Source organism: Buteo buteo, unplaced genomic scaffold (assembly GCF_964188355.1).
Source record: "Buteo buteo unplaced genomic scaffold, bButBut1.hap1.1 HAP1_SCAFFOLD_93, whole genome shotgun sequence".
Taxonomy (NCBI): domain Eukaryota; kingdom Metazoa; phylum Chordata; class Aves; order Accipitriformes; family Accipitridae; genus Buteo; species Buteo buteo.
This window is the reverse complement of record NW_027439257.1, coordinates 46,111-116,185: the sequence shown is the minus strand read 5'-3', so window position 1 is coordinate 116,185 and position 70,075 is coordinate 46,111. Positions and strand designations below refer to the sequence as shown.

At 50.8% G+C, this 70,075-nt stretch overlaps 2 protein-coding genes across 2 annotated transcripts; one reads left to right on the top strand and one right to left on the bottom strand.

Moving 5' to 3' along the window:
• Positions 1-23,707: 23,707 nt before the first annotated feature.
• LOC142027940 (maestro heat-like repeat-containing protein family member 2B) lies at positions 23,708-57,668 on the bottom strand. The gene is made up of 35 exons (XM_075022097.1): positions 57,617-57,668; positions 51,121-51,319; positions 44,423-44,828; positions 43,760-43,899; positions 42,390-42,512; positions 40,441-40,606; positions 39,956-40,054; positions 39,226-39,377; positions 38,755-38,898; positions 38,144-38,236; positions 37,580-37,649; positions 37,355-37,468; positions 36,822-36,895; positions 36,378-36,497; positions 35,258-35,365; positions 34,384-35,064; positions 34,064-34,205; positions 33,323-33,375; positions 32,776-32,883; positions 32,408-32,527; positions 32,085-32,207; positions 31,091-31,252; positions 30,741-30,863; positions 30,345-30,412; positions 29,863-29,998; positions 29,662-29,757; positions 29,100-29,204; positions 28,763-28,886; positions 27,721-27,827; positions 27,127-27,279; positions 25,872-26,017; positions 25,463-25,625; positions 24,993-25,168; positions 24,241-24,378; positions 23,708-24,044 (listed from the first exon to the last, which is right to left on the bottom strand). Exons 3-35 carry the CDS (start codon positions 44,496-44,498, stop codon positions 23,708-23,710), a joined length of 4,740 nt encoding a protein of 1,579 aa, XP_074878198.1. The 5' UTR covers positions 44,499-44,828; positions 51,121-51,319; positions 57,617-57,668.
• A 7,926-nt stretch (positions 57,669-65,594) lies between these two features.
• On the top strand, positions 65,595-67,571 carry LOC142027939 (T-cell activation Rho GTPase-activating protein-like). The gene is made up of 5 exons (XM_075022096.1): positions 65,595-65,905; positions 66,063-66,258; positions 66,486-66,603; positions 66,757-66,899; positions 67,345-67,571. The coding sequence occupies exons 1-5, from the start codon at positions 65,619-65,621 to the stop codon at positions 67,438-67,440; spliced, it is 840 nt and encodes a 279-aa protein (XP_074878197.1). The 5' UTR covers positions 65,595-65,618; the 3' UTR covers positions 67,441-67,571.
• The last annotated feature ends 2,504 nt before the right edge of the window (positions 67,572-70,075 follow it).

The following is a 70,075-nucleotide window of genomic DNA, read 5'->3' as shown; positions in this document are numbered from 1 at the left end:
TTTCCAGCCCCAGTGTGCTGAAAAAAAACCCCCAAAGACTTCGAGAGATTCTTTCTGGCTGCCCTTATTCAGGCAACATTCAAAATGCATTTAAGAAGAGTTTTCTGCAAGATCACATATTTGGAATCCAAAAAGTAGTTAAAATCTGCTCCCTTGCTTGTACTTACTAGTTTCCCACACACATATTGAGACATTTGCACCTGGTTGCCAATGTGCAAGAACTTAGTTTAATGAGACACCAGAGGACTGTATGGGAGCAGTCCTCTGCGCAGCCTACCCTCTTCCTAACAGGACTGCTTGCTACCTTGTCGTCTGGGCCACGGCCTGAGCAGCCATTTCCCCCCTCCTAGACTCCAAGGACTGAATTTAGAAGACAAAGTTAAATCAGATCTTCTCAAAACAGCTAATAGGATTGTTGTGCTTCACCAACCTTGAAGTCCCTCTTGTTCTGTGAATATCTTACTGGGAATAATTCATCTAAATAACACCCTAGATCCAATCACAATTAATCCCTTTATATAACACAGGCACGTAGCAAAAGCTTCCATTATCTCTGTGTTCTTACATCAGTATCAGCCAGAACTGTATTGGTGCAGCACTTCAGTTCTGACTAGCACGCTGCTAACTGTGACTCTTAATTGGCTGCAATATTGCTGCTTTCCAGGTTTCCAATCTGCATGGGAGTCAAATTTGTATTTGTATTGGCGCATTAGGCATAATATTCCTCCACCAATCTCTTCAGTGATAGTCACAGACTCCACTTTGTTACAGATGCAAGTATCACAATATTTAGAGAACAATAACACCAAAAAAAACCCCCACCCCAAACATTAATCAAAACGGGTCAGAATTCCCACCTGTTCTATGTGGATGGCTCTCACCCATACTCACATGTTTCTGTGAGCACCTCCCAGAGTAATCTATTGGCTAGAACCGTCTTAGAAGCAGCTAATTCGAAAGTAAGCCACATATACTACTTAGGGAAATAAAACTTACATTGCAACCAGAACGTGATTCAAGAACATAATATTATTCCCCATCAGGAACTGAAAAGAGCAGACACCTATCAGCAGCAACCAACACAACCTGAATTTTAAAACCTTGTTACCAGTTATTTTCAGGCAACCTGTTCTACAAAGACTTGCAGATGTATCTAATTTCTTCCCCCAAACTAATGCTACTGTTTTCAAAAGATGATACTGTGGCACCAGAGCCCTCTTTTGGGCCAGTATTCCACACACAGTTTGCAGGGGGACTCATTGTAAAGCTAAGCACCGGTACAAGGTTTTGCAAAACCAATTCCTCGCACGGGGCAATCGGATGTGTGGTTTGGGGCAGCACCATTACACAGCAGGGTCTCCAGATGCACTGATACAAAATACAGTATAAGGAGTCCCCAGTCCTGATCTTTGTGAGAAATAAGCAGATCTCCGCTCAGAAATAAGACTGAGATCCGATTGTTAATTGTATAGTGGTATAAGCAAGTTTCCTCAACACACTTACAAATCCCTAATAACAAAGGACTTGAATTATTTGTAGTAATTATTGAGCAATTCATTATGAGCTAGCAAATAAGTTTAAAAAAAACCAAAAAAACCCCAAACAACTCGTTGGCCGCTACCAGGAAATTGGTCAACACAAAGAAATAAATTAATCAAAAATTATCCTATATGAATTATCTGGGTAGTCCTGGTAAATATATAGCCTCTTCCCAATTTTATTAGCTGCTGCCCAGCTCTCACACACAAAATGCCAGTGATTGCATGTGCAATAAATATTAATGGTTCATAAATTAAATAGCATTATTCTTCTTGACATAACACCATTTTGCAAGGCCCCATGGAAAAGGTACAGGCGGTTTGTTGAGCAAGCTCTGATAGAAGAAAAATATGCCTTTGTTTTCGCTTTTAAAAGTATTTGTCAGGATTTATAGGGTATATCCAGAAGGCAATTAAGGCGACATTTTACAGAAAGCTATCATATGCCCTCAAATAACAAACAGCAATAAAAGGGAAGTGTGATCGGTGAAAACAATTTGATTTATAGAATTACATTTCTAAAATGTAGATACTTTCAGTCTAAACAATTTGTTTAGGAGAAGCTTATGCATGTAGATAACCCAGACTCTTCATAACGAGTAAGCTGCATTGTTCATATTATAGCAGTGCACTGCTACCAAGGCTTCCTTTTTGGGTGACAAAAGCAAGGCGGGCTCTGTCCCCTCAAATACCACTTCCTAGAAGACAGCAGCACCGGGGCACAAACACAAGCCAGAACAAGGCAGCGCACTGGGGCGTCTGCTGTCACACAGGCATCACTGCTAAAGGGAATTTCAAGGCTAGCCTAGGAGGCACCCAACCGAGTTGTCCTCCTGGGGTTACAAGGAACTTTTCCCACTCCTGGCAAGAAACATAAGGAAAGGTGAAGCAGGAGGGTGAAAAAGACTGGCATCATCTTCCGGGCAGAAACAAGAGTTAACAGCTTCATAGCCTCATGGGGCAGGCCTGGAAGGGTCTTAAAAAGTGAAGAACTACAGTGTATACGGGGAGGAAAGCAAGCCAGTGGAGAGAGGCAAGAAGAGTGATGAAGTACTTAAATTAACAAAGGCAAGAAGTGAATCTCAGGTGCAGCATTTTAAACAAATATAAATGTAGTGTGAGTGTTCTAAGTAACTCCAAACATGAGGTGATGAAACCTGAGTCAGAATTTTAGTTGTGCGGACACAGAGATGCTGCTGCACAGAACAGAACAGCAAAACACAGATGCCCTGGAAGTAGGGTGTGAGGATGACACACTGAAACAACACTCACATTGCAGGCTGAGCCGTGACAAAGACACTGGGTGGTCTTGTCTTCAGTGCCTGGAGAAGAAAAAAAAAAAAAAAGAGAGAAAGTGACCTTTAGCAAGGAAAGGGCAAGAGACTGAATTTTGTTAACTGAATTTCCAAAGAGTTGTCCAAAATGCTACAAGCTTAGCTTGCATTTGCTGAGTGCGCACAGATCCCTGAATCTGAGTCCATATATGAGATTTCCAGAGATAGCACATCACCAGAAAAAAAGAAAATGCCGTTAGACCTCCAGCAAAGGTCTGTCACTACTGAAGGCATTTCAGTGCAGAAATAAGGATAAACTGGGAAGTATCTATAATAAGACACCAGAAAGCAGTTCATTAAGCTTTAGGGCAAAAGAAGAGAGGATGGAGAGAGGGAAATGGACTGAAGGGTTATGGTTTATTTTAAGGTATAGGAGATTACAGTGAGATCATATTTTCTGTGGAGGAGTCTGCAAAATTATACTGGTTAAGAGAAAGGGTATGGAAGGAATTGCTAACTGAGAAGCCTGAGGGACTGGAGAGCATATAAAATGTGCTAAAGTGGGCTTTTTAGTCACTCAAAAAGTAAGCTTAGAGTTGCTAAAGTAAAGAGGATGGACATTTCTGATGATACAGGTAGACTGAAACTTAGCAACTCAGTCAAGGGAAACGCCGAGTTCTCTGCAACTCTGTCTGTTGTTAGGAAGGACCAAACTAGCTCCCTGTGGAAGGACCAAGTCACAGCAAATAAGTTTGATGCAGACAGTTTATAAGCTGTCCATTCCTCATTTGAGATGGGACCTGAACTGGTCGAGAAGTCTGTGGTTTGAGTGAGAGTAATACAGATATGGAGATACTGCTTCTTTCTTGTTCTCTCTCTCTTTAGTACACATGTAATATAAGATGGCATTTGCTTTGTCTCTCACAAATATCGATTCACTACAGACAAGCTGAGCTGGGAATCAGCACACTTGGGAATGTGTAAAGAAAAATAATTTCTCACCTTGGGGAAACAGAGGGGGATGTTAGGTGCAGAAAACATAGAGTGACAGAGAAGACACAGCGGTATATAGCTAAAGGATATCTCCTATCCAAGCTGAACTCACCAGCATATGCTCAACACTAGCAGGTACTTACGAAGGACACAACGCATTTTGCCCATTATTTGTAAGACTTCTGGTTGCTCTGGTCAGCAAGTAGGAGTTCAAGGCCTCATCCTTTCCTAGGGGGTTAATGAGAGGGCCTCAGCTGAGAAATTATCTGTGGAGGCACTAAGGAGCAGAAAGATCTTGTGCATATAGCAGTGCAAAACTAAAGGATATTCACACCTTCAGTTTTTATAAAGTAAAGCTATTTCTTCGGCTCAGTTAATTTCTTTACAGCATTTCAGAAACCTGTAGGACTGGAAGAGATACTGCCAGATCTGATGAAAAGAAATATTAAGTAATACTAAATGCTAGTTATTTGGACTTCATTTAGTTTCAGGAACTTGACAGTAAGTGACAGAGCTCTCCTGGGGGCTCTGCTTCTGCAGTTTTACCATGACCCCAAACTGGGCACCAGTGCTAGTACTTTAGCAGTTGATTCCTTCATAAATAGAATATTTCTGTTTGAATTCACTACCTGGATCAAAACAGTCATGTATATTCAGCATCCAAAGAATCCCATGTGCCCCTGTCATTTTTTTTTATGATCAGCAGAAAATATGATCTGTACATTGAAAGTAAAGGATATAAAAGTGCAGAACATCTGCTTGCTACAACCGCAACAACTGCCTGGCTCTGAACTGATGAAACATGGCAATATTCAGTAATTTATAGAGCAACAAAGACAAAACAATAGGAGGTTGCACTTCCATGACCAACAAGGCAATAAAACAAAAGAGGGGGGGGAATGTGTAGTCAGACCAAAAGTGACATAGATATTTCTGCTTCCTACAGTAAATAAAACATGCTGTGTCAGCTGGAAAAAAAAGCACTCCAGCAATGCTGTCCACCTTAAAAGAAAGGTAGCAGCAAGGGAAGGTCATCTGCCACAGCTGCAGCATGTTTAATGTGGAGTTGGTTCCTCTGAAGGAGCCGGTACCAAGACAGCCAGGGTCCAGCGAGCCACAGGAGCTGCTCCCCACAATAGCCTTGCTGGCAGCTCAAGGGCAGAGCTTGCAGCTGGACTTCTGAGAAACACAAAACTCAAACCACTGTTTTGGAAAACTACAAGAAGTTGCTTCCTCATATCACGGCATCGTATTTCTAGGCTACAGACTGACAGAGAAAAGAATTAACTTATTCCAATGTGTCCATGTTACACTGGTGATTTATTTCACTGTCTTTACCTCTACGCATGCCCTGCAAATGGAAGGATTTTTTTGTCCACACTAAGCACTGCTGTTTTATGTCTAGAAATGCTTTCCATCACACAGCCCAGAGAAAAGTCTATTGATTTTGGAGAGTTTCACCATTATACAAAAGCTGGACAACAAGTCACTATCAGTTTTGTTTAAGGAAAAATTTCAACACCAGTGCACGCAATTTCAGCATAAAGAAAAAACACATTAATATAGCAAATACCTTATGGTTTCTTCCAGCCAACAGAAGAGAGCTTGAGCCATGGTCTGTTCCACCACATCAGCCAGAAAGGTGCTTATTCCTCACAGCCAAGGACTAACAAATTATCAGAGAGCAACAAGCTGGCATCTTAAACTGCCCAGCCTTTCCTGCAGCCAAGACCTCACCACTCTGCAGATGGAACGTATTGTCCAAACTATGGCAGGGTTCACCAGGCTAATCTTTACTTTATCTAGGTAGTGATTTGCAGGCAGTGGAAAACAAACAAGCAAACAAATAATGAGATCACAAATTTCCTGAAGCTATGAGAAAAGTAGGTATTGTTTGCATAGTAATTACCCTGGTTCAATTACAGTAAGAAGAGTCTTAAAAGAAAAGTTGGTCTCCTTCCTCTGAGGGCAAAAATGAGTAAGAAACTACAATTATCTTCCCTACTTATTTCCATCAGAGTTGAAGTATTTCCTGTAGAAGATGAAAAAGACAGTACTTAGCATGAAAATAAGACATTTATTTTCAAGAGATATGGGAAATTCTACACACTACACCTCTAAAACCTTCTGTTCATTGCCCCTAATGTTCAATAATTTTTATCCAAAAGTAGTACTACTTCTTAGATAGACTATCAACTGCTCTCCAGTCACATCATTATATGCCAGGCGTGTTAATATAAACCTGCAGTCATTCTGCTGAGGTCCCTGTTCTAAAAGTGGTCTTGATTATTTTTCCATACTATCTTAGTGTAGTTTCACAGATGACACTGATAGTCCCCATTTACACAGTGAGAATAAATCCCTAAGATCATAACACTATGCATTTTGAAACCTGCAGATGACTTTCCCCAAGAAATTGCACAAATAAATCACCTGAAAGCAGTAACAGTGTAGGAAAATTCTACAGCTCCAGACAATGTGCAATCAGCCAGCGCACACTGTATATATTCCTTTGTCTTTATCACGTCTGACAAGTGTACAGTTTGACACTGACAACAGAGACTGCCTGTTCATCAGGAACAGGGCAGAATTTATAGAAAAACCTCTTGAAAGAAAGCACTCCAGCTGGAGTGCCAAATCTCCATGTCAGCTCCAGACTGGTAATAATTTGTGCTCTATTTTCCTATAAAGCAGCCTTTTCTTAGAAGAATATTCAAAGAGCTTTTGGAGCTGAGTGTAAATGCTTCAGCTATAATACGTCTACTAAAATGACGTAGTGCAACTACAGGGAGAACAAGCACAGATGATTCAGGATGTAGCAAAGTATATAGAACTGCCTTTTGCCTCTAAATTACCATGTTAAAAATGGTTTAGGTCAACTGGATGGCTGCCTAGCAAAATTTGCTGCTGAAACGGTCCAGTTTCTAAGTCAGAGGAGCCAGATTCTGATCACATGCACGCTGACATGCTATTGAGAAAATATTAACTATGTCAGTGAAGGAAGTGTCAGGTTTTTATTGAGTCCAAGGGATGAGAAATCACTGCCACTGTCAATGGCACAAACCCCCCATTTTTACTGTTGCTGCCTGCTGTGGGACTACAGATTCAACAGCTCAGCTGAGAGGCCAAGCACTATGCTGCACTTTCATATTCATTGCAGTGATAGCTCCCAGACGTTATCTGTACAGCATAGAAAAACTCACAGCCCTAATGTGCATTATAGTTACAACCTTTACAGGTAACAGCTTTCCCAACAGGTGATGCAAAAGTGCAACTCTGCTGCTTGGGATATTTTGTTGTTGCATCTTCAGGAGGCCATAGGGAGGTCTGTCCTGCCTTCACATGCCAATACTGCCATGCGTAGAGTCCTCCTGAATCTGAATCTGGTGGACTCCACAAATGCAAAATGGCAAAAGGGTTTTTACCTGGGAACAAGTGTACTGCTCGCAGCAGTGAGGCAAGTGGAAGGCTGTGGAAACCCCTCTGGAGAGGATCTGACTCTTGGGAAGCAGCTTAGCACCCAGGTTATTTCTTTGTGCGGTTCTCTATGGCACAGGTCATAGGTCTTACATACATGTGGGACCACAAAGGGGATTTGCCCTTTTGCAATGCCAGAAGGAGTGGCAAACTGAGAGAAGGCAGGAGAGGATGCTCAACTCCACTAGCTTTGCACCACAAGGGCTTTCTGTGGCAAGTCTTTCCCTCTGCTGTCCTGATAATGAGCAGCAAGCTCTGCTTCGTCAAATTCGAACAGAGTCGAACAGGAGGTGCTGACAGAAGAATAAATACGCATGCTCTGGGTCAAATCCTGAGAAGTCACCATACTAGGAGCGGTACAGGGGAATGCGGCAGCCCGCCAATAAAGGAAATGACATACTGGGCAAACCAGAGGACCATTTAAAATACTCAAACCCAAACTATTGGCAGACATCCTGCAGGCAAGGTCAGATGGCATTTGCAAGGCAGCAGGGAGGAACAGCCTCTGCAGCTGTAACCGTTCAAGCAGAGGGCAGGAACCACCCTGGGGGACGCAGCACAGCCCTCCACATCTGCCACCATGGCCCCTGTGAATAGCTACCCCCAAAAACTGTATCTTTATGGCTACTGACACTGACAGATGGCAAAGCAGGAAATTATTGGCCTTGGGACCTGAGCTCAGACTGATGCATGAAAAAAACCTGCAGAAAATCACCTTATACAGCTGGAATTGGAATCGATAACTTATCAACACTACGGAGAAGGGGGGGGAAAATCCCAGTTCTCTCTGGCCTAGTGGTTCTGCTTACTAACTAGGGCTATTCTGTAGCAGTCAATATTTTTGCAAACTGGACGTAATTCATGCACAAGTACAACATGGATTGAGGGTGGCTGAGGAGAAAGGGAGATAACAGAACAAAACCTTTGCCTGGACAGTATTTGGATTTGGAGAAGTTCTGAAGCACCTCCGTCAGATGACACAATTTCTTCCTCTATGACAGCCCAGAAAAAAAATGGTGTCACAAGGTCACCATGAATTGTACTCCCAAGGGGAAAAACAAAGGTTGTCATCATCAATGGTAGGTGAGACTAGGAAAATATTAAGTGCTGCCTTTGTGTGTTGCAATTGTTATTATACCTTCCCAATATGTAATTTGATTTCTAGAAGCAAGTATTACATAGTGTCTGTTTTGAGAAGAAATTTTCTGGCATACTTCAAAAACGCAAAATTCACAGAGAATTGTTTTTTAAAGAAGTTAATGTGTCTGAAAACTCTGTTTCATTTACAGTCTAAAGGAAAAACATAAATACCTTATCAACCCTTAAATTGCATGCAATTTGATGCACCAGTATCAAGTTAAAAATGAATAATTCCATGCCTAAAGGAAACAACTCTCACTTCATGTTGAGGGTCATTTATGCGAGTTGTGCGTATTTAACCAGATGAGGAGAAAAGTATAATACACACTCGCGTTGCGGGGTGGGGGTGGGGGGATTAAAAAAATAATAACTCTATTTTTGTAATTCTATTGAGTTTTCATATTGTCACGCAGACAAATTGGTTCTATATTCCTGAGCCATGCTGCATTATGCCAGGGGAGGAAGGCACATCCCTGCTTCACTAAATTGTGGGGGAGTAGACTCAGTGGAATGAAGAAAGAAAAAAAAAAAAAAAAAAAAGCTGATGAACACAATCCATTCTCAGCTGAAGTTGTGGGTGGGCTCCAGGATATTTTGGTAACTCACTTGCACAATATACTGCTGCAATGTGCGAAAAAGAAACAATGCCAGCGTGCTGCACACACCACAGTTTTAACCTCCTGTAAACCGAGTCACACACCTTGGCCACACGGTGTTCATCTGGATGGAAGATGCAACAAGTGAGCCGGGGTGCCCCATCCTGCTGCCAGCAGCAGGCTGACCCCCCCGCCATGGGACGGCAGGCAGCACACCCCCAGGCTTCTCCACATGCAACCCCAATTGTAGCAGCACAGGGAGTTGCCACCCTTCCTCGCCAGCACCAAACCATGGGGGACACCGCTGAGGCTCTGTACACCCACAGCCTAGCTCAGGTGCTTGCTCCGCATCTCTCCAATGCCCAAATCACGGCTGGCAGTGGCCCAGGGCTGGCCCTAGGAGAAGTCCAGCTCCCAGGACAGGCCCTTGGCTCCCACAGCCAGCACCAAAATTGCACCCAGGGAACTTGCTCCCTACACAAACAGATGCACTCACTGAAAATATAAACCCATCTCCCTGCCTGCCCTGGATGCTCCAAGTTACTCCTAGAGAGGTCCAAAAGCCCACAAAACCCCATCTCCCGCCCAGGTATTAATACAGACTCTCTTGTACACACGTTTGATAATTTTCTGCAGTGAACAGTGGAACATGCATTGCAAAACGTAAAGGTGAAATAAAAGAAAATAGCATTTCTCTAATGGTGAAAAAGCGGACAGCCAAAGGCTGTAAATTGCTTTACAAGGTCCCACCAGGCATGATGGGTTGCTGCTGTCTTTTCTCAGAACTTAACTCCTCTTTCCTCTGTGAGCCTATAGGCAAGGAAGCAGGTTTTAAGGCAAATCAGAGACCTTCTGCCACCCTCATTCATGCAAGGGACCCCCTCTCCCCTCAGCTGGACCAGTTAGAAGGAATTTATCCGGCTACTAAGTGCAGGTTCAAGGTCCCTTAATATGTTATTTCTTACCTTGTGATAGGCATTTGTCATGGTTTAACCCTAGCCAGCAACTAGGCACCACGTGGCTGCTCACTCACTCCCCCCCCACCCAGTGGGATGGGGGAGAAAATTGGGAAAAGAAGTAAAACTCATGGGTTGAGATAAGAACGGTTTAACAGAACAGAAAAGAAGAAACTAATAATGATAATGATAACACTAATAAAATGACAACAGTAGTAAAAGGATTGGAATATACAAATGATGCACAGTGCAATTGCTCACCACCCGCCGACCGATGCCCAGTTAGTCCCCAAGCGGCGATCCCCCCACCCCCACTCCCCCCAGTTCCTATACTAGATGTGACGTCCCATGCTATGGAATATTCCTTTGGCCAGTTTGGGTCAGCTGCCCTGCCTGTGTCCCCTCCCAACTTCTTGTGTCCCTCCAGCTTTCTTGCTGGCTGGGCATGAGAAGCTGAAAAATCCTTGACTTTAGTCTAAACACTCCTTGGCAACAACTGAAAACATCAGTGTGTTATCAACATTCTTTGCATACTGAACTCAAAACATAGCACTGTACCAGCTACTAGGAAGACAATTAACTCTATCCCAGCTGACACCAGGACAGCATTTTTCTCCACATCCTGAGTATTCAAAGAAAGCTAGGTAAATCCGACTTAAGACCAAAATTCACCTCTGAGCTCAGAGCAAGATTATCACGCTATTAGGATTCATTCTGGGGACCATTACACATACTGAGAAAAAAAGTGGCTATACAAGAGCAGAGTGCTCTCAACCTTCTCATCTCAGTGAACTTCAGCTATGAGAGAAGAATGGCCCAACATTGACAGAGAAGAGACAGTACAATAGAAAGGTGTCCAAACACAAAACTCTGTTCCAAAGTTTCTATGATGGTTTTGTTCAGCCCTGTGGAAAATACGCATATATCTGGTTTTGCTGATTTTATTTTCTTTGACATTTGAAACTTATAACAAATTGGACTCAATTTAATACAAGAATTTCTAAGCACGTACATGTGGCATTTCTTTCCAAGTAATTTTCTTCTCTTATTATCAGAATAACTCATTACGTACGTGACAAAGTCTCTGTGTCAGTACATTCTAAACCTTACAAGAACAGGATTGTACCAGAATTAGGTATTCCGTATCAAATGCATCTTCGACAGACTCAAGTAAATGAGGAACAAAAGTTTAAGGCTGTCTGAAACTAAGTGCAGTTGTCAGCTGCTGTTTTTCAAACAAGCCATCTAGTACTCACATCCTTGGAAAAGCAGTGATACAGAGCCAGAGAAATTAACTGTATCCCAGGGGCTTGAGATTGAACGCTAAAAAAAATAAAAAAATAAAAAATTACCTGGTTCTTCCTATATAGAGATTCAAGAAGGTAGTGGAAAAAAAATTATTAAATGCTTGTTTGGGGAAATTTTTTGAACCAGAAAATTGCGTAGAAGATAGCTCAAAACAGTGAAAATTATTAGCATAATAAAACCAAAAACGTGCATATGGTACAGTCAGTTAACAATAAAATTTCATAATTGCACCACCATAGTTACTCTTAGCAAATACCAGCTCTAGACTCAACAAAAGAGCTCTTCCTTCTCCCACTGACTCGAACATAGCTACACACATGAATTTATCTAGTTATCTATCCTAAGTTTGTATAATTTTGGAAAAAAAAAAAGGGAACCCAACACACACACACAGAGAAACCCACCCTCCATCTGCAAGGTCAGATCAGAGAGCGAAAGGGTGCCCCACACAACAGAGCATCTCTGCCCCCATGCTCCCCCTGGCTGCCCCAGAGCCAGCTCCGCTTCCCAGCCCTTCTGTGCTCTATGGCAGCATGCCAGCCTTGAGCAAGTATTGAACAGGACCTGAGTATTCAGTATCTTTTGGTTTCAGCTCATCTATAAAATGATGACAAAAAGCAGACTTTTTGTTGGGGGGAATTTTCAGCTGGATCAGGCCTATAACGTAGTACTGCAAAAAAGCCAAGCAACCGGAGGGGGGGGGGCGGGGGGGGACACATGACAACCCAACAAAAAAAAAAACCAACAAAAAAACCCCAAACACCACACCAACCCAGCCACTATGTATTCAGTAAGAGTACTACATCTATATGCCATCGCTTCTGAGAGGAGTGCAGGCAGAGGAGATCATCATCCGTGTTGGGCTGCAGGTTTCTCTCTGTTCTGAGCACCTCACCACATGCAACGTGTGCATGAAAAGGCGTGGTGTGAAATGGAAAACCCTGCATAACAACATAGTGGCTTGGTTGATACAGCTTAACAATTGGCCATGAAAACAAACAAACAAAAAGACAGGACTGTACTTGAGAAATACCTGTTTGCCAACTTAATTCTTATCATACAGTCAGATCAGTCAACTGCAAACACAGTTACAGATATCTGTAATAAAATATTAATAGCTCTTGTATACTGCTTCCACAAGGTTATGTAGTGAAAAATGAATGTTGCTAACACACTTCCACATTTTCTCTTCTGTTACGGCTGAAAGCTTACACTGGAGAAAGCCAGTTTACTGCAGCATTATTCCTTTTTTCTTCCAGGAGGTATTTTTCCTTTAAACCTTAGAGAATAATTAAAATTCCTCACACAGGACAATGGTAAATAAGATTAGGGCATGCATTTCAAATGTAGCATACTAATGGCATTTTTGGACCTCATAATAAATCATCTCTATTCTCTGCAAGCAGTAGAGAAAACAGATAAAATATCTGAAATATACATCCCAATATATGAGTCCCATAACTTCACTCTTATCTTTCCATGTCTCTGACTTGCCCAGACATCTTGGCATTGTAGACAGAATATTAGCTTTTTTTATACATCACACAACAACCCAATAATCTCATTAACTGCAAATACTGTAGGAATGCAGCAGCCTGCTGATACCCACAAAACCATTTCAGCTTTTGCCAGGGCCAGTTGTCAGCAATAAGCAGCCAAACATACATTGCTCTATCTGATTCACTTTATCATTTCATTTTACAGCTTCTGTTTAGCACTGAGCTGATAGAAGAGAAATGTTTTAACATTCAATATGAGGACTGCTTATGTCAATACACTGAAGCTGCTTTGGTTTTGTACCTAACCTTTGGATGATCTCATCTCTTCCATAGGTTTCTGACATTTATGTTTGTTCTGAGTAGCTGCAGTTTACCCTACTGCAAACAGTAGGATCATGACTGGATATTTCCCTTATCTGATAGGTTTTCTCTCAGCTTGCTTTTCTTTTTCCTTCCATATAACATCAGCAGAAACCATTGCAGTGTTTTCCACCTCCCCTGGGCTATATCACACTGTATCTATTGAGACAACTACAAACCTTGTTTCCTGGTTTGGGGCAAATCCATTTCTCCTGATTCAACTTTGAGTTCAGGTAAATCTCAGCCCTCTGTTAAACCCTGGGAGGGTGAAATGGCCATGTGTATGCTATGCCTGATAAACCCTGTCCTAGTTTGCAAGAAATCCTGCTGGTTTTGCACATTAGACATTTCTTAATATTTCTTTCCTCTAGGAAATCATTTTGGCTAAACAAGGATAACAAATTAGTTTGTCTTCTAGTTTTCACAACTAGTAGAAATGAAAAGAGGAATAAAAGATTAAGGAATATGGAGTGTGGGTGCTTTTATTTTCAGGAAATTTCATAGATAAAAGAGAATTTTTTTCTTCCAACAGACATTCTCCAAATCCCCTTTAAGTTCAATTTTCTGCTGTACTTCCCAGATAAGCATTCAGTACTTCTTGGTTTTAGCTCATGCAATCAATATAAATCAGAAAATTGTTACCCTCTGAATGCTAACTAACACATTTTCTCTTTTCTCTTCAATAACTTCAGGCTAGAGCAGGTACTCCTCACGCGGGTTGCTGTTTGCGGTCTTCAAAGATGAAATCTTTATCATGGACTTTTGTTACTTTACAATCTTTACTATTGACTTTCAAGTTCCTGTGACAATGGAAAGGCTGTCACTTTGAGGCCAGCCTTCAAAAAACTTCAGCTTATTTACAGCAGCATGAGCTGAGCGTGCCAGCTGACTCGTGCCTTATTCCTGTGTCTGTGGGAAGGCTCCTTTTCTGCACCAGATGCACCACCAGCATCACACCAGCCATCACAGCCTGAGGGCAAGCGCAGACCCCCATGGGGTTGGCATTAGTGCTCGCTCAGCTCCCTAAACCTACTGCCAAGTAGGCAGCTGGAAGCTGTGAAGTTTAGTCAGAAATTTTGATGGAAAATGCCAAAAAGATAACTAAAAGCTGCCGAGGCTTTTCTTACATCAAGGACTCAGAAGTTCCACTTACAGAAAGCTTAGAAGTGAGATCAGCAATTCAGGGAGCTGGAGAATTTGATTATATGATAGCTCAGTTATTGTGATTGTAATGGCAACTCCACCTGAGGCTACAACCACTTCCCAGGTCAACTCAGCTGTTCAGGATGTATCTGGTCTGGAGGATCTTGTTTAGAAATAGCTGTTAACTCTTTTGGGGAAGATTTCCACGGCAAGCCAGCAAAATCAGTGATACAACAATATTAACAAATCTCACTCACACAAAAATCCAGTTAAATGGAGAAATAAATGCACACTCATTTCCCAAAGTACAGCACACGTGAAGTCCTCCCCTAATGGATGAGCACCAAAGTGGGTGCCTGAATCATTCCAATGACTTTCTAGCAGAAAGTATCATTGTATGCAGGACTTGGTCACCATTTTCAGTTCAGCACTTGGAAAAAAGCAGTAACCTGCTTTGAAGGGGAGTCAATCCATTAATTAATAATGGGAGACAAATTAAAATACGGTAGCATTAAAACAGTATGAGAAGGAAGGTGTGACTGAGGTACTGTTCACCTAGACACAGGCAGCTCCCACACAAGCACAGAATTACAAACAGGCTAAGGTGACAGCCACACAAGTACACCCTTACCCCACTGCCCAGGGCACTGCACCTCTGGGGGTGTCCCCACAACACTGTGCCTCCAGTGGTGCTCACAAGCTATTTCAGATTCAGCAAACCCCATACACTCCTCCTGCAGCAATTCAGCATTTTTTTGGACCCCAAAACGACTTGACATTACTCTTGAAGCTATCCAGCTCTCCAGAAGCTCTTAAAAAACAGACACTCCACAAGCACAAAAACCCCTCCAGATTTCCTCAGTCAGCCACAACTTTTCCAGTTTGTGACACAGCCTTACTCATCGTCTAGCTACAGCACGTTTTTACAGCTACAATCCATTTAGCTACAAAATATGGGTCCAAGCCACTTCCAGATTTTTCCCCCCAGAGGAAAACCTTCTCATTTAACCCACTTCTCAGCTTATCCTTCCGACAACATAGCCACACTGCTTATCAGAAGGAGCAGAAAAGACAGGAATGAAGAAAACAGACAGAAATAACTCTTTTTCTTCCAGAAATTTCAAATGCTATCATTCTCTTATTGCTAGGCATCCTGCTCACCTCCTCCTCCATGCAAGTGTGAGCACCAGCAAGGGTACAGGTCTCAGAGGTATTGCACATAGTGCTGCTTTATAGCTGTCGTTTCTGATTAAAAGCTGCAGGTGTACTCCACTCGAGCGAGGCTGGATCTCTCTCCGGGACTGCCGTCAGTCCGCATAAGGCCCCTACATAAAACAAAAAGAAAAAAAAAAATGAAACGCTGCAGCTCTTTGTGTTCATCTGGCTCAGCAATGAACATCTAAATATAAAATGTTTATTGTCACTTAAGGTGAGCTCTGTGTCCCAAGCCAACGAGTTGGCATCCTGCAAAGCCAGGCATATATTTGCAATTGTTGCCATCCAATAGTTTGCATTGTTATGAACTAGATTTAATGGTTACACTCTGTATCTATTACCCATTTAAATTACTCTTCCAGCATGTGAATATTAAACACTGGAAAAGGCAGATGAATGCCTGTACAAAACTACAGTAAGAAAAGAAAGATTCTAACAAAATGTTTAATAGAAACAAGTGGCACCCTGACTCCAGTGATGTTTCACTCCTCTCTGCTGAGCCCAGAACTGGATGACATTGTTCCAAACTTGTTAGCGTAGAATCATAGAATAGTTTGGCTTAGAAGGGGCCTTCAAATGTCATCTAGTCCAACCCGCCCCCCCCCCGCAATGAGCACAGGCATCTTCAACTAGGTCAGGTTGCTCAGAGCCCTGTCCAACCTGACCTTGAAGTTTCCAGGGATGGGGCATCTACCACCTCTCTGGGCAACCTGTGCCAGTGTTTCACTACTCTCACTGTAAAAAATTTCTTCCTTATATCTAGTCTGAATCTACCCTTTTTTAGTGTAAAACCATTACCCCTTGTCCTATTGCAACACTCTCTACTATAAAGTCTGTCCCCAGTATGCCAGTAAAGAAAACATTTCCATCCTTACTATTGTCCTGTTTGAGTCTTGATTTATGAGATCTAAATTTTACACATGAAAGCATTCTTAAGAAAATCATACAAATTAGTCCCTCTGACCTAAATGGCAATAGGAAAATAAATAAATAAATAAAAAAAAATCACATCACCAAGCTGCTTTTGATAACTTTTTTCCCCACAAAAACTTTCCTGCAGACCAGGTGTTCTTCCATGTTTATTTTCAAATCTTTCTTCCGTCTTTCAAACTTAAGGGGAAGAGATTCAACATTTTTGAGCATGATTCCAAGTGCCACGAAGAATTATTGCACTGGGGAGAAAGGAGGACTTTCCACTCAAATTTTATTTTCTTAATTTGGTTTTTTGTTGGTTTTTTTTTTAAATCTCATGCCCAGGACATGGACATCTTTCCATAGACTATTTCTAAAGCTGAGTGCTTGGAAAAGTCCTGTCATCAGGACACTGCAGCGGTGTTCAGATCATTCTGCACTGGAGAGTCCAACATCACCAAAAACTTCCTGAGAAATTTTGAAGGAAAAAAAAAAAAATCTCTATTTTGAAGGAAAAAAAAAAAATCTCTATTTTGAAGGAAAAAAAAAAATCTCTATTTTGAAGGAAAAAAAAAATCTCTATTTTGAAGGAGAGAAAAAATCTCTATTTTGAAGGAAAAAAATCTTTATTTTGAAGGGAAAAAAAATCTCTATTTTGAAGGAAAAAAAATCTCTATTTTGAAGGAAAAAAATCTCTATTTTGAAGGAAAAAAAATCTCTATTTTGAAGGGAAAAAAAATCTCTATTTTGAAGGAAAAAAAAAAATCTCTATTTTGATTTTAAAAGACACCATTGTCAGGAACAATTATCCCTCATTTTTCTCATTCTCTTCTTTTGCTATAGCTTCTGGGAGGGAGCTATCCAGCTGTCATTTCCTCCTTAGCATGACACTGCATTTCTTTGTTGCAGCCAGCTCTAGGAAGTCATTTGGACAGTTAGTGTCCAGCCTGTAGAGGACAAGTCCAAGTCTCCCCACCAAGTGACACTGTAAGGACATCATGCTGCCATGGTCCATCCTCACCATGCAAGGAAGAAAAACAAGCCAAAAACGTTTTACTAGTTCGGGTTCCCCTGAAGACAGGGAAGGGGGCCAAGATTGTGCAAAGTTAATCGTGCCAGGGTGCGTGTACGAGGGGTCCCCGTACACGAGGGTATGACAGTCCCTTGGTACAAGACCTGGGCACAAATGTCCTTCATAGCACTGGGGTGGGAGGGAACAGTCATCATTCAAGCACATCCCTGCGTGGCTCCTTTGGACTGTACCCCTGATCCCTCCTATGTACCTGAACTGCTCGTCTGGATTTCTACAGCAGCTGTTGACACCCTTCCTTGGCCTCCTCCCAGCAGAGCTTCCCTGCTCCTGCAGGGCTGGCTGGCAGAAAGGGCCACAGGACCTCCTGCCATCTTCCAAAGCAACAATCCCCGTAAAATGTAATGGATCCCAGAGGTGTTCAGTGGCAGCAGGAAGAAGCAAACAAAAAAACAAAACAAAAAACCCCAAGAACTTTCTAGCATGAACAACTGAAAAAAGATCCTTTGAATCACCAGATCTTCTCTGCTGCCCATAGTCAGTTCTCCTAAACTCCCCTAAAAAAAAAACACAAACCACAAACCAAACCAAAAGAAAGAGAAAAAAAAAACAACCCACAAACCACAAAACCAAAACAAAAAAACCCCAGTGAACAAAGATCCTCACATTCAGCCTCCAGTGAATAAGGGCAGGGAATGAATTATGGGATAGCAGATCCTTCACAGACCAAGCCTGCCTGGTCTCTGCTCTCATTTTATTGCGCAGCATCTGCCTGCTGCTCCTGGCCCAGCAGTAGCCACTGCCACGACGCTACCTGTCATCGGAGAAGGGTGGCAGCTTCTCATAGGGCTTAGAGGCACAGTCTGACACATCATGAAAGTCATTCCCTTTCTTAGTCACTAATTGAAGTTGGTATTGCAATTTTCCTCTCTGACCTTTGGATTCTTGCAGCACGGGCATTACTGTAAAAATCTCCCAGCATTGTAGTCTGACCATTACAGGCTCTTATTTCCCATAACCTGCTCCCAGTGCAGCCCACTGACAATCCTCCCGATGCGGCAAACGCCAGAAACATCTGTGGTAGCAGATTCCCCCCAAGTTAAGGGAGAAGCTGGAGAGTGGATCAGCCTGGTTTGGTGAGAGCCCCTGCTAAATATTGCTAAATGCTTCTCTTCCCTGTCCCTCTGCTCCTGCCCTTGTGGGTGCTGTGGTCCCAAGAAATCTTCAGACAAGGGGTTTCACAAACCCTGGCCCTGGCTACAGCCCAGTCCCAGGGAGCTGCAGGAACACCCCAGATAAATGTGTGTGTGTGTGCACACACCATCCTCAGGCACTGGGACCACCGAGGTCCCCAAACACTGTGGTCCTCCCTCGCAGGTGCTGGGTAAAAGGGTGTTTTAAGGTGATTCCAACCAGTCTTGCACGAAGGAAACAGCCTGGAAAACAGCCTAAACATTTATGTAAACACCATGGAGAAGGGGTGCATGGGTATATACAGAGAGATTTTAATCTTCAGCTTTTCCAAAAGAAATAAGCACCGAAAACAAACAAAACCCACCCCAATTAGATGAGGGGTAAGCTTTCAACACCTCTGATTTGACCACACCACCTAAAAATAACCGACAACCATCACACCCTAGTGATCATCATAAAAAAAATTGTATTGAAGGCCTCCCCAGTACTAAGTTCCAATCAGATAGTTCAGAAACTCAGATTAAAAATAGACAGAACTCCACTTTTTGTTCTGAAACAAGTGCAATCATTTAAACTACTGTTAATAATATGTCATTGCCAGGTAGTTGCCCTCACAAGATATCTGACACCTAATCTATTACCATCTGCTTATATTCAACTAAAAATGAGATGCAACAGCATTTAAAGCTATACAGAGCTCTTTCAGCTGGATAAAAAAGCATGAACACATTTTCTTCACTCCTCTCAGTCTGGCTCATACCTCAAGGTCTGCATAGGTTGCAGAGGGTGATTTTTAAATTCCTACAGTCTTCTCAGAGTTTAAGCTTTAAGTTAACACGAAAAGATAGATTTGAGCTTCCAACACTGCAAGATACCGCTGTAATATGGCATCAACAGTCATGCCATTTTAATCAACAATGTTCCTATTCAGTGAAGCACATTTCTGATCTTCAGCCAAATCATGCAAGAGAAAATTGCATTCATACTCCCTGGTACTGCTGCTTCTCAGTAATCCATTACTGCATTGAAGCAGGTCAAAAAACCTGTCTCAAAGACACTTCTGCTATCAGATCTTCAGAGGAGGGGCAGAAGGGGCAAAAAGCAGCACATCTCCAGCCCACAGTCCCACCAGGGCTCCTTTACTCACAACTAGGGACACTCATGGACCTCAGCAAAAATGGGACAGTGGTGAAACACACTCCCAGAAGGCAAGCCTTCTTGCCTCCCCCAAAAAATGAAGCCAGACCTGCCTAAAGCTGAAAACAAGGCTGTAGAAAACATTATTCTCTGCAAACCGCAGAGAGCCGTGCTCTGCAGAGGGAAAGCTCCCATCTAGCTGCCTGCACAGGCACGTACCTGGGACAGAGAGCAGAAATCACAATTTGGCATCTCAGACAGGGACACAAGAACCCCCTTCCCTGCCTGCTACTGATATTCAGCACGATACCGAGATGATGAAGAGTCAGGCAATGTCCGAGATTCTGATTCATCTCTGATAATCAGAAAGTAGCTTTACCTGCACCCTGGGACCAGCAAGCAGCCAGCTCCTTCAGCACCTAGACATTTTGTTGGCAGTGAAAAGCTTCATAATCTTAAGCCTTTACTTCCAATTCAAATACTTCATTTACAAACAGCAAATAATATTTAAGTGCTGTTAGTACTGGGCAGATAAACATCTAGTATCTTTGGAAGAGAGGCAATCCACAATCTGAAGGAAATGCAGCATGGCTTCTTCTGCCTTTTTATTTATTTTATACTTAATGCATTATTATCATCCTACAATATGTGTACTATTTTGGTTCAGTAATTAGGTTTCTTCTCACAGTTGCATCCAGGAAGACAATCTCTTCTGGAAGTTGTCTTTTCTGTCGGTGAATAATTAAAGGAGTATTTTTGGCAGGACATTTTTCTCTCTTCCATCATCTTGGGTTTTGGTTTGGTTTGGTTCTTTTATGCCTAAGCTCTTGTTTCCAGCTTTTGTATCCACCTGTGTTTGCACTGTGCTTAGTCAACACCAAAGCCCAGACATCACATATTTGCAGTCTTGGCAAGTTTTATGAGTCCTGACAACTGTGTAGCTGAATTTCTCACTAATCTTTCAGCAGGACCATAACCCTCAGAACCTCTAAAAGAACTTTTACCCCTAAATTCTTGTGTGCCATGCGCCCATCGACTGAATAGCACTCCACAAAGCACTGTTAAATCTTTCAATTTCCAGGAAGTACATGCAAATTTTATGCCACATTTGAGATAAGAAAATCAGCTCAGTAGTAGAGACAAAACAGAGAATTGGTCAGATGACAGGAGTGATTTAAGGTTACAGCAGATCACTAACTGCACTCAAGTCAAAATCTCAATGAAAGCAAAGATAAATCTCTTTTTGGACTTATTAGCAAGTGTGTCACCAAAACAAGAGTTCTCAAACCAAATCCCTAAACCTCAAAAGTGTTTTGGGAAAATGTATTTTTCCCCCCCCTCTCAATGTTGCTTCTTTACTTACAGTTGTGTCTCATTTTTTTAGCTTTCCCCTCTACCACAGGATCACAGCCCTAAGAGATGCCAATACCCTGACACAGATTTCCCCAAGAGCTTTGGCATTAGCACCAAATGCCACAATGCCGGTAAAGTCATGAGAGTCAGCAGAACCGATAAGCAGTGGAGATCCCTTAAATTACCTTTTCCTGGCACCCTGAACTGCCTCTCCACACAGAGAATGAACTGGGGCGACAGCTGGGGTCGACAGGTGGCGACTATTCCTGCAACTCCATCCCGACTGCTTGCTTGATTTCTGCCTTTGGCTTCCCGAGGGCAGGCAGATGTTCGGCCACTGCCAGGGAAGCAGAGCTTCCTCACGCGTAATGGTGACCTGGGAAGAGAAGCACCACAACCCTCAATGCCCACCCTTCATCCTTGTCTCCCTGAGCGACGGACCTCCCCTCCCACGGCATTCCTGCGAGCAGTCCTGTCCCATTCCCTGCCCGCTGCAGACCACCCACCTGCAATTAGCAAGGGCGGGCACCAAATGAACTCCTCCTGGAGCCTTGCACAAGTGCTTCCACTTCAAGAAGCACAAGAAGAAGCGGGAGGGCAAGACGGGTTCCCGCCGAGCCCCCCTCGTCCAAATGCCTGCCGCTGGAGAACGCCCAGCTCAGCCGCTTGCCCTGCGCCTGGCACACTCAGCTCCCAGGACTGCCGGAGCCCTCGGCACTGCAGGTGCCTAGAGGAAACTCCTGGCCCCAGGAGAAGGCCCCACCTTCTTCTCCCATGGGTCAGCACAGCTGGGGAGGGCTGCCAGTCTCCTCCCTTCAGGCGGTGCTGCCTCGGAGGATCGCTCCCCTCGGCTGCCACTGTGCCCTGCTTTGGGGCCCGCCCTTCCCTGAGGCGATGTTTCCTCCGATTGGCTGCATGAGATCGCTCCTCCCATCCAGTGATGGGTCAGGCGGCTCATCAGTCATCTCTGCTTTGCTCTTGCCAGCTGTGATTGGTGGAGCGGGCATGCCCCGCCTCCAACCAACACCCCCCCCACACACACACCCGGCAGGGAGCCCGGCTTTTTCCCCTCTTGCCACCTCTCCTGCAGGCCTCGAAGCTTGACTGGTGGGTTACCTATCGATCACATGCCTTGCCCCCGCCTCCTCAAATGCGATTGGCTGTCCTGGGCCCACTGACTCCCCAGGGACTGCTGGGTGGAGGTTGCCAGGCAACGAACTCCACCTTTAGGGCTGAGAGCCTCAGCATGGAGCTGTGGGCCCTGAGGAAAGGCTGGGGGTCATCAAAGGCGGGTTTGGACCCGAAAACCGAGGATTTCGGCCCGAAACAGGAGGCTCTGGGCACTACAAAGGATAGGCGCGATGCTACAGCTGACGCTGGGGACCCTGCGAAGGAGGGGAACCTCTTGGTTCCTCTGCCCTTTGCCCCAGGGTGCCGTGTATGGGGCAGGACTCTGGACTCGGGGAGAGGGAAGCTTCCCCTGGGTCACGGGCAAGGCTGTGCCAGCCCAGAGCACGCAGGAGGTTGCCACCTCTGAAGACCGGGACGAAGGAAGACTGGCCAGCTTGGCCCTTGCCGGTGCCCCCGCCACAGCAGGAGCCCCCCTCAGCCTGCTGTTCAACCCAGAAAGGGGCTCCGTTCCCGCTTACATCCTCACCTTTACCAAGGAACACCTTTAGGAAGGACTGGGCAAGGCGGAAGCACGTGCTTCCTTTGAGCGAACTTTGCAGAGCGTTCCGTTTGGGTCACGCGCGTGTGGTGGGACCCGCGGGACAGGGGGCTGAGGCTCACGTGGGCTCGCAGCCGGGCCAGCGTGCACAGCAGCCCAAGGGACAAAACCACGTCTCTGCTGGTGGCCTCCCTGTGTGGAGCTGCCCCTGCCCCCTGCAGATGTGCGGAGGCTCGCTGGGGGTGAGGAACAGCACCAGTGGGGCCTGGGTTAACGGGCAGGGGTCCGATGGGCCAGCCAGATGCTACTCTCCGTCCCTCTGCTCGGCCCCTGTGCCGCTGCTGACCCTTTAAGGTCCCCCCGCCATTCCCCACTCGTCCCCCAGTGCCCCCCTTCCGCCCCCTGCCCACACACCTGTAACCTCCTGTGACCCCCTCGGTTCCCCCCAGTGCCCCCTACTCCCCCCAGTGTGTCACTGGGCAGTGCTGTGGGGGGTCCCAGCGTGATGGGACACCGGGAGGGCGAAGCCTGCTGTGGCGATACGGTCGGGGCTCTCGCGGGCTGTTCCCTGCACCAGCGCGGGCTGGTGCTGGAGGTGGTCGTGCCGCGGTGGGAGGGGTGGCGAGGGGATCCCCATGGGCAGTGGGAGGGCACGCCAAGGCCCCAGGACCCCACGGGGAGACCCCTGCTCTGGGCTCTGTCCTGGCATGACTCCATTGTCCCCAGCCCGGGAAGATCTGAGAGGGGCCCCACAGCTGGCAGCCCCCAGCCTCGGTGTCACCCACACGTTGTCTCACCAGCTGCCAGGGTGCTATTAGGGAAAGAACAGATACACTCCCCTTTCGGTGTCTTTTGATGAGCTTTAATTAACTCCGTGGTGCTGGCTGGGGCCAGGTATTGCGGAGGGATTGCTCTAGTGCCTGCCTTGCTCGGAGGTCCCTGTCGTCCTGCGGTCCCGAGAGATCTGGAACAACACCACAGGCAGCGCCGTGGGGACCTGGTCCCGGCCAGGTGCTCCCCTGGCCACCCCGCTCCAGGGACCCGTTCGCCAGGGATCTTCCCACAAAAAAAGACATCCCAAGCAGCAGTATCTCGGTAAAAGTCCTCTGACCCCTTCCTTCCCCATCTCCTGCCTTACCTCAGCAAAGAAAGCTGTAGCTGTCATCCGCAGTTGAACTGAGCAGGAATTCAGCCACGGCAAGAGGTTCTTCACCAGACAGGGGGAGACGACTCCAGCGTTGAGCAGGACACTGCGCAGGGGTCACAAGCGAGGGACACAGTTACCCAGGAAGGCCACAGGCCGGGCCTCCAAAATTCACTTGCGCTGATGCAGACACTACTCTTCAGCTCCCGACGGCTTCCCGGGCACGCCGGGAGGGTCCCAGCGGCCATTTCCCTGGGCACAGCCCTGCAGGAGTTGGCCAGATGCATCCCTGGGGCTCTTACCTGGTCAGGAGACGCACCCCCTCAGGGTGAGCCACGGGGACTTCCAGGCGAGCCCACACTCCCCAAATCTCGAGCAGCTGCGTCCATTTCTGCGCCATGCATTTGCCCAGCACCAACTTTATAGCTGAAAGGAAAATCCTGGCAAAAGAAACAAAGTGCAAAATAAACAAACCCAATCAAACAAAACAAGTCCAAAGAGCACCACCGCCAGAAACCCCAAGAACTCTCAAATCACAGCAGGTTCGGGGAAGACTGATCTGCAGCAGAGCTAAATACCCCTGGAATGATGCTTCACAGCCTTCCAGACTGCAGCTAACGACACTGGCATTTTCTTCATGCCCCAGACCCACCGAAGCAGAAGAAAACCCACGCCTCTAGACTGACTCCACGCTAGGTGTCAACCAAGGCCAACACCTCATACCTCTTCCCACCAGCCTTTGGCCAAGAATGACACCAGTGCCCGCAAGAGTCACTGCTCCAGCGGGGGTCCGTTGAGGGAGTGCAATGCTATTGTGCACACAAGGGTATGCAGGAGGCAAGAGGACGGCCATCCGCAGTATGAGCTGCGTAAGACCTTCCTGCCTGGGAGCTGGAGTTGCTCCACGAAGGAACAGAAGTAAAACCAACCGCGACGACCGCTTTCCACATCTAGGAAGTGGGGCAGGCGAAGCCCTCCCTCAGCCCCACAAAGGCACATGCCTTGGCACGGGGAACTGAAGCCAGCCCCTCCATCTGCCCCTTCGGCTCTTTACCTGCACGGCTTCTCCACATGCAGTTGTTTCCAGCTGGTCATGAGCAAAAGCTGCCTCTCCCCACCCAGCATTTCACTGGCCCACCTGAGCAGGCTGGGAAGGAGGTGGGGAAGCAGTCGCCTGAGCTCCTCCGTGCTCCTCAGGGCAAACACCACCTCGGAGATGGCACGGGTGATCTGCAGAGAAACATGACCAAGAACCACCTGTTCAGGGAAGGCCTTTTCCCACCAGCCTGGTTCCCCCGCCTGCCCAGGGTGGGGGGTCACTGTCCGCACTTGTCACTTCTGCGACAGCCTTGTGGCTCAGGAGTACCAAACTGCCCTGGCTCCCCGCACTCCTTGAGGCCGGCCCAGCACAGCGCCCTGCGAATCTCCACGGGCACCCGCAAAGGGCACCTGACTCCCTTGCGCCCAAGCGTGAGTTAGCAAGCAGATGCCGAGCTGCAGAAAGGTGTCTGCCGTTGAACGTACCGTCAGAGTCTCCAGAGCAGTCTGACAGCTGTGCTGCTCACAAGGGGAGGAGTCCGTCCCCAGGCGGTCGTTTCCTGCTCTGTTTAATTTCTCCACTAAGCACCTCAGGATCTGAATCCCAAGGATGCTTCTCCCCAGGCTCCTCCACAGCTCCACCGTGTCACTGCAAGGGAAGAGACGTTCACCCCTGAGCCCGTATCCTTGCGGTCCTGCGGTGCCCTCAAACCTCCTCACCTGCAGTGCGGCTTACAATGCCCCACTCACAGCAGAGACACAAGCACGCAGTCTTGCAACACTCCAGACTGCTTGGGCAGAAAAAAAAGACCTGCTTCTCAACCGGACCCCCCCAGGGCAAGGAAGCTGCAGGGTCCCTGTTTGACTACAGTGGGGAGGTGGGTAGTGCCCGTACCTGTCCATGAGCAGACTCTTCTGGAGGAGACTGCTGATTACAGGCTCCTGGTGAAAGCGGGTGAGGAGAAACACTGCACGGAGCAGGAAGGGCCTGTGGGTGCTCTGCTGCATGTAGCTGTAAAGGGTGTTCAGGATTTTTGGCACCTGAATGGAAGAAGAGGAGAAAGAAGGGCTCCTTTACCCCCTCCTGTGGGGCCCAGGCAGAGTCATTCGGCACATGAGCGATGCCTGCTGCCTCGACACAGAGTCCAGATCCAGCTCGAAACCTCACGCCTTCCACCCTGCCTGACCCTGGCTCACATCTGGAGCCCAGTGTGCTCTTGGCAATCGTGCACCTGCATGCACACACGCACACGCATGCACACGCTCACATGCACAGCCTCGGTCGCTGCATGTGCCCAGGCCCAACCCCATGAGCGGCTGCGTGCCCTGTGTGCACACAGAGGACACGGACCCATTTCACGCTCAGCGCTTGGCTAACTCTCCCCATGTGTCTGTAGCGATGCAAGACCACGACCAAACACGCTCTTTGAGACCCCGCAGATGCCTTGCAGGGCCTCTGCAAGCGCACGTGTCTCCTTCCAGAGGAACCCCGTTCTCCAGGGACGCTTTTCCTTGCCTCTACCCTCCTGAGACTGAGTTAGTCTGCACTGCTTGAGCCACTGGTGGCCCTAGAGCCCAAGCGGAGCGCAGCAGAGCGTGAGCGGAGGAGAACAGGAGCCTTGAAAGGGCAGGCACAGCACGAGGCCAGAGGCTCCCAGGCTACAGATGGGCAGCAACTAGTGGCTAAAGGAAGGGCACCTCACAGGCTGGGTAACACCACAGTCGGGGAAAGCAGTGAGAGCAATGAACAACTATGCAACCTGTGGAAAACCTAGCGTGCCCAGCAAAGCTCAGAGTAGATGGAATTGGGGACCAGTGAAGAAAGAGAAGGGTGAGGTGGGTCCCAGGGCAGGGAGGACTGACAGTGACCCCAGAGGAAGGGGAGGAATGGCAAGGCTGGTGCCTCCCAGTGCCTCACTCATGGGAAGGACCCGGACCAATGGCAGCCTTTGGACAAGAAGTGCCCATAGCCTTGTCACCAGCCGGAGCAGGCGCCAGCAGCGGGTGCTAATGCACGACTCGGACCATCAGTAGCCCCTTGGCTCGGCACACAGGCGGCATTTCTTGAGCCCATGCCAACTGCACAGGGTGCAGTGCAACAGCCAACAGGAGAAAAGACGAAGTCTAATGGAAAAAAAGCTCTCCTTTACCTCCTGGACTATCTCCTCTCTGCATTCCACCAGGAAGATGAACACCCACTTTCTCACTGCTCTTGCACGTGGGGGCATGACATGCAGCAAGCTGTCCAGGATGGCAGTCAGAAAGTCCACAGCCTGTGCTGCAGGGATGCACCTGCAAACAGCCTGGAGAGAAGTCAGGAACAGGAGAGCCCGCATCACAGCTCTGCCCCAGCGATTCGGAAAGGAAAGGCAACTTGACGGGACTGTTAGTTCAGCAGTCATGGAGGGGCCAGTCTCTTGGCCCTCCTGCTGTGCCTACAGTGCTGTTTACATCTGGTGCAGCTAACCGATTTGGAAGTGTCTACCCCCTTGTTGTTTGCTTATATACCAAATTGGTATTCTGACAAGAGCACTCACGCACGCACACGTGTGTGCAAACGCACACATCACGGTGTCTGCTCCAGCGTGCCTTAAAGGACGGTCTTGCCTCAGAGCCTCCTGCTACTTGCTAACAACAGCTGTCCTGGACAGCCCGCTCTGGAGACAGAGACTCTGGAGGGGAGCAGGGAGACGTGCAGGAGCCCAGGAGCTGGGCCCCCACCCCACTGTTTCGGGGCCAGTTACCTTTGTTATTTGGGTACAGGTCTCCGCAAAAGTCTCGGTGTCCGGGCTGTTCAGCTCCTCACAAAGGCACCGGATCTCATCTGCCTGCGGCACCTTCATGCTCTTGGCTGGAACAAACAGCAGGAGAGAAGAGGAGTCACGTCTACAGAAAGCCAACCTCTGCCCCCAGATACCAATAAAGGAGAACCCCCGTGGTGGCAGGGAAGGCCACAGGGAAAGCCAGGGCCCTCCTGAACTTGGGGCAGCGGGATTTCCTGAGCCTGATAAATGGCTGACAAACCCCGGGCTGGAAAGAGCCCTCTTCCTCCTTAAACCTTTTGCTGGGGCTTCAGGGTTTCAGCAGCCTCTGCTCCTAGCAGCTGCGTCCCCTATTCCCACACAGGCCGCCATCGTCTCTGGGAGGCAGGAAACCTCCCTGTGACTTCCTCAGCACAGGCAGACCCTGCTGCCTGAAGAGGAAAGGCTGCAAACTCAACCCTTTGCAGCACGCTCTGGGCCTGCAGCTCAGATCCCTCCTCCCTGCCCAGTTTGCTCTGGGCAGCAAATTGGCTTCCTCTCTTGTGCTCCCCAGGAGATTTCTTCCCTGCCAGGGATGACTTTGGAGACTGCCTGGGTAGCTGCCTGTCTCTCCAGGCTGAAGGCAGGGAGCGAGGGGGAAGGCACCCTCTGAAACGTCGGGGACCTCATCCGAGCGAGTTGTCTGACCACCCTCTGTCTCTCCTGCCTGGACCGTGGAGAGGGACAGACGTGGAGGGGGACAGTCCCCAGCATTGGTGACGACGTCCTGCTCTCAGACAGCAGTGAGGGATGGCCCTGACCACCCAACCTCACGCACGCCCCGGGGAGGTGGGACTCGGCAACACTCTCTCAGGGATCCTTCCTGAGATGGGCAGGGGGGCAGAGGGCTAACAGGGTGGGGGCACAAAACCAGCCCAGCACGTTGCCTCCCCCTTCCCTCCACGGGACCCCGGTGGCGCCAGGCCAGGAAGGGAGGGAGGGAGGATCGGGCTGAGCAAGGCTGGGAAGCGCCTGCTCTCCTCACCTTGCATTTGGAGAAGGTAGCCAAGGCAGACCCATGCCCTCTGGTGGCACGTGTCCAGGCAGTCGCTGGTCAGAGACCCCAGCAGTCCCACCAGGGAGCCGAACTGCTTGTAGGGACATCCTCTCTGCAGGGGACAGCAGCAGGAAAAACGTTGCAGGCAGTCCCAGCGCCCGCTCGCCTCTACTGCCCAGCCTGCTCCCTGGGCAGCGACCAGGCAGAAGGGCTGCCCCATAATCCCAGGGGCCCCGAAAGCCAGCACCCAGCTGGGCAGGGCTCCTTTCCAGGGCCACGAATGGTGGGAATGGGGCACTAGGGCACGCGGAGGGTCCCTACTCACCGTGAGCTCACATCGCTCCTTGCAAGCGCCCAGCACGTGGGTGCAAACCCGCAGGGCTCTCTCCCGCTCCCATTCTTTGGCTGAGGTGAGCCAGCCCTTCAGGACCTGGGGCAGGGGGCATCTCTCTCGCAACAGGAATCTTTCTCTCCCCGAGATCCCTCTCCCTCTCCCTTCTTCTCTGGCCCCTTCCTGGCGCATCCCCCGCCCCACCAAGCACCGGCCCTGCAGCCTTCACCGCCTCGCGCTATGCAGCTGCCTCTGCCCTGTGTCAGGTCTTGCTTCCCTGCTGGCGTCTCCCTGCTCCGGCCTTCCCCCCAGGGCTGCTCTCGCCCAGCTCAGGGCTGGCTCTTGGCTTTCCCTCCACCAGGGCCCACTTCACTGCCTGTCCTGAGGCTGCAGTGGCCAGGCACTCCTGACCCCCAGCCCCGGCCAGATGCACAGCCCCAGAGCAAGGAGCCAAAGCCCCATTTGTCTGGAGGAAAGGTATCCACCTCCTATCACCCACTAAGGTCTCGATTCTCTGCCCTGGCAACGCTTTCCCTGTTGCCCCGTGGCTACTCACGTGGAACACTTTGCAAAAGCAGGCAGAGGTCGCCTCAGCCTCCAGAAGGGTTTCTATGAGGTGGCCCAGATCTTCCATGCCTCTCCTGTGCAGAAGCTAAAAGCAGCAAAGGAGAGCTGAGGCTATGCATCATGGGGGCTGCCAGGGCGTGCTGAGGTGGGATCCTGACCCAGAGGTGGGCAGGCACTGGCCGGTGGGTACCTCCATGTTCACAGCTGCCCTCACACTCTTCCTTCCCTTTTTCATCTGCTCCTCGGAAGGATGGGACAAAACACTCTGGCAGCACACTGCCAGCAGGTTGCCATTTTCCTTCCTGCTCAGAGGCGGCCTCAGCTTGCTGGCCAGAGGAAGAAGGGAGACAAAACAGAAAGGGGATTTACTAGCCCTCTCCAGGGTGGTTTAAACCACAACTGAGTCCCTCCTAATCGAGGGCCCCAAATCCAACCCCCCCAGCCCATGCCAGCGAGCACTGCCTTCAGCTCCAGCAATTCCTACCTCCTCCCAGGCAGCAGGCAACCCCCCCACCCCCCCCAGGTTAAGGAACCCCTGGGGCTCCCTTCTTCTGGGAGACACCTGGAATGGGGAACACCCTCCCACTCCACAGCCCCAGCAGCTCCTGGCCCCATGCTCAAGCTGGGCTGGGGCACACTGGGAGTGCCCAGAGCCTGGGGAACAGACCTCACCTCAACTCCTCCAGGGCCTGAAACACTCCATACACCAGGGAGTCCCAGGGCTCCCTCTTTATCCAGTCCTGCAAGTCCCAGAGACAAGTGCAGAGTTGGCAGCGGGCAGGGACACGGGACAGCCCTCCCGCCGCCCCGGGGACAGGCTCTGCTGCCAGGCTTGGGCAGACGCTGCCCCATCTCCCCCACGGAACCCCAAAGGCACAAAGGCACTGCAGGAGGGACCCTGCTCCTCAGCCACAGCCACCCAGTACCAGCACCCGAGGGCCCCACCAGCTGCGGACACAGCTCCAGGAGCTCGCGTGAAGCCGAGAGGCCATCATGCCTCTGGGGAAACCAGGCTGACGGCACAGCCCAAAACTCCCCCGTGTGACGGCTCCAGCTACGGACACTCACCAGCAGGGTCCGCATCGCCTCCTGCTTTAAGGAGAGCTCAAAGCTGCCGCAGTCGCCCACAGCCTGGATGGCACAACTGACCTCGGTGATGCTCTGCACCAGGGCGAGCTTGAGCTGCAAGTCCTGAGGCCAAAGAGAGCAAAGCACCCCTTGAACTCTTTGAAGGGCTGAGAGGTGGAAGAGGAGCATGGGCAGGGAGAAGCCACAGAGGGCTTGCATCTGGACACTGAGGACAAACCCCTCCTTGGGAGGTCTTTAGGAAGAGACCGCCCATCTCGGTACACCCCAGCCCCGAGGGGCCGGAGCTGGGGCACCCGGGCATCCCCACCCTACGCGCCCTGTGCTCCTACCCTCTCTTTATCTCTGGAGAGCCTCAGGATGTTGCCCATGATTTCTTTATCCACACAGGTGAGCAGCTGCTCCTTGGGGGCATGCAGCGCAATGCCGCTGTAGGTGCGCATGAGAGCAGCACGAATGGTCCGGGTTCGCTCCATCTTCTGCCGCCGCTGTACCTGTGTCGACAGAGATGCCCTGAGACATCAGCCCCGGGACTCCTGCGGCGGGCTCCTGCGGCAGGCCCTGCCCCGCACCCTCGCCAGCTCTTTGTTTCCCCCAGCACCTCCCAGCAGCTCCCCGAGCTGCGAGTGCTGGGGCTGGGAGTTGTTCCCACCCCGCAGCTTGAGTTCTCTCTCTCGGAGAGGGAGGAGGTGCAGCCAGCATCACACACGCTGCTGGCTGTTATACCACTGACTCGAGAGGCCGGGGAGCTGTCTGGAACCTTTCTGCGGACAGGTACCCGACATAGCCTGTCACGGTCCTGCTCAGAGCCGTGCAGCCTGTGCGGGTCAGTGGCGCAGATGAGCCCGGTCTGCTCACCTCCCCAGGCCAGGCTGCACTGCTCTCTCTGCAGGGCCCTGCCCTGCCCAGAAAGGCTTCCCCACAGCCCCCAGGTGGGGAGCAGAGCCAACGAGACCTCACCAGGCTCCTGCTCCCAGCCCTCAGCTTTGAGGAAGGGGCAGAGTGTCACACTGTGCCCACCCCCTTGTCACCAGCTCCTGCTGAAGTTAAGTCAGGGCAATGTGGCTGCGAGCAAGCAAGCAAGCAAGCAACTGCTGCAGCTGCCCCAGCTGGGTGGCTCTGATCCACCAGGTGCCAAACCCCATCCTCTCCAGAGACCCCTCAGGGGCCCCAAGGCCAGGATGTCCCCTCTGAAACACAGGTCTCGGGTAGCTCTTCCAAGAAGGTTAATCTCAAGGCAGCTGCCACAGGGTGGCTGCTGCAGGTGTAGAAGTGGAAAGAAGGCCAAAAAAGGAAAGCCAACCAGCAAGCCCCTCGTTCCTTTACCTCCCAGCCCGTGGAAGCCTGGCGGGACCAGTCTCTGGTGAAAGCGGCAGAGAACATAGTCACCGTGCCCAAGACCAGGTGGAAGTGGCTCTCGGCAGCGTGGGACACAACAGAAATCATTCCCTGCAACCACGGAGAAACGGGGAGTCGGTTCCAGTCCAGGCATTCAGCCGTGGCCAGCGACCGTGGCCGGGCAGGACGTTGCAGCAAGCCGGAAACAGCAGCAACGGGGAAAGGAAGGAGGTCTGGAGCTGGGCCAGGAGCAGCCCTCCCTCTCCCCCAGGAAAATCCAGGGGCTGCTCAGGACAGGAGCATCACCTCACCTTGGCCTCAGACAGCTCCACAGGGTTTGTCTCCTGGAGGAACCTCAGCACCTGCCCTTGGACGTGTCTGAGGTCCTGACAAGCTGCCAGCACCGTCCCAAGAGCCTTGTACAGGAAAAGCTGAAAGAGAAGAAGCCGAGCCCGAGATGCAGTCATGGCCCGACCCGTCAGGAGAGGGCTGGCCCCAGATGGACCCCACCACCTCCGGGAGCAGGCAGAGCCGGCCACGATGCCAGGCTGTGGCCAGCCGCTGGGGCAGCCCAGGGGAAACGCCTTTTGGGGACGAGGGAAAGGAAAGCAGTGAAATCTGCCTGCGTGGGCAGAGTACCAGCGCCAGCTCCAGCCCCAGTGCCGGGCAGGACACACACCTCCTCCCAGGAGCCGGCAGCAGAGCTGCCCAGCCGCTGGCTCAGCTCCTGGCTCAGGCCTACGGTCCAGGCCTTGTCCTCCACGGGCTCCAGCGACGCTCGCAGAAACTGGTGTGAACGGGAAAGGAAGCGAGTGTTCCCCAGACCTTGGCCAGGGCCCTTTCCACGCTCACGTGTCCCGGGATGCTGCGGGGGAGAGCTGCCGGGAACGGCAGTCTCCTCCCTCACCCCACCCAAGCCTCTTTTCACCAGCTTCCCTCTTCTCCTAACGCCTCATGTGAGACCCCCCGGCAGGCCGGACTTAGAGGAGGAGGCAGCGCTAAGGCGCGTGCCACAGCGTTAGAGGGCATTAGCCATCAGCCGTGGCACGTGTGCAGGCAGCAGCTCCTCTTGAGTGGGCAGGCACCTACTGCCGGGGGAGGCGCAGGGTGCTCAGGAGGTGCCCCCACCTCCTGGTGCCTACACAAGCAGCCCCGAGCTTCCTCCCACAACTTTGCTGCCTCTTCTCCCCCCTCGATTTGTGACACCCCCCGCAAGGATGCTATACCTTAAGCACACGGCGCTCCCACTCTGCAGAGGCCAGGGAGCTCTCAGTTCTGCCTAGGAAGCAAGAGGAAGCAAAAGCTCTCGCAGCTATTTAAGCTCACACCAAAGACGAGTCTGGCGCTCTCCTCTGCAGTCCGACCTCCCAAAAGTCCCAGGCCATCAGGCTAGAGAGGGCCTACGCGAAAGCCCTTGCGAGGCCAAAGACACAGGAGGGATCCCAGGGGCGGTCGTCAGAGGCATTGACTCAATCTGGGGAAGGACGCACTGGCCGCAGCAGATTCCCACTGAGCGACTGCAGCTCCCACAACAACTCCAACCACCCAGTCCCAACACACATTTTCTCCCGAGCCACCCATTGCCTTTTGCCCATTTCCAGCCCTTCTCCCAGGCTACTGCCGAGGACAGCTGCTGCAAACCTCGCCTGGCCTGGGGACTTGGTCCTCCAAAGCCGAGGGCTGCACCCCCTCCAGGAGCACCAGTCACGTCCCTCTCCCAGACACCATCCTTGGGTGATGCCAACACCTGCCCTCTGAGGGGACATCAACGGCCCCCTCCATCCCCTGGGCCGAACTGATGCCAGGGGACAGCTGCCCCCAGCCTCAGCACCGGCTCCCTGGAAGGGGAAAGGCAGCAGAGCAAGTGCTGGGGAACTGGGGACAATTGCCCTCCGTCGCGCCAGGCAGCTGCGTTTTCCTGCCCCCCTCCCTCCCCTCCAGCCTCTCCCTCCCCACCTGCACTTTACCTTCCAGGTACTGCAGCAGGAGGGGGATCTCGGTCGCCCACGCCGCCCCCAAGCCTCTGTGGATCCTGCCGTGGAGGGCCTGCAGCAGCTGCAAGGCAGCGACTGCGCGTTCGCGGCTCGGGTAAGGAGCTGCCGCCACCACCTAGAGGAGGGCAGGAGAGAAGGGTCGCTCCTGCCGCCAGAGCCACAGCTTCTCCCAGGAGGGAGCTCGGGAGGGAGCTCGGTGCCGCTTGGCTGGCAGCAGGCAGCCGACGGCTTCACCCAGGGTGCTGCCAGCCCTGAGAACGGAGTGGGATCCCTGATGGGCTCGGGCATGCTGCCTCCTCCTTGGGGGCTCCCGGCGCTGGCCTCAACAGCATCTCTACCCCGGGATCTCCCACCACCCCTGGCCAGAAAAGCTCTTTCCCCAGGGCCCCGCTACTCACCAGCAGTCGAGCCAGCAGGGCCTGGGGAGCCGGCAGCCGGGCTGTGGGGAGGCAGAAAGGCTGGGTGAGCCGACGAGCCTCACGCCTCCGATAGCCCCACACAGGGCTGAGGGCTGAGAGCAGCTGCGCTGCAATAGCGCTGGCTGGGGGGCTCCCCAGGGCTGCCCAGCAGGAGATGAAGGCAGCTCCAGCACGGCCAGGAGCGAGCCCCGGCTCACCAGGAGAGCGCTGCGAGCAGGAGAGCCAGGCCTCTGCGCCGGGCAAGGGGCCACGCAGGGCAGAGCCCCTCGTGCCCAGCAGCAGAGCCTGTCTCTGCCCTTTGCTTTTCCTGGGCTCCTGCTCAGGGCTGGTGGGGCGCAGGGAGACGCGGGCTGGCCTGACCCCTGGCCAAACCCAGCAGCAGCACTCGCTGGGGCTCCTACCTTGCTCCTGGGAGTCCATGGCATCCGGCTCCTCCTCCTCGCACCCCGCTCTCTCCCGTCTCTCAACCAGGGCTCGGAGGCAGCGGGAGAGCGGGATCAGCATGCCGCTGTACTGGGCTGGCACCACGTACTGCAGCAGCCTCGGCCACAGGAGCTGCAGAGAAGAACCGGGCAATTCGCCACACTGGCATTTCCGCTCAGCGCGAAGACGAAAAGGACGGTCTGCATTTCACTGAGCCTGGTGCGCTTCAGCGCAGGAGGGGACAGGTTCAGGGCATGGGGGAGCACACGGAAAAATGTCCTGAAGGCAAGAAGCGGCCACAGCAGCAGGACAGAGGGCAACTTACTTTGGTCATCCCTCTCAGAGTGACGTCCAGTGAGCCCACGATGTCCAGGCACAGGGCTCGAATTGCTCCATCCTCTGGGTTTTCCCAGGCAAAAAGGCCTCCTGCCACCTGTAAGACAGAGTTGGCAAACCCCCAATTACCTTCAGCTCCCAACTGATGAGGCTCAGGCACCCCTCACCAGTGCTCTTCTTGCTCCTGTGCCTGCCCCCCTCCCGATGGCCAGACGGACCCAGCTCGAGGACCGGGTCCCAGACCCTGGGAAGGACTGGGAAGCCTGGGAGCAGACAGTGCCGCTGCTTGCCGACTCGGTCCCCTGGGGCCCAAATGCTGCTGTCGTGCCACCAAAGCAGAGGTGAGGAACGTGCCCTTCAGCAAGGCTGTGCTCAGTGCCAGCCCTGGAGGCAGCACACCCAGCCCGACAGATGTGGAGGAGCACCCAGAAGCCCTTTCCTTTGCCCTGCTCCCAAAGCAGAGCCTCCCCGAGCCTCAGAGTGACGCACATGGATCTCCCAGCTAGAGGGAAGGTGCGGCCAGAGGGAATGTCCTCGGCGAGTCAGCGGGAGGCTCGGCCATCCCCAGCTTTCACCTCCTGGGCACCCAGCTGAATGCTGGGAAACGCTCACCACAGGGACTGCCAAACGGCCCGTCCCCTTGCCAGAAGGGATGTGGGCCCCCAGACTGTTACTGGGTGGGCAGGGTGTGCTTTGGAGGGCCAGAGCACGAGAACACCACAGAAAGCTCCTCTAGCCAGGCCCACCTGTCCGCACTGGCTGTGTTTTGCTCACCGTCCATCAGCATTTAAGGACGGAAGATGTCCTGCCCCTACAAGACGCTCCCTTTGCAAGGCGGCTTTGCCGAAGGCGCCCGTGGGCACAGCTCGGCACCACAGTGCTGGGTGGCATGCCGAGGTGTAAACCCACATCATCCACTGACATCTCCACCAACATCGGCACAGACACCCACGAGGAATGGCCATTCGGAAGCGGCTCTGACGGCAGTGCCAGCGCCGATGGCTCTGCAGCATGGAGCTCTCCAAGGCCAAGGCCGCCGGCAGGAGCCCTCAGCACGGTCCAGGCACTGGTCAAAACAACCAGCCCTGGGTGTCCTGCTCTGCCCTTACCAGTGTGCCCGAGGTCCGGCTGAACTCGCTGAAGATGTGCCCCACCACATCCCATGGCCAGCAGCTCTGGGATCCGGAGCTGAGCAGCTCCCTGCTGAACTCCAGAACTGCCCTCCGCACCTGCCAGGGGAGAGTGTGGTTATGACCCTCCTGTTCAAAACCCAAAGAGTTTGCGCCTTTGTGGCTCGCAGAGAGGTGGCAAGGCCACGGCAGAAGCTTTCGCTCCTGGCGTCAGGGCTGGGCTTCAGCACCAGGCTGGACGGGCATTTGCCCCGCAGAGCCCAGAGACCTCCCCGCTCTGCCCTGCCAGCTCTCCCCAGGGAGGAGCCATCAGCCACCACCTGGGCAACGCGCCAGCACTTCCCCAGGCCCTCTGGCTCTGTCCCAAGGGAAAGGGTTTCTCTGCCTCCCCTGGTGGCACCCTCTCTTCCCAAACCAGTTCACCTGGGCACTGGGGTCACTGCACAAGGCGCGCATGGCCTCCACCAGCTGGGGCAGCTTCTCTCTCACCGCAGGTGCTGGAAGAGATACGGAGAGGTGTGCATTGAGGCAGAGCCCCAGTGGCAGAAGGGATCCCCTGAAGCTTCCAATGGGACAGAAGAGCGGGGCCTGACTGGCTTCACGGGAAGCAGCGGCGTAGTCGGAGCAACCCCACTTCCAGAGGCTATTTTACAGGGACCGAAGGCTATGGCAACAGAGAGAACAAGAGAAACAGCACGGGTACGAGCAGCTCCTGTGCAAAGCAGCCCACCTGCCCGCCCACCAGCCTGCCTGTGTTACACGCCCGTGGAGCGCCGTCCCTGGTGTGCCGGCATTTCTAACTGCCGGGGGAGAGCCCTGCTGCGGGGCGTCAGCTCGGCTGGGGGACCCGCTCTTCGCAGCTCCCTTTGGGTGCAGGTGCACCACTTTCGGCCCGTTCCTGCTGTCAGCCCAGCAGCCCCAACCCCTGCCTTGCGTCCCTGGTCTGTGGCACTGACCGTCAGCGCGGGCCAGCGCTCCCAGCAGGCCCAGGGCTGCCACGCGACCGGCCTCACTCCCACCGCTCAGCTGGGAGTGCAGAAACATGCCTGTCTCCTCGGGGCGCATTCGTGCTGCGGGGAAGAAATCGCATTCTGCATCAGCAGGCAGCTGTCCCCAACAGCCAAGGACAGGGAGAGAGCTGCCACGGCACGGCGGGCCATCGCCCAGTCTCCTCTCCTTACCCTGCAGCATGATGCAGCGGGACAGCACTGCCTTCTGGGCAGGGCCAGCCTCCTCGGTCACATCAGGGAGCTGTGGGAGCAAGATCCATTTTAGAGAAAGCGGCATCAGTGCTGAGAGGGACCGAAAAGTAATGGCGCTCTCCGTTCTCCTCTCCCTGGGCACTCTGGGCATGGGACCCACAGCCGAAACCCAGCCCACCCCACGGTGGCCCCGGGCACACACAGAGGTTTGCGGCAGCCCAGGCTGCCCAGGAGCTGAGGCTGAGCAGCGCTGAAAGGCTGCCCTCAGGGTGCTGGCGCTCCAGAGTCCTCCTGCGACTTGGCCGAGAGGGAAATGGCTGTGGGAACCGGGCTGCCGCTCAGGCCCGTTCCAAACAGCCAGGATCAGGCCTCCTGCAGCCTTAAGATGGCACCTGGATCGAAGTCCTGGCATGCTCCAGGCCTGCAGGAAGGTCCCAGTGGAGGAACGCCCTGCTCTGCCCTGCCAGCCGGCAGGTCCTTCCCTTCCGTGGCAATCATGGGTGCAGGCCCCAGGCTTGCGGCAGGGCGCAGGGCTCCCCTTACCTGGCGGCGCACAGCGGTGCTGATGGCAAGAGCCGTGCCCTGCGGCATTGGGGTCTGAACTCCCTCCAGGATCTCCAGGACATAGCTGAGGCTCTACAAGAGAACGGGGGGGAAGAGGAGGCTCAAGCCACCTAAAGGCACTTGGGAATGGAGAAACCCAGCACGTCTGGGATAAGGGGAGCCCCTAACATCAGCTCCCAGGGAAAAGCCTGACGAGCAGAGCAGCATCAAGAGGGTCTCTTTCCTCGGAACGGAGCCCGGGCTTGACAACTCAGTTTCCCACTCATCAGACCTCGCCAGTCGCCGCATGGGACTGGACATGGCCCTGGGCATTCGGGCAAAGCTCTTCCTGCACACAGAGCCCCAGGGAGCTGGCAGTGCCTCCCTTCCTGAGCAGATGAGCCCCAGGGACTCTTGCCTCCCTCCCGCCCTGCCCCGGGTTTCTCCTTTTCTGCCCAAAGAGCCCAGGAAACCTCAGGCCTCCTCTGCTCTTCCTGTTCCTTCTCTAAGGGCTTCCCAGCTCCTCCTGGCACCCCACAGCTCCCCAGTGCCTCTTAGCACTCGCGCAGACCCACCCCAGCAGCCACGCCAGGCCCTGCGCAACATCTCACCTCGGTGAGCCGGGAGTTGTCTCGGACCTCCTGGTATTGCTGCAGGAGCCAGAGGAGCTGCTCCCAGGTCTGCTCTCGGTGCTGCTCCTCATGCAGAAGGACCCCCAGCATGGCAGCCACTGCCCCGAGGACAGCCTGCTTGTCCTGAAGAGGGAAGGGAGAGGCTCCGCTTGGAGGGCTGAAGGTCTGCCTAGTGCTCAGCATCCCCTGAACACCGGTCTGCCCTTCCCACTGGGAGGGGTTTCCCTTTCCCTTCTGCCCTGCAGAAGAAGGGCTCGCTCCAGAGGAGAGAGAGCACTTCCCCACCCTGCTACCCCAGCCCTCCCTGCAGAAAGGCCCCAAGGCTCGGCTGCTTCCCGTCGGGAAGCCCCCTTCCCCTCGGCCCTCTGCTCGCACCCCACTGGGCACAGACGGACCCAGCGCCATGGACATCCCTGCTGCAGCCCCGGGCGTCAAAGCAGTACTTCTCACCTCTTCCTCCTTGCAGTCCAGCCAATTTGCCACCACATAGCGGAAGACCGGGTAAATGGCTTCACAGAACTGTGCTACCCCCTTGCGAGGGAAGGGGCATTGCTCCCAGCTGCAGAGGTATGTACTGACTCCTTTCGACCATTGCTCCAGGACTGCACCAGGACAAAGGAAAAGGGAGCATGTGAGAGTCTGCAGCAGGGACGGTACCTTGCGTTCACGCCCAAGCCTGCTTTAAGGACGGTCCCAGGCTCAGCAGGGCTTCCCTGGATCTGGATCTGGATCCAAGGGCAATCTGTGCTCTTGAGGTGCCTGGGTTCAAACACCCCACCGTTTCTCTCCTCCTCACACCCATCGCACCTTCTCCTCCTCAACGGCCCCTTCCCCTCCAGCATTTCCAACTGCACACCCTTCCCTTCCCTTTTCCCTTCCCTTCCCTTTTCCCTTCCCTTTTCCCTTCCCTTCCCTCATACTCGCCCTTTCAGAGTAGGGAGTTTAATCCCAGAGGGAAGCGGGGGAACAGAAACCGTGGGAAGGGACCCAGGAGTTTCTCCGTGCAGCGCTGCCGCGTCCCACCCACAGAAACCTCCTGGCCTTCCCCCGCTCCTCCTACACACTCGCTGCAGTTTGGGATTGCCCCGGGCTCACACCCACCACGTTCCCTCTGAGATCACATGGAGGCATCGAAGGCCGCCCCTGCCCCTAAGACCCCAGCCAAGGAGCCGACACTCACCACTGCAGATGGCATGCAGGACCTCGCCGCTCCCCACCTGGGTCAGCACGGTGCGCAGGGCGAGCAGCGTCATTCCCACAAAGGGGATGCACCGCAGGGCTGCAGAGGAGGCAGGGACAGAGGGACCGAGAGGGTCGGTGAGAGACACGGGAGACTGGGGTCCATCCCTGCCAGGGCTGGGGCTGCTGGGCCACGCAGGACGTGCCGGAGGGTGTGGGACGGGCTGCCTTCCCCGGGGGGAAGCCCTTTGGGGAAACGGGGAGGACGGTGGGGGGCCAAGACCCCGCGGGTTTGTCTCCAACAGGTTCCCACCCTTTGGGAACTGGGATCGGGCTGATAAGGCAGAGCTGCCAACTGGCCCTGGCGCGGAGCAAGGAGGCACGGCAACTCCGTAGCCCCCCAGTTCAACACAGGGCGTTTAGGGAGGGGGAGGATCCCTTCTCCTTGTTATCACAGATCTCTACCCAAGGCCCAGGGTGCCATACCATAGCTGCGGGCCATTTTGCCCAAGGTGAGGAGCACAATCTCATCAGGGACCTTCCTCATGGCCTTCAGGTGGCTCTGGAGCTCGGACATGACAAAGTGGAAGTGGGAGCGGGCCAGAGCTACCAGGACGTCACTAGCGGCCATCTTCACGTCACCTGTCACACCCTGCAAAAGCGTCACAGGTTAAACACTCCGGAGAAAAAGGCTGAGGCACTAGGGCAGGCTGAATGACCCCATCTCCTCTGCAAGACCCCTCGGGACAGCTGTGCTCGGGGCCGAGCGGCTGCTGCCTCTTGTACCCTGGGATAGGCGAGCAGTTCCCTGGCGAAATGAGGGAGGCTTTGCCCCAGAACAGCCTTGTGCTGCTGCCCCCTCTCCCTCTCCATGCAGATGCCAGGATCAAACTGCCACAGACTCAAGACCCCCCTGGGACCTCTCCGTGGGGCTGGTGGGTTGCCACGGCCCTTCCTCAAAGCAGGACAAACAGTGTTGAGCTTGAACCCAGCTGTCGCTCAGTTAGAAACAGCCCCGAGTCCGCTTCTCTGCACAGTTCCCTGCCTCCCTGTGGAGTGACTGCTAGAAGTGACTTATCAGTATGTTCCCCGCACCCCCTTGAGGGAAGGCAAAACCTCCAGGGTGGAATGCAGTGGACACGCAAGGAATTGGTTCCCTAATAATTCTCTGTGCAATGTAACCTGCAACCTTAGATGTTAGCAACACCAAGGCAGTTTGGTGTGCTGACCCTAAGAGAAGTAACACGGAGGGTGGAGTGGAGCGGAGACGCCACGGCCAGTCTCTGTGATGTTATCGCAGGGATAGGGAACTGGAACGATAGGAAGGGTAGGTCCCTGCATTGAATCCACGGAAGCAAGGAGGTAAAATCATGGGGGTTCTGTCGATCTACTGCCCTACTTCTGATTTATCTCCTAAGTGCCCTGTCCTGGGGTACTGACACGCAACATCACGTCCTCTGGGTGAACTTTGCTCATTAGAATACCAAAACACACCTCCATCCCAAAAGCTACCCGCCTCCAAAGTGCAACCACCCCTCACTGAGCCTGCGCTCTGAATTTTTTTCTAGCATGTCCTTTTAAAAGCAAAGTGAGAGAACTTAATACCAATCAAAGTAAAGGCATGCATGACTGGAGTCACTCGAGCTCCACCTAAATAGGAAAATAGTGTAAAAAGGCCCAAAGAAAGGGTGACTATTAGGGAAGATACCGTCGTGGACAAGTTGGGAGGACATCACTGCCTTCTGGGGTCAGTCGACAGGCTGAACCTCTCTTCCCCCCAGAGGGACACCTCTTGGGTGAGATTCGAACACTCGGCTGTACCGAGTGCTTTCCCGGGAAACTTAGAATTCTTTAGAGCTCTTTTCCTTCCATAATTTAATGCGCTTGTAGTCGACTGTATTATTATTTGCACGTGCCTTGCAGACAGTGTATTTATCATCGGCAATCCAAAAGAACCTGTACTCCTGTTGCTTTAATAAACTGTACTATTCATTAAAATCTAGCCGTGATAGTTCATTGAACGCAACCAAGCTCCTTAAGTCTGGCTGTGATAGTTCATTGAACGCCACTAAACTGAAAGTACAGTGCGCTATTTGTGCGTCCGTAATCGTGTTAGTTCAACATATTGAACGCGACCGGACTTACAGTGCTGAATTGGGCATCACCCAGAATCTAAGCCTAGCCGCCCCCAGCCCCTCGGACATCTAAAGACAAGCTGGAACGCAAGGGGGGTTATTTTCTGCCCAAAGTCTTTACCCTTTAACACAACACTCCCCTCTCCAAATTCCCTGTCACGACGAGTCCCCAGAGCCTCTCCCTTAGGACCTCTGCTGGGTCTGAACAACCGAGGAACATCTCTGCGCCACTCTGTATTTCCCCCAAAACCAGGGGCAGAGGCAGGCTGCTTGGGTGGCCTTGAAAGAGAACAAGCTCACCTGGGCTGCTCGCATGTCACTCAACGCCTCTGCTATCAGGCGGTTCACAACGCCACTCGTCAAACAGCCGTCGTCTCCCCACAAGACGCTCTCCAGCTCCCGGTACGTCTCCACTCGGTCACCCTGGGGATGGACCACAAAGGGGAGTGATGGGACTTGCTTTGCCCTTGTTCCCAGGGAGCCACGACAGAGACCTGCTGCCCCCCAAATCATCTGCGTGACACGGGCACGAGGGACGAGTTGCAGGCATCGGTCAGGACAGCCACGGGGAACAGCAGGATCTTCCGCGGTGCCTCTGACACGAGCAGAGAGTCAGACAGGGAGATCGACTCCACCGGGGCAAAAGGCCACATGGGAGCCTGGGCGGTCACTCCTGAAAACGGGGGATGGCGGAGGTCAGGGGGAAAGTGCCGGACAAGGAAGGGTGTGACTGTTCACTCAACTCCTGCCTAGATTTTGGCTAACCCAGCTCCTGCTAAGGCCTGGTGTATGCTGGGAGCAGCACCATTAGGTCAAAGCGAGAGCACCGCGTAGGCAGGACGCGTGGCTAGAGAGAGCTAAAGGGCCATGATGCAGCCATTACCAGCTGCGGATGGCTGTCTCCGGCAGCCATTACCTTTTGTCTGGCAGTTTCCTCAGAATCCACTAACGTAAGGAAATGGTATAGACCCAGCCTCCAAGCTGGAGGGTATAAAACATCAGCTTACTCAAAAAGCTTTTGAAGCAGATCCAACAGCAGCTGAACTGCTGAGGCTTTCATGCTTCCCGGTGCGACACAGGGGACGCCCACACCGTGATGGAGGAGGAAGGGTGAGCGCTCTCTCGGTTGGCTCATAGGTTCATAGCAAAAAAATTCTTTTTTTTGCTCATAGGTGCACGATATTAAGAGTTACAGATTATAAGTTATGAAACCTTATGACTTGACTGGTGAAGGAGTGAATTCACATGATAGACGAGTCTGGGAGAAGGGAATTGAGCCCCTGTCATGTTTTTTCATTGTATTTCTTACTGAGCTCATGAAATAAAGTTGAAATCACAGCGTATGTTGTCCTGTACATTTGAGAGATCCAAATGGACCGTGGCAAAGGGGAAGGCATGGGAACGAGACCATGCCCCGAGGAGGGGAAGCCGTGAGCACCCTGCGCCTTGGGGCCCAGTGTTGCTCCTCGCACGGGCAGGAGCCCCAGCACTGGGAGCTCCCGGGGAAAGGAGTGGGGAGCAATGGCATTAGTCCAGCTTGAGCAGCAGGATCGGCGCCTGGGGACAAAGCGCCTGCAGGAGGGCAGAGGTGCTGTCAGGTGAGACGCCCCTCTGCCACGGCACCCGGGGAAGCCAGGGGCATGGAGGGGAGCCCTCAACCCCCACCTCACCTCATGGTCTTGCAGTCGCTTTAGCAGAGAAGTCCCGACGGCCACAAAGGTAGTGACGGCCGCAGGGACAGTCCCCGTCACACCGCCTCTGTCCTCAGAACGCGCAGGTCTGGACTGGGAACGCACGCATGAGCAGAGAGCTGCAAGAAAAGAAAGAAATGGCTTTGCTGGCTGCAGGGCTTCGCGCCAGGGAGGGGTGAGGATCTTCCCAGACTGCCCCAGCACTACCAGCCTGTGCTGGGCTGTACTGGCAAGAGGGAAGTCAGTGGGATGAGGGGAGGGAGTCTTCCCCTCACCGCGGCAGTGGGAAGACCACCCTGGGGGACTGGGCCCATCCTGGGCTCCTCAGTGACAGAACGGCAGCGATGCGCTGGAGTGAGTCCAGCACAGGGGCCCTGAGCTGGCCAGGGGACGGACACGGGCTCCGCAAGGAGAGGCCGGCAGGGCTGGGGCTGGGCAGCCCTGACAAGAGCCGGCCAGCCCAAGTCACCTCTGAGCGGTCCCCAGCTGCCTCACGGAGGGCAGGGAGAGGATGGATCCAGGACCCTCTGGGACGTGCCTGGCAGCAGGATGAGAGGTGATGGGACGCAGCCCCCAGCACCCGGCTGGGACAGACACTGCCTCCAGCACGTATCAGACCCCAGCCTCCCACCAGCCCCTCACCTCTGAGCGCTCTCATCCTCCGCATGGGCAGCAGGATCCCACGGATCGACACGCTGCTCCTCCAGGCAAAAGCCATGAGCAACTGGGGCAGCACCAGCCCCAGGAGGAAGATGTAGAGCCCAACCACTGTGACCTCACAGAGGGCTCCGGTGACATGGGGACATGTGCTGGGGACGCAGCAGCACCCTGGGGACCCCCCAGGCCCAGAAATGCAGGATTTTCCATCCCTTGAATTTGCTCATGGTCCTCAAACAGTTTTAGCAAAGACTTGCTCCAGACAGCCCTTCCCAGCTCTGTCCCTGGGAAGACTGGGACTTCTTTTCTCTCTCAGAAGAGAAGACTTTTCCTTCGGCAGGGGACTGATACGGGTGGGGTGTCCCAGGCCCTTGTGCCTGAAGGCAGGAGTCTGGAGAAGAACAAGCAGCAGTGGATGGGGATCAAGTCAGGTGAAAGGCAGAACATTAAAGCAATTAAGTTTACTAAGAGTAAAGAAATGAGTCTTAGGACCATCAAGAAGAAGGAGAAATGTTTGTAGAGCACGCAGATGGAGTAGTGCTCACAGAAAAAAAGTACTATTTGCGAATAAAACAGGATAAGAGAAGGAGAAAAGTACACAAGCAAAGGGGTCTGGAACCAAGTAAGTTGCAGAGAACCAGCTTCTTGGGCTTTATACACTTGTGGTAGACCTACCTCTTCCTGCCACATCTTATTAAAGAGAATATATTTATTTTGCTTTTCCGTTCAGCATTTGTTGTTGATTTTCTTTTCTTGTTACAGACAAACCATTGTATATTTTGCTAATGAAATATATTTCAAGTTGTATAGTTGAATCCCAGCCTATTAATCAACAATGTAGAAAGCTATCTTTTGACTGCCAAATAGAGCACAAACTGCTCGAAGTGTTTTATTTTAATGCTCTATAAGTAGTGGCTAATACTTCAGCTATATAAAATGAGCTATTGATATTTCAGTGCATTCCTATTTGGAGTGCAGAAAGCTTCGGATTTTTTCATTTGTATGTAATTAGGCTCTAAATTTTAATTATTTGCTCTACAAAGAAGGTAGAGAGTAGAGATACAAACATAAACTTTCTCCTGTATCCTTGTCATTTAATTACCATCATTTCACAGTCTAAAATACAAAGCTTTTCTCAACCACCTAATGAATGAGGTTCTTGTGTAATTGAATGCAGGGATATGACTGAAGAGCAGTAACTTCTGTGTCATTTAAAAATATTAGTGGAAAACAAAGTATGTGAGCTTTACGGAATAGGCAACACTAGTGAGCAGTATATTTAGAATATCTTTCCTCTCAGGACCAGGAAAAACAAAAAAAATGTTTTTACTCAGTAGATATGACATATGCTTATATCTGTAACACTTACTTGTTCACCCTACTGAATAACGCTGTAAAAGTGCTTTTCTAGGTTTTCAAAGTTTTTGAAGTGCTTAATTCCAGCACCGGTAGAAGAGAGTAAAAAAGATTCCATCCTTCTTTGTGCACTATGATTTTGATTGATCACTTGCCAGTAAATTAACACTATACAAACCAGTGGACAGTAAAGGAATTGCATACATGGCGTTGAATGTACACTTTGAAAATGGTATTTTTCTTCTCCCCAACATTCTGAATGCTAATATATAGAAAATAAAATCTTAGCCTAAAGCTCCAGCCTCAGGCTGTGTCTTCAGAGACAATGATTACAATCTCTCTGTAAACTGAAAAATTTCAAATACAATTTTGAAGAAGAACAGAGAGACAGGAGAAGCTCAGTTTAAAGCTTCAAAGAATTTCTTGTTCAGTTAACTTACTTTTAACATATTTATTACTTTGGGGAGGAATTCATCTGCTGGATTTCAAATTTTCAAGCAGGATTTCCTACCTTTCTACATGATTTCCATTTTTTTCTCTCTACTAAGGGATTAAAACAAACCACTGCGGGGGTTTTTCCAATGGATTTTAGACTTAACTTTATTGCAAACAAATGTTACCAGTTATCCTCTCTATCCAGCTGGTTGGTTTTCTTCTTCTAGATTCCTAATATGCAGTCTCACAAACAAAAAAACCAAGATCCTTACTTGCTCCGCCCTAACTCTTACTATATGCTGCTGGTGCATCTGAATGAAAATATTTCACTGTATGAAAAACATATTTTTGACAAGCCAACAGCAATTTTTAAAAAAATTATAAATTCTCAGAATAGTAATTTATCCCACAGTTTGGATTTAAAAAATTGAAAAAGATCTCATCTGATGAGGTATTCATTTTAAGCTCACAACTCATGTATCAAATCAGTTTTCATAAATCTGAAAAAAAAAATAAAAATCATCTCTTTGCTGAAAAAAAAATGATAGACTTCAGCTAAAAGAGTTTTTCAGAAAGTCATGTGTGTCTGTAAAGAGATGCTTACAATAAAAGTGCCTCTTAGCTACAGTGGTCTTGTGTACTTAAGCACATCTACTTTGATTTGCAGCCAATATCCTGATATCAAACCAATTGTCCTTCTATGTTTTTCTTCTACTAAACTGTTGTTTGTTTTTTTTGATGACTGTAAGTAGTAGTGCACGTGACAGAGCTGATAAGGAATCCAAATTTCTGCCAGCCTGTGTCTACATCCTGTTTAAATAACCCCCTGTTAACTCCTATGGAAGCTGACGCAGCTGCAAGGAAGATACTATATAGTTCATTATGCCTTAAAAGACCTCGTCTGACTTGATCAGCTCATCCTAGTAGTACTTCTGGTAGTACTTCTGAAAAATAGCTTTATGGATAAGGACTTCAAAGTCAAGTTCTCAGGAACGTTTTTATTTCAGGAACCTTAATGAAGCATCACAGCTACAGCAGTTGCATGTTTCTGTTCTATCATTTCATTTTCCCATACTTGATGACTGACCACTTGAACAACCACAGTGCATTTAAAATTCATAAATGTATGTTAACATAATACTAGGGATGAAGTTCTTTTGCATGACATTGAGGGCAGAAGACAGGAGCAGAAAAGGGCTTCACAGTTACAAGAAGAACAAGATTTGGATTAGAAGCAACTCAAGCAGCCTGTTAACTCTTGAAGCACAATTTTTGTGAATTTCCCTTGTCATCACTTCAGAAACACTCTCTAAATTATGAGCACGTGCATGGTTTTGCATTCCCACTTTCTATTACCCATTGATATCAGAAGCTGAATTAAGTCTGACACTTTAACACTAATGGAAGGGATTACCCCATTGCATTTTGTCTAATCTTAATTTTCTTCTGTTTAACTTCAGAGTTAGCTATTCATTTTGCTTTGGTATTATTGTTTCTGGTTTTTGTTGTCTTGTTTACCACTTCCTTTAACTTTGAATTCCCCCTAGGGGTTGATTAGCAATGTGCAATTTAATGGGGAAAATGACTACTTCCTTGCCTTGCAAGATTTAGAAATGGCAATTATAAAAAGTTCCCATTCCAGCTTTTGCTCTGAAACCAAGTCTTTGAAACAAAACTCATACTGCCTATCTTCAGCAATATTGTTTTGTGAGCTCTTCAGCAAGCCATTTCTTATAAAATTCACAGTAAGGACGACATTTTTTGCTTTGTGTCCATACAGGGACACAAATTTGCTTTTCAACTCTCAAAAATTCCACATCTTTACAGATTTTAGACTAATTTCAGGCTGCCTGACTGCCACAGTTTGTGTGCTGCCTGATTTGTTACGTTTGCTGCCAAATCCCCTGTTCAACTACGCTTATACGTCCCAGTAGCATTCTTCATGAGGACACATTGCAGGAGACGAGAAACTTTATTCCTTGCATTACCTCAATTACACATGTCCATCCTTAGGTTCTTTACAATCATATAGTATCTGCAGATATACTGATGATCTGCGTACTGGTATATGCAATGTACATTGTTTCTTTTTATAGCATTAATGATACTCAGCTTATCAGATGGAGAACATTTTCCTACTATGATGACATTTTTTAGTGCATCATAATACTTGTGTGTATCTTTCCACTCTCTTCTAAATATCTCTATGTTTTTTGTTTGAATTTCCTGGTATTTTCACATTTCCTTGAGCTTGTTTGCAGTCATGGTTTGAGACTCTCGAGTTTTAAAAAAACATGAGATCTTGTAATATCTTTCAGGCTCTTGAACAGGAGCCGGATCTCAGGGAGCAGGAATGGATGGACTCTCCAAGGAGATGTGGAAGGTTCATCTGCAATAGTTTGGGAACTCCAATAGGACCCAAAGGGATACTGTAAGGATAGTAAGGATTCTAACATTGTATGTTCACTCTCGAGATCTCCATATGACCTAAATGGACCTAAATTTCAAAACAACTTCTACTATATGAAAATGTTAATACGAGAATGCTCTCAGGGAAGGATCTCCAGTCAGTGAATGTACTGTTGAGATAAAGAACACCATCTGGACTAAAGAGCAACCTGTGAGAGATACTAGGCCACTAGATAGTCTCAACTAACTAAACGGACAAGAGTAATGTCCTGTATGTATCACACAGCTACCACACTCAAAAAGCCCCACAGATAGACTGTATCACTTCCAGATAAATCCCTGATGCTTTTGAGATTGACACTGGTCTAGAGAAGGAAAAGAGTAAATAAAATGGGCTAGGGACTAATCTCTGGTTCGCAGGTTGGCAACACAGCAGTTTCTACTCACTTGCCAGAATTTTTTTTGTCCTCAAAATAGTACAGTAACATCTAAAGTGCCTATTGGGAACAGATCCTAGCATATGCTGTTGACTCAAGCCACTCCTGAGAACTGTCTGGGAGATTACTAGGTTGGAGCAGATCAAAACTATGCCAGAGTATGCTAGCAATAAAAACGCATGGATGACTTCTCAGCAGTGCTCGAGCCCTTGCCATTCACTGTTTCACTCACTTGTAAATACACAAGCTAGGTGACCAAGACTAATGCACTGAAGTTGTCTTACTGAAAACAGCAGCACCAAAACTGTCACTGCTTTTCTAACATACAGCATGATTTCTGTATGCCTGCTATGATGCATGTGCTTATACAAGACTCAGCAGGACTCAGTTGCAGTATCGAAGTCAGACTGAGGAGTCTTTAGAAAAGTATTTCTTGGCACAAATTTCACCTCTTTTTGTATAAGCACTAGCTGGGGTCCCAATTTTCACATGTCAAGACAAGTGCTACTTTTCATATGAAGATTTAAGTCATACAGCCTTATGCAGATCTGGCAAGAAACTATAAATGTAAAGACACAAGAACTGATGAAGCTGAGGTTGACAGGGAACATCCTAGCTAGAATATTATCCAGGGAACTGCTGAAGCTGCCGATCTCTGTCATCTTTTCAAAGTCACATGTAGCACAAAAGAGGGCCTTCTTCAGAAATTAATGGCTCCATAGATAAAACAATGGATTAGATCAGTTTCTCAGGAACTCTTTAAGTTCTCTGTCCTCTGCTCTGATAGGTGTTGATTCAAGATCTCTCTGTACTCAGAAGCTCTACAGTTGGATACCCCGGCAGGAGCAGTGGGGGACAGCAGCCAGGCAGACCAACACCTACTCCTTGTTCTCTCCGTTAAGTCGATAAACCTGAAGGAGCATAAAAGTGACTCCTCTGAGAGCAAAACCAGAATGGGATGAAGGGGCCTGAGATTTTTAGAACTGGTCTCCCATATATCAGAACGATGTAGCAGGAAACACTTTCTTTTGATCCCAATTCACAGTTCCTTCATAGCCAGAAGAAATTTCATTACAGGAATTTTCAAACCACTAAACTGGCAAAAAGGCATACAAGCCTTTTTATTCCTTCTTCTCCTTTTATACTTGTTCCATAAAACCATTTCCCACTCTCCAGCTCACGATCTCTCTAAGCAGGAAAGTCCTATCTGCCACACACTTGTCATAACCTAGGTAGGATATGACAAAGTTTCAAATACATCAGTATTTATAAAATTAGAAATGTCAAACTGCAGAAAAGAAAAATAAAAAGGAAAAAAAGGGTGGTGGGGTAAAAATCAGTTTCTACCTTGACTGTTAGGCTCTTAAGCTGCCAGTATTTAACATTAATGTTTCTACTTCAGGCTCATGATTGCTACAGTTCTGCCATTTGTGGATATCAGTGTGAGATTATCTGCCTTTCACCAGCTCAGGCAATCCACTTCTTGATGGATATGATTTTATTTTACCTTTTAATGTTTAAAATGGTGAGAATCCAGCCCTCCAAGCTATCATTACGCTTCTCTTGATTTAAATACAAGAAGTTAGCTCCACTGGTACATTCATCCACAGGAACGTTAGCACTTCCAACTTCATAGACAACCATAAATTATTTCTGTCAACAGCAAATTACTAAACATAGTACAACACTCTATGAAAGACAAAAAGAATGCACACAATCAGCATTTCCCTTTATGACTATGAAAAGCTCTAACAGCAGATAAGCCTGAACTAAACATCAATCAAATCTGGACCCCAAACAGGGTATGGCTTATGATATGTCACACATCTGGACTCGACTATCGAAAGCAATCATGCACTTAGGAAATTTGAGGCTGTTATGCAGAGGTTTAACTAGAGTCTTGGCAACTCAATTTGGGACATGAAAGGTATTTGCACTACAGTACCAGGTGCAGTAAAGGAAACTGGTCTTGCAGTTCGATTCCAACACCGCGTCCGCAAACAAAACAAGGCAGCTACGTGTGAGGAACGTGGATGGAAATCTCACCTGCCATCCTGAAGTTACGCTGTGGCATTTCGTCACTTCTTGTCACTTTCCTCGGGCTTGGTAAAGCCTTTGCAGAGTCTGAAGCAAAGGCCCATAGCTTCTTCCTGTTTGTAACAGTGGATGCCTGGGTTTTGGCAGGTTGGTTTGCTGTGGGGCACCACTTGTACCCTCGATTTGCCTTCACACATGCGTCCTTGTACTAAAAAAGGAAAATTGCCAGTCATGACGTTATACTATCCACAGGGCAATAGAGTGCACTGCTTGTAAGAGCATTTAATACAGCAAATAATCCTTAAATATCTTGATTTTTTTGACAGTTTAGTCACGTGCTTAGAGTCTGACCGCCAACACAATCTAACAAGAAGAACTATTAAGATAAGTAGAGCTGCATTTAAAAAAGTGGGGGTTCTCTTTCCTCTCCTGAGGGTTTATCACCCAGAGCAGGCTGAAGTTCTGATCCTGCAAACTGCTCCCCAGTGCTTGAATGCTCACTCTGGGAAACAAATTCTTTGGCAGGTCCAATCTTTGTTTACTTTCTAGTTTGAATGAAATGAAAGCAGACGTTTAGCAATAAATGCAGCATGATGCTCCTTTACCTCATACTCCTTTTCCTCTAATAGATCTGTACCTTAGACTAGTTGAGGATATTCTTTCCCAAAGCAGGCACTGAAAACCACTTAACCGTTTAACTGTGAAACACGTTACCACATCAGGTGTGTGCCGTTGGTGGAGCGGAGACTCCCCGGCCACCCAGCGCTGTTTTGCCTGCTTGTTACTTGCTACAATAAACCTTGATTGGATTATCCCCGGGCTGGCGTACAAATTTTCATCATAACTTATAACAATTTGGTGCCGTGACTCGGATAAGGTTAACTTCGTTTGGAATCTAAACTCTGGGGAGGCGCCCCATCCTTGGATGGCCCCGGAGTGGACGATATCCTTTCCAAGACCCTTACCTCCGAACTCTAAATTTGGCAAGCAGGCAAAAGAACACTGCAGTACCCCATAATTTTCGTGCACGAGGATCCGGACGAAGACTCCAGGTTAAGTGAGTATTGAAAGCGTTTCCCGTTCAGTCGGGGTGGGTTTCCCAAAGTGTGCATAAACGAGACGCTCCCGAGAGGAGCAAAGTGAGTGCGGACCCTCTTGTAGTGCGGTTCTCATTTCCCACAAGGGCATGAGCCACGAACGAGGGGCACGTGTGTGTGTGTGAGAGAGAGGCACTTCGGAAGATGGGGCAGAAGAAAAGCAAGCCTTCTGACTCCATGGTGGGTTCCCCGGGGTGTAGGTCGCCTGGGAAGAGGGATGACTCCATAGGGAATCCTAAGGTCAGTCTCCCTATGATACCGCCAGATAGTCCTTTAGGGTAATGATTGCCCATTGGGATGACTGGCTGCCCAGACAGGGCAAAAGCAGAGAGAAAATGATATATTAATGCATACAGGGGTGGGGTGGTAAACAAATTAGAGGAGATCAGGTATTTCGGCCTGTTTTGGGGACGTTTGACGATTGGATATGTCAAGCCTTAAACATATATGTAAATTCTAAGGAACCCTTGAGTTTAGAAGAGAGTGAATATGCTCATTTATGGATAAAATTAGATACCCAAATCCATGTATTTGCTCTAAGTGAAAAGAACCATAAAAAAAAAAAAAAAAAACAACTAAAAACCCCGAAGAACTTCCCACACCTCCTCCCCCTTATGTTCCCCCTACACTCGCACCTGACCCAACCCCCCCCTTCCTCCTCTTCCCCGACAGCCCCAGCCCCAGACTTAGACCCTCCGAGTTCCCCTGAGGAGAACAGGGGAATAACGAGGAGTCAGACCAGAAAGAAAAGCAGTTAGAAGAAAGATTATACCCCTTGAGAGAAATAGCTATAGGGGGTCCACAGCCTGGCATGGGATTTGTGTCAGTACCTTTGAATTCCGGAGATGTAAGGGAATTCAAGAAGGAGATGGGGAACCTTTTAGAAGGCCCCTTGGGAGTATCCGAAAGGTTGGACCAGTTTTTGGGTCCTAATATATATATACCTGGGAAGAGTTACAGGCAATTTTAAGTATACTATTCACAACAGAGGAAAGGGAAATGATTCGAAGAGCAGGAATGAGAGTTTGGGATCAGCAGCACCAACACGGTCCAGGCGCAGATATTAAATGGCCACTACAGCGGCCAAACTGGGATAACCAAAATGCAGAACATAGAACTCATATGGCAGATCTGCGCATTATAATTGTTCAAGGCATTAAGGAATCTGTTCCTCGAGGACAGAATATTAATAAAGCATTTAGTGAACACCAGAAGAAAGATGAGACCCCCACTAAATGCTTAAAGAAGATTAGGGGAGTCAGGGGATCTATTTGCTGGGGACCCCTAAGAAAACAGAGCCCTTGATAAAATTAAAATTACGTCCCCAGCATCAAGAAGTAGAGTTCCTTGTGGACTCTGGGGCAGAGAGATCTAGTGTCCAGTTAGTGCCCCGAAGATGCACACTGTCCTCGGAGAAATTACAAGTAATAGGAGCAAAAAGGGAACCGTTTCAGGTACCACTAATAAAGGGAGTAAAAATAGAAGCTCCATCTCGACTTGGAATAGGATCCTTTTTGTTGGTACCTGAAGCAGAATCTAATTTACTGGGAAGAGATTTAATGATTGAATTGGAAATTAATTTGGAAATAAAAACCAAAGAAATAGCAGTAAAATTGTGTGTCTTGACAACGGAGGATGAAGCTAAAATTAACCCCGAAGTGTGGTACACTCCAGAGTCAGTAGGACGATTAAACATTGCTCCATTTGAAGTCACTATTAAGAACACGGAAATTCCAATTAGAGTCAAACAATATCCCATGGCACAAGAAGGTAGACATGGATTACAGCCTGTAATCGAAAGGTTGTTACAGCAGGGATTATTAGAACCTTGCATGTCACCACACAATACCCCCATTCTGCCCATAGAGAAGTCAGATGGCTCCTATCGCTTAGTTCAAGATTTAAGGGAAGTAAACAAAAGAACTGTTACCAGGTTTCCAGTCGTAGCTAATCCGTATACGTTGTTGAGCCAACTTTCCCCGGAATTGAAGTGATACAGTGTTATAGACTTGAAAGATGCCTTCTGGGCTTGCCCCTTGAAGGAGGAATGTAGAAATTATTTTGCCTTTGAATGGGAAGATCCAGAAACCCACCGGAAACAACAATTAAGGTGGACTGTACTTCCACAAGGATTTACAGAATCACCAAATTTGTTTGGGCAAGCTCTGGAACAAGTACTAGAAACTTTTGAATCAACCTCAGAGGTAACTTTAGTGCAGTATGTAGATGATCTGTTGTTAGCTAGGGAAGATCAAGAGACTGTTAGAAATGAGAGCATTAGATTATTGAACTTTTTAAGCCTGAAGGGGTTCAAGGTTTCAAAGTCTAAATTACAGTTTACTGAAGAGGAAGTAAAATACTTAGGACACTGGCTGAGTAAGGGAACTAAGAAATTAGATCCTGAACGAGTGAATGGTATCTTATCCCTCCAGGCACCAACAAGCAAGAGACAGATAAGGCAGTTGTTAGGACTTTTAGGGTACTGTAGACAAGGGATTGAAAATTACAGCAACAAAGTGAAGTTTTTGTATCAGAAATTAGTAGGAGTAAGATTAATAAAACGGACTCAGAAGGATGAACAGAGTCTAGAAAGCCTCAAAGCTGACCTTGTAAATGCTCCGGTATTAAGTTTACCCGATACTAAACGACCGTTTTATTTGTTTGTGAATGCAGAAGGAGGAACAGCCTTTGGGGTATTAACCCAAGAATGGGCTGGAAGAAAGAAACCTGTAGGTTATTTTTCCAAATTATTAGATCCAGTTAGTAGGGGATGGCCTACTTGCCTACAAGCTATAGTAGAAGAAACATTTGACTAAATTAATCATTGAAACTAAAATGAACCGGATAAAATGTTTACCATTAGCACTATTAAATGTAAGGACGCAACCCAGAGCAAACACTGGGATCTCTCCTTTTGAAATGTTATAGGGGATGCCCTATGACCTAGAAATGCCGATTGAACACCCAAAGATAGAAGAAAAATTCTTACAGGAGTATATCATTAAACTCATGAAGAGACGGCAAGAACTAATAAAGAAGGGACTGATAGTGCAGAGGCCACCATTAGATATTGCAATACACAAAATTATGCCTGGAGATAACGTATTGATCAAAACTTGGAAAGAATCATCTCTAACTCCCTGTTGGGAGGGACCGTTTCTTGTTCTGCTTACTACAGATCCTGCAGTCCGGACTGCCAAAAGAGCATGGACTCGTGCAAGCAGAATCAAAAGACCAATGCAGAATTCTCACTGGGAGGCGACCAGAGACCCTGACAGCTTGAAAATTAAGTTCCGAAGAAAAGCGGATGAGTGAGGCTATCTTTTGTAAAGATCCTCACTGTATATGTTATCCCTTTGTATGTTACAGGTGTAAACTCTGTAGAGAAAAGTGGTGGACACATTGCTCCTATGGGTATTCCCCTCTAGTGGTATTTGCCACGAATGTTATTATTACAAACGGGAATTAACTGAGCAAGCATTACGTGTGGGAGTATCAACCGGGAAAATTACAAAGGACTCCAAAGAGTGGTGGGATATTTTTGCTAAAGGCATAAACCCTGAGAGGTGTTGTCTTTACGCCAACGAGCCGTGTTCAACGAAGGCTGAAATACTGCCAATATCTTGCAGACGAACAGTGGTCAGAGTGGGGTGGGGAGCTTAGAAAGTGAAGGATAAAAACTGGGACGCATATAAGTCAAAGCGAATCAAATATAAAGGAGGTTCCCCTGAAGAATACGACTGCTGCCGAGAAGATGGTACACCTCACTGCTCTAAGCAACAGAGTAGGCAGAGAAGAAGGCAGAGACGTACTGCTGTTCGGATTAAAGTTGATGAACCACCTCCAGAGAAGGCTCACGGAGCCTCTTGACTTATTACTCCCAAACAAAACGTCCTCAGAGCTTCCCCGAAGTCTCCCATCTCTCACCAGGGGTAAAGACAAAAACCAAAATGATTATCAACAACCTCGGAATACCTGTCGCAAGGGTAAGGGTACACCACTTTTCTTGAACTTAAGATTAAGCATTTGGATGATAAGACTGTTACTAATGCTGATAGGGATAACCCAAGGTAAAGGGAACCCCCACCAACCTTATAAATGGACGCTCTATAGGTGGGAGGATCAAATGATATTACAGCAAGTAATTGCTACCGGGGCCCCAAGTTTTAATCAATCGTTATGTCAACTCGTACCCAGAGACCCATGTCTACATAACTTAGGCTTTTAGTTTTGTCCTAGTTCTCATAATGTTAATATTAACCTTTGCACCTTGTATATTGAATAGAATTACTGGATTGATAAAAAATCGATTAGAAGCTGTACACCTAATGTTGATAAGAAGACACTATAAGCACCTAGAAGAAGACGAAATTGTTAAAGAAACTCCCCTTCTCTCCCTAGCTCGAGAAGCTCTTGCCCAGTTTGAGGAACAAAATAAGAAAAACAAAAAGGGGGAATTGTAATAAACTTTGCATAACCAATTTGTTCATCAAACCTGTTGATTGTTAAAATATATTGATCTCTACAACTTAGTAACTAAGCTGCTTTTAACTGTAATAACCACAGTAACAAGTGCAGAAACTAGATATTGAGCTAAGTAAGCAGGATGAGCCAGTCTTGATTACCTTATCATATAGCTCCTCAAGAGCAGTTTTCTGAGAAAATAAGGAACTGGTCCCAGAAACCGGCCAAGGCCGATTCCGTGGCTTGGATAGATAAACTTGAGGGAGTGTCCCCTTGGAACTAATCGTAATACCTCTCGGAACTAATTGTAATACCTCTTGGAATTAATTTTAATGCAAAGCGGGAATAGGTCATGCATATGTATAGGCGTACCTGCAACTCCCATACATATGTAACACTTAACTGTTTAACTGTCAAACACGTTACCACATCAGGTGTGTGCCGTTGGTGGAGCGGAGACTCCCCGGCCACCCAGCGCTGTTTTGCCTGCTTGTTGCTTGCTACAGTAAACCTGGATTGGTTTATCCCCGGGCTGGCATACAAATTTTCGTCGTAACTTATAACAAAGACGCAGCGTGCCTTGTGGCAGGATCACCATCGCAAGTGTATCGCTTGCATTCATCTCCATCTTAATCTGCCGGCTGGCACTTGCTCCCTCCAGGCTGTAGCCGGGATAAAAGCGATGCAGTTTACAAGAAGCACAGCACCGTGTGAGCCCGCTGTGTATTTATAAAAACGGCTACAAATACTAAAGCTCTGCAGGGACCGCTGACCCACACAGAGGCTGTGTTTTCTGAAGAGGGAGTCTGTGTGAAACCCACAAACCCAGGACTGCGACCCCCCTCACCCTGCCCCTTCTCTCCTTCCCTCAGCCGGGCCCGGCTCCCACACCCCCACGCCCGCCCAAGGGCCTCGCTCGCCTCACGGGCAGCCCCAGCCCTCACCTCAGCCGGGCCGCAGCTGGAGCAGAGACTGCAGAGACCAACATGGCCGCCCGGCAGCCCCGTGCCCCAGGACTACAGCTCCCAGCATGCCCCGGGAACCACCAGGGCCCCCGGCAGCCCCGTGCCCCAGGACTACAGCTCCCAGCATGCCCCGGGGCGCTCCTTCCTGCTGCCTGACCCTGCAGGGACACCGTCCCCGGCCCGGCCCCGGCCCCCGCAGGCCTCATGGCCGCCTGCCTGGGGGAGGACGAGGGCGAGGGCGAGGACGAGGACGAGGATGAGGACAAGGACAAAGGGGCAGGACGATGAAGCCCCGTGGGGCAGGAACCTGTGAGTCAGGTTCCCTTCTGCACTCAGCATGAAAGGCCTTGTGAGATATTGTCCTGACACAAAGAACCCCAAACATTCATGAAATGCAAATCAGACCCATACCTCCAATCCCACATGTAATGAGGTAAGAGAGATTTTACAATAGCCAATATATTTTCAGCCTGTATCTCAAGATAAGATGATAGCTTTTTCACAGACTTTGAGCAATACAAAAACCAGGACTAAAACACCCTACCAAACACCACAAGATCCAAGATAAAAATCACAATTTTTGCTGGGTAACATCAACACCACCTTTTTTCTTTCCTTCTTGAAAGACTTCCATTCCTCTACCGATTTTAGTATTTTCCCGTGAAACAAAAGTGTTCTAGATGCTTGTCTTATAAAAAGGCTTTAGTGAATAACTCTAGTTTTAAAGATTACAACCAAATGATCTTTTTCTTCTTTCCTGCTGAGATTCCTGACTTTTGTAAGCCTCTGGATTTCACCTCTACTGCAGGAGAACAATAAAAAACTTCTTGCTTATGAATTTTTAAAATGTGAAATGCAAGTACAAGATGAATAGAATTTTGAACACACACTATTACACTATGAGCGATTACCCACAAAAAGTAGGGAACACATACAAATGCTTAGGCGTTTAAGATGATTGCTACCCCTGTCTCACAAAGCCGTTTTTTTCCTGCTGCTTTATTCCACATTCCCTTGGTTGTAAGTTAGTTCGGTGCATCCTTCTTTTCACTGTAGCTGTTTTCTTCCTTCAGAAATGAAGGGAAAAAACCTATGTATGTTCTTTCTGTTTATCCATCGGTAACATACCTATAGCTCCTCTGCTAATTTTTTTTAAACTTTTTGTGCCTTGAATTCACTTAAAGTGTATATTCCATATAAACCCCATTTTCCCTTTATAAACTATAAATAACTGCTATATCAAATCTTGTTGACTGGGTATATGGATTTCTGATATTTTGGTTTATGAAACAAAAGCAGCCACCTGAAAACTTCACAGTGTTTCATGTCTAATTGCCTGAGTTATTTAACTGTCACCTCACTTCACTTGCTTCAGGAATGATACGTGAGGATGTACTTACTGATTAAAATGACAATTAAGGTAGGTTACCATCACATATCTGTACGAAACTTTGAACATGCTGTGTTTCTCAGCTTTTACAAATGCTGCTATATTTACATGCAACATAGCTGAAATTTGACCATGAAAAATGTATCCCTCACACATAACAATACAAAGTGTTGAGTGAGGCACATTAAAACAAAGATGTGTTCACCTAATTCTAATGTCTTTATAGTTTAAAAATCACCTACTAAAAAGCTATGAATGTTTTGCCTGTGAATACAAGAATTAGCTGCTTTTTTTTCCTCCAAAGAAAGCAACAGGCCTGCCTGCCAGTTTCCCGGCAATTGCAGTTGGTATTTGAACAAGCTTTCTCCTTCTGAATACAAAAGAACAATTAACTTGAAATCTAGAAGTGAGACTAGAGTAAGGGGGTATATACCCACTACAATCTATTGCAAAGCCATCTGCAAGGTTCCACATGAGATGATTGTTTTGTACAGAACAAAAAATAAATAAACAAAAAAGCACACGCAGCATTCACTTCACCTCCAGACTTCTAAATGAAAAGATGTATGTAACCTGGGATGCAGTGAACTATCTAAGGGAAATCGGGCCTGATAATCAACCTCTTTCATGTTTGTCTTACAAAAGCAAGGCTTATCTTTCTATTTGTTTGACAGACCCCAATTAGAATGAGTCCCGATTTTAACATGAGTTCTGCAGAACAAAACTCCAGGTAGTTGGGTGTTTGTATTGCAATTCTCACTCCAGATCAGCCCTCTTCTATTTATTGAGGAGCAGGTGCTGAGAGAGAAAGCAAAATGTATTGCCTTGTTTGGAACAACAACATCATCCTTAACAATGATGTACCTTCATGAGTAAATTGACTCATGTGGGTAACTTCTAACTTGGCTGCATAATTATGCAAGCAACTTCATGGGATTAGTGGCATAAGTAAGTGCTCACTAGAGTAACAAAAAGGGCTTCATACATTAACATTGTTTTTCTTTCCCTTCAATGTAAGGCTCCTGTAACTTGTAATGCAACACAACAGCAAGCAAACATCAAGAAAAAAAACCAAAACAAACAGAAAACCCCAAATATGGGCTAACTTAACAGAGCATGCAGGCAGTAAAACTTCTTAGTCAGAATCATCCTGGCAAGACGGCCATTCTGTAGGATGAGCTAGCATGAACTGTCCAAAGAGTAACCGCAGTGTGCACTGTTGCTATCCTAGCAGGAACTCTGCTGCACACAGTGAATTTTTCCTGCTGGAAAATGTCAATTGTATCCCAAAACATTGTGTTTTCATGTGTAAGTACTTTACCAAAAAAAATTGTACTCAGTGGTTTATCATATTTAGTTCACATCCCACATTTCTCATGTCGTTAGAGCTTATGGGACTGTTATTTACTCACAAAAGCCTACTGAAGTGATGTTAACCTGTACACTGTAGTGCATTGCTTCTACTTCTGAAGACAAAGTCCAAATAAAAGGCAGGAATGCCCTTCATTGCAGAGGAAAAAATACAGCTGCCACAGTGATTCCTTCTGTTGCTCCTGATGCTGTATATATTAACATCAACATCTGCTGACATTGGCAAAGAGCAACATGGAACTAGACTTACCATCAAGAAATCATGTTTTTGTGTGATAAATAGGCAGCAGCAGCTGTTTTTACAGCTGGGAGATTTCATCTAACTGCGGGACCAGACACAGTCACTTCTTGGACATTCCAGATTGTCTTGAACAGTGCTAGAATGAACAGAGAACAGAAAGAAATGCTGAAATTGCAACTTTTCTTATGGTAAGTTGCAGTAGTATTGGCATTCTTCTGAGTCTTCTTCCACGTGCTGCCCAATTCTTTTTTTGTGTGCTGTACTATGAGAATGTCTTCAAGGCACCTTGATAAAGGACATGCTCAGGACTACACTTCTCTCAGATTCTGTGCTTGACTGCTTCCTCTGTGTTCCCGACCAGTTAAGTTCTCAAGGTTATACCCCAGCTTCATCCCACTGGCCCAGAATAGGAGAACCACAAATTACAGTAACTTTTCTGGGTATGACGGGAACAGGCAGCCCCACGCTCACCGTGCAGCTCATCTCCACACATTTTCTTGAGACGCTTTTCTGACTGCAGCACCATGAGCGCTTGGAAAGCCTCTCCTGCTTGTTTTGCCTGCCAACAAACCACTTCAAAGACTTCAGCCCTCTGTTGTCTGCTCACATGCTACCCCACGGGATGGCCACGTGCTCGTACCTGTAATGCACTCACAGAAGAGGATCGAGAGGGCTGTGAAAGTGGTACCAGCTGCAGGTGAAATGACTTATGTAAGGGATTTTTCTATTTGGAGAAGATCATAAAACAATAATATTTTGGGCTACCAATAAAAAGACAGTTTTGTGATAAAATAGGAAGTTTTAGGCTCCCTTCCTCCCTCCAAACAGTGAGCAGCAGCCTCTAGACAGGAGCATGGAATAGTCCTGACCAGAGTCAGCATTGCATCACATGGACCTGGTCTAAAATAGCTCTAACAAAATCCCAGCCTCAGAGGAGAAAGCAGCAGCAGCAGCAAAGATAAATCCTGTGATTATAACCAGAGTGAGGTTGTAAAGTCAGTATCTCTCTTCAGGAAAGTGACCATTAAGACTATGGCTTCAGTTTCTGTCCTGGGGCCTTTTCAAGCTGGTTAGGTCATTGTTTTAGAAGTTTGAGGTTTATTCAGGAAGAGATCAATTCACGAATGGATCATATATTTTAGCTGATCAAGAGAATAAATGGCACATGGCTATGTCTGTTAGTGTGTGAGCCCATGTCCGTAGAAGCCCCGTCGACAGCTTCACCAAGATTACCTTCTCACAAGGCCATTCTTCAATGACCTTCAGACGGTTCAAAATACACAGCCTATCTTAATGCCACTATCCAGGAGAGGATGTTTGTCCCAGCTAGTGTTGCATGGTCTGAGAGCTGTCTTTCTCAGGGACGAATCGTCTAGGGTGAAAGTGGTTTTCGTCTTAATGAGGGCAGAGCAAAAGTGTGATGCTGCACAGACTCTCCCTCTCGTGGGGAGGGAGGTCCATATTGGTGTCTGGGTCCAGACCATGACATTCCCTTTCTCTTGCAGTGTGAAGTGTTGAGGCACACAGAGCAATGCAGAAAGCACAAAACACCAAGTTACCGTTACCAAGTTGGAAACTGTATCTGCACCCTATCAGCATGGTCATCTTCTTTCTCACTGTCCCATGCCAAGAGAGAGCCTCCCCAATTTGACCACTGCTTTGGCTAGAGAAAACCCACACAATTCTAATCCTCATCGCAGTGGCACAGGGAGATGTGCATGAAGGGCGGGAATGGGAAGGGTGCTACATAGACAAGCAAGGGGAATCCAGGGATAGCCACACACTTGTGACTAAGACACAGTGGCTTAGGGAAATGCACAGTTCTGGGGCATGAAGGTCCTAGCAAGAAAGACTGCAGAAGTCCCAAGCCCTTCCCCTCCGCTCTGTCGAGCCCTGGGCTCCCCAGTGCCAGGCAGAGACGGCCACATTGGAAAGAACTCTCCCCCCAGTGCCCCTCCCACTTTCCGTTGGGCTCAGAATGTTGGTCGTTGGGCTTAGAATGTTGGTCGTTGGGCTTAGAATGTTGGTCGTTGGGCTTAGAATGTTGGTCGCTGGGCTCGGAATGTTGGTCAGTTGGAGCCCACGGCCGCCAGAGACAGCAGCACGGAGCTGTGCTGGCACGCAGGAGCGCTGGGAGGAGGCAGGATCTGACCAAGCGGCACCGAACCGGCACCGGCACCTCGCCTCCCATCCCCGCTGTCGCCGACTGGCCCGCGTCCTCGGTCCACGGCGAGGGTCCTCCTCTCCCGGGCAGGATGGGCCAGGCCAACTGCTGCTGCGGCTCCAGGTGAGCTCTCCCTGTGCCTCGGGGGCACGGCCGGGACCCGCGGTGGCAGCGGCCTTTCTCATGCCCGCCGCTCTCTGCTCTGCAGGGAGGCTCTCGCCGACGCCGAGGCGGTGCTGAGCGCGGACGTGCGGCTGACCCGGGGCCGCAAGAGGAGCGAGAGACGCCTTCTCCTCCTCCAGGAGGAACTGGTGATCGCCAAGTTGCAGTAAGACCCTCAGAGCCCAGCTGCCTTTCCCCCAGCCCTGGCCCTGGCCCCAGCCCCGGGACGCCCTGGCCCCAGCCCCGGGACACCCCGGCCCCAGCCCCAGGCCCCGGCCCCTTGGTGCTGGATGCGCCCATCGATGTCTGTCCCAAGGGCAGGTGGGGGACAGGGCTCGGCCCGGGGGGACCCCGAGGAGGACACCCCCAGCTCACCGCCTGCCTCTCCTCTCTGCTCTCTGCAGACGCGGCACCAGCCTGCGCCCACAGCTCTGCCTGGCCCTGGACCAGCTGTGGGTGCTGAGCGGCGGAAAGGAGGCGGCAGGGGACGAGGAAGAGGAGGAAGGCGGCGATGAGGACAGGACCTCCATCCTCCTCGTCTGGCCCAGCGGCTCCTGCGTCGCCACTTTCGGGTGAGTGCCACGGCCGGGCGGGAGACGTTCCCAAGCACACCCGCACCATCGTGAGAACGGCCTCTGCCCTGCATGCAGAGCCTGGGCAAGGAGCGAGCAGCACGCCGGCAGGGAGGGATGGGGGCATGGGCAGGTGCCGCATCCCCTTTGGGTCCCCAGAAGGGGAGGGCGAAAGCAGCTGCTCTGGCAGGACACGGGGAGCCAGGGCTCGGGCAGCGCCTCTGTCCTGCCCCACGGGGCTTCGTCCCGCTCCGGCGTCCTTCCCCACGGGGCAGGGCTGCGCAGGCGCCCGCCTCTGCCCACGGGCTGGGGGGCAGCGGGGCCTGACGCTGGTTCTCCTCTCTTTCTGCAGCTCCCGGGCGCTGAAGGAGCTGTGGGTGGGCACGCTCCTGGGGTAAGCCGCGGGGATGCTGCAGGTGCAGCCGGACGGGGGAACGCAGCTCCTCAGCTGGGGAGAGGTGCCCCCGTGGCTGCCGGCAGCTCTCGCTCAGGCAGAGCTGCCGCAGGAGGGAGAAGAGGCGGCTTGGGGCTCAGCCAGCTCTCTCCCTGTCCCTTCCCGGTGCACAGGACACCAGAAGGAGCCAAGAGAGCCCGGGTGACGCCTGTCCCATCCATCAGGCTCCTGGAGAAGGAGCTGGGCCGCCGCCACGCCGTGAGTGCCTGCCCGGTCTGGGCTCTGCCCCCGAGCCCTGGTCCTCCAGCCGAGCGAGCGGCAGAGGCATCGCTGCTCACCTGCCTCCGCTCCTTCTCTCTTGCCCAGTGGAGGACATTCAGTGCCGGGAGCCTGGAGAGGCTGATGGAGGGCCAGGCCGAGGTGAGAAGGGCTGCCTTTCGCCCGCCTCTGGCTGTGCCGGCACGTGCGGCCAGTGGGGTGAGGGATGGAGGGAAGGGTGGTGCCACTCGGGGAGCGGAGAGGGTTGGGGAGCCGCCGGGAATGCCGGCACATCCTGGCCAGCGGTGCTGGGGGGAAACCTGCCCCGCGGGGCAGAGAGCCCGGGAGGGCAGAGGGTCCCGGCTCTGCCACGCTCAGGCTGCCGGTGCCGGCTGGCAGCTCGCCAGCGGCCCTTTGCGCCGCGGGGCTGCTCTCTGAGCGCAGCCTGGTTCTTGCAGGCTGGTCCCAAGCAAGGGCCTCCGATGGTCCCGCCAAGCAGCGGAGGGGGACTTTGCCACGCACCGGGTGAGTTTCGGGAAGAACGGTAAGCTCCTGCAAGCGCTGGAGCTGTGCTCACTTGTCCCTCGAGTGTCGCCATGCAGGTTGGGCAGCCCGAGGCAGGATGTCACCTCCAGGAGGAAGGAAGGATGGACACCCGCTGGGCAGCGGCCGCTGGACGTGGTTCTGCGGGGACACGGAGCCTCTGCTGCTGCCCACAGCTTGGAGGAGGACAGGGCGAGGGCTGGGCCAGGCTCTCCTCTCCTGGTGGCGTGCCGGCTCTCAGGAGCCTCCCAACTGGAGCTGCTGAGCCGGAGCTCAGAGGTCCAGCTGCTGGCTCCCTGCCCGTCCTGCTGCACCGCTCAGCACCACGCTGTGGGCAGGGCAGGCCCCGGGAGCGCTGGCCTGGCGGTCTCCGTTGACGGGCTCTTGCTCGGCTTTCCTTTGCAGCAGGAGGGAGCAGCAGCAGGAGGAGGAAGAGGAGGGGGCTGCCCTGGCCCTTTGCTCATCGGAGGACCCCGGCCGCTGCCCAGGCGCCAGGGCAGGTGGGCTCTGGCTGCAGCAGTGCGCTCTTTGGCCAGCCCCTGGCAGCCCTCTGCGGGGAGGACGGCTCCCTGCCCCGGCCCATCCAGGTAAGCCAGCCTGGCCGGGGGGGTCCCCAGCCCTCCAGATGCTCCCTAGAGGCGGTAGGAGCCCTCCCTCCGGCTGCTCCACAGGGGACACGGGCGTCCCCAGGAGCTGCGGGGATGGCGGCTTGGGCTCTTCACCCCCAGCAAGGAGCCCGCTCTGGGGCAGTGCTCTGGCCACCGCTGTCGGAAGGCAGCTCCTCGGCCAAGCAACTGTCCTCCTGCCTCTCCTGCAGGAGCTGCTGGCTGTCCTGCGCCGGGAAGGACCGTCGACGGAGGGGATATTCCGCAAAGCTGCCAGCGGGATGGAACTTCGGGAGCTGCGGGAGGCCCTGGACCGCGACGCCGATGTCGACCTGGGCAACCAGCCTGCACTCCTGCTGGCCGCCGTCTTGAAGGTGAGCGCTTCTGACCTGCGGCTGGAGGAGCTCCTGGCCGGCCTGGAAACTTCAAAGGCTCACCCAGAGCCCTTGGCATTGCAGGACTTCCTCCGAAGCATCCCCGACAAGCTGCTGGTGACCCACCTCTACGAGGACTGGATGGCAGCCATGGAGAGGACCAGCAAGGAGGAGAAGGTCTCCGAGCTGAAAGCGTAAGTGCGGGCAGCAGCCTGCCTGTTGAGCAGGAGCCCTGGCCGCTGGCTGAGAGCACCTGGAAAGCTGGGCAACTCAGCCGCTGGCTCCCCCCTGCCTTGGACAACAGGCCTGGGCAAAATCTGCTTTGTCAACCTAGTGTCCCTGTTCCCTCAGGGTGGCCGAGAAGTTGCCTGCAGCCAACCTCTTCCTCCTCAAGCGGCTGCTGTCCCTCCTCCAGCACATCGGCCGCAACGCAGCCACCAGCAGGATGAGCTGCAGCAACCTGGCCATCTGCCTTGGGCCAAACCTGCTGAGCCCACCCGACGAGGACCTGCTCCCGCTCCAGGCCATGCTGGAGGTGACCGAGAAGGTGCGCTGTGTTGGCAAGCCGGCTGCAGCCTTGCCGGCCTATCCGAGCTTGGCTGCTCAGAGGTCCCTGGCTGCCTCCTCCCTTGAGCAAATGCCGGTGGGGTGGCTGCCTGCAAAGGCAGCCCCGCAGCCACAGCCATCTGTGCAGAGGCAAGGGTCGGGAGTGGGAAAGGCTGCTTGGGACAACTTCAGGCAGCTGGGTTGAGAGCAAGGGTTTGATGTGTGCAGGTGAACACGCTGGCGCTGTTTATGATTGAAAATTGCGGCGACATTGTTGGGGAGGAGGTGGCTGGCCGCTCCTGTCCATCAGCTGGGGAGTCGCCAGCCCCCACGGACGGAGCCACAGGTATGAGGAGGAACTGAGGGCTGTCCCAGGCTGGGGCTCGGGATACCAGAAACCTCAACGTCAAGAAGAAAACCGGTGTAGGGCTTGGGGTGGGTTTTGCTTTGGGTGTGCTACTTCCAAGGCGTCACTGCTGCACATGGTTTTGCTTTCTAGACCTGCCTTTGGAAGAGCAAAGTGGCCCTGCAGGCAGAGGAGACCAGGGCCACCAGGCAGAAGCCATTCTGCATGCATCCCCCTCTCTGGGTGTCCTCAAAGGAGCTGGGGGAGACATGGTGGCGGAGTCCAAAACGACAGAGGTATGTCAGCTCTGCTCCACAAGCACCGTGACAGTGTCTCTCGGGTAGGAGGGTAGTTTCTGAGGAGGCCAAGTAGCTGCTGGGCCTCCTCCGGCCAGCCGATGGCTTGTGTGTTTGGGGTTCCTCCTCCTCCCCCACGGAATCATACGTTGTATGGAAAACTGGAAAGGTCCTTTCTCAAATGCATTAAGCATGTGCTTAATCCAACCAAATACCTACAAAAAGACAGCGGGGAGTAGCTGTCAACTTGAGAGGGCTTTTGCTCGGATCCTACTTCATCACAGTTTCATCAAGTCTGTTTTGGGGCAGGTGGACTGTGCAAAATGTGGATGCATGATGCAAAGCAGCATCTTCCCCAGAGAGCTAAGGTGGTAATTTGGCAAGCAGTCCCTTACTACTCCAGGCCGTCCCTTGCCACCCCTGAACTCCAACAATTCTGGTTTAGGCACCTCCAGCTTTGCCTCCAGCCACCCTCGAGAGCACGGCAGAGCCCCTGCTACGCCCGCAACAACTGGGCAGCCTTTCAGAGGAAAGAAGGTAAAACGAGTCACTTTGGGTTAAAATCAGAACTGTCTCCGCTGGATCGTGGCCTTACCTATCTAAGCACACTGTGGGATGGAAAGGTTTGCAGGCTCTCCTCGGGACAAGGAAAAGAGAAGGAACCGAAGGAGGAAACAGGCCTGGGGAGATGAAAGCTGTGCAGAAAAAAAGAGGAGGAAGAGAGAAAACAGATTGGGGGATCGCAAACGGAAAAGATGCAGGAAGGTCCGGCAGGTCAAGAAGCCCAGGTGTGTACCAGGCTCTGCTGCCCATCCAACTCTCAGCACTGCTCTAAGTCAGGCCAACCCGCTGGCAAGGCACGGCGAAGGATGGTGCTGCGCAGGGTCTGGCAAGAACCCCGTGGCCGCTCCCCAGGGGCTCCCCATCGAGCCCTGCTGCGTGGCACAGGGGCCCTGTGCATCTCTGCGCGCGCACAGCTCTCTAAGGGCATTCCCCGTGGGGATAAGGCGCCAGAGCCCTCCCCTCGGCAATGCCAGCCGTAGCTCGCTCTCTTCTGGGCTATGAGCAATTCCTCGTCAACGGTGTTCCCCAGAGAGAGGGCAACCAAACCCTGCCTCTTCCTGGCGCTGTGCATTCAGCAGCGCTCTCTGACTCTGTCCTTGTAGGTGCCGTTTTCCTGTTACTGGCTGAACCCCTGTGAGCCCTGGGCCCGCCCCCCACCGCAGTTAATGTTCTCAATAAAACGGTTTTTCTCTCTTCTGACTGTGTCCGCCATCGGCTGTTCTGGAGCGGGCAGCTGCTGTTTGAGGATGACCCCTCGGGGAGGAGTTTGGGATTGTGCCTTGTCCCAGCATCCTTGCCGGCGCGCATGAGGGCTGGGTTCAGGTGCTTTAGGAGTGAAAGCAAGGCACAGAGTTGCACAGGAGGGTGGAGGTTGGAAGGGAGCTGTGGAGGTCGTCCAAGCCCTCTGCTCAAGCAGGCTCCCTTAGAGCAGGTTGCCCAGGACCACGTCCTGGTGCGTTTGGGCTACCTCGGAGGAGCAGCCCCATGAGCTCCGAGCGAGGGCAAGATGTAGGCAGACACGGTGGCCAGGAAGGGCTGAAGGTCCGTATGCAGCCACCGTCACCTGCAGCTTGCTGCTCCCTGCGGCCATCACCCTTGCACAGCGAGTGCCGGGCAGTTTCTGCAGAATCCCCTCGCTCATGGCAACGGTATAAACCCAACCGCCGTGCTGGGCGGTAGGAATGCGTCAGCTCGCCCCAAAAAGCTTTGGAAGGGGCTCCAACAGCAGCCGGACTGCTGAGGCTTTTGTGCGCCCCGGTGTGATACAGGGGATGCCTGCACCCTGAGGGAGGAGGAAGGATGAGCACTCTCCCCGTCCGTCCGTCCGTGGGTAGGTAACTCTTTTGCTCACAGGTTGTGGTGGTTTAAGCCTGGCCGGTGGCTGAGCACCACACAGCCGCTTGCTCCCTGCCCCCCAGGGGGATGGCGGGGGAGAATCGGAAGGGTGAGAGCCCCGACCGTATCGCCACAGCAGGCTTCGCCCTCCCGGTGTCCCATCACGCTGGGACCCCCCACAGCACTGCCCAGTGACACACTGGGGGGAGTAGGGGGCACTGGGGGGAACCGAGGGGGTCACAGGAGGTTACAGGTGTGTGGGCAGGGGGCGGAAGGGGGGCACTGGGGGACGAGTGGGGAATGGCGGGGGGACCTTAAAGGGTCAGCAGCGGCACAGGGGCCGAGCAGAGGGACGGAGAGTAGCATCTGGCTGGCCCATCGGACCCCTGCCCGTTAACCCAGGCCCCACTGGTGCTGTTCCTCACCCCCAGCGAGCCTCCGCACATCTGCAGGGGGCAGGGGCAGCTCCACACAGGGAGGCCACCAGCAGAGACGTGGTTTTGTCCCTTGGGCTGCTGTGCACGCTGGCCCGGCTGCGAGCCCACGTGAGCCTCAGCCCCCTGTCCCGCGGGTCCCACCACACGCGCGTGACCCAAACGGAACGCTCTGCAAAGTTCGCTCAAAGGAAGCACGTGCTTCCGCCTTGCCCAGTCCTTCCTAAAGGTGTTCCTTGGTAAAGGTGAGGATGTAAGCGGGAACGGAGCCCCTTTCTGGGTTGAACAGCAGGCTGAGGGGGGCTCCTGCTGTGGCGGGGGCACCGGCAAGGGCCAAGCTGGCCAGTCTTCCTTCGTCCCGGTCTTCAGAGGTGGCAACCTCCTGCGTGCTCTGGGCTGGCACAGCCTTGCCCGTGACCCAGGGGAAGTTTCCCTCTCCCCGAGTCCAGAGTCCTGCCCCATACACGGCACCCTGGGGCAAAGGGCAGAGGAACCAAGAGGTTCCCCTCCTTCGCAGGGTCCCCAGCGTCAGCTGTAGCATCGCGCCTATCCTTTGTAGTGCCCAGAGCCTCCTGTTTCGGGCCGAAATCCTCGGTTTTTGGGTCCAAACCCGCCTTTGATGACCCCCAGCCTTTCCTCAGGGCCCACAGCTCCATGCTGAGGCTCTCAGCCCTAAAGGTGGAGTTCGTTGCCTGGCAACCTCCACCCAGCAGTCCCTGGGGAGTCAGTGGGCCCAGGACAGCCAATCGCATTTGAGGAGGCGGGGGCAAGGCATGTGATCGATAGGTAACCCACCAGTCAAGCTTCGAGGCCTGCAGGAGAGGTGGCAAGAGGGGAAAAAGC

Excerpts from the sequence above, each read along its gene's own strand:
- LOC142027939 (XM_075022096.1), top strand. The coding sequence starts at position 65,619 with ATGGAACTTCGGGAGCTGCGGGAGGCCCTGGACCGCGACGCCGATGTC. Across the intron at positions 65,906-66,062 it reads AAGGTCTCCGAGCTGAAAGC|GGTGGCCGAGAAGTTGCCTG; the intron begins GTAAGTGCGGGC and ends CTGTTCCCTCAG. Across the intron at positions 66,900-67,344 it reads CGGAGTCCAAAACGACAGAG|GCACCTCCAGCTTTGCCTCC; the intron begins GTATGTCAGCTC and ends ATTCTGGTTTAG.
- LOC142027940 (XM_075022097.1), bottom strand. The coding sequence starts at position 44,498 with ATGGCTTTTGCCTGGAGGAGCAGCGTGTCGATCCGTGGGATCCTGCTG. Across the intron at positions 32,884-33,322 it reads GGGAGCGCCGTGTGCTTAAG|TTTCTGCGAGCGTCGCTGGA; the intron begins GTATAGCATCCT and ends CGTTCACACCAG. Across the intron at positions 30,864-31,090 it reads TCTCCAGAGATAAAGAGAGG|GACTTGCAGCTCAAGCTCGC; the intron begins GTAGGAGCACAG and ends CTTTGGCCTCAG.